Source organism: Heterodontus francisci, chromosome 38, assembly GCF_036365525.1.
Source record: "Heterodontus francisci isolate sHetFra1 chromosome 38, sHetFra1.hap1, whole genome shotgun sequence".
Classification (NCBI taxonomy): domain Eukaryota; kingdom Metazoa; phylum Chordata; class Chondrichthyes; order Heterodontiformes; family Heterodontidae; genus Heterodontus; species Heterodontus francisci.
This window is the reverse complement of record NC_090408.1, coordinates 33320891-33381099: the sequence shown is the minus strand read 5'-3', so window position 1 is coordinate 33381099 and position 60209 is coordinate 33320891. Positions and strand designations below refer to the sequence as shown.

Sequence of the window (60209 nt, the reverse complement as noted above, 5' to 3'; positions counted from 1 at the left end):
CCGGGGACCTGTAAAATGCGGGACGGATCCCTGGGCTGGGCAGAAGTGGGTTCGCCACCAACTTTTACGTCGGTGGCCAGCTCCCGTCCGCCCGATGTAAAATCCAGCTTGACATCTCACTGAAAGATGGTGTTCTGCTATCTGGATCCAGAATAACCATACCCAAAACAATGCAAGAAGAACTTCTCCAGAAGATACACGAAGGCCACATGGGAATGGAGAAGTGTAAGCTCAGTGCCAAATAGTTGTGTAACAGATAGGCATATACAAAGACATCGAAAATATGGTGTCTACATGCAATGTATGCCAGAAGTACAGAAACGCACAACAGAAAGAGGAGATGATAGCTACTGAAGTACCACCCAGTCCATGGCATACTGTAACAGCCAATTTATTCGCACACAATCGCAGACTACTACTCAAAGTTCCCTTTTATCCGGAAGGTGAAAGACTTGAGAGCCACAACAATCCTCTCAGCAGTAAAAGTTCTGTTCACTCAGCAAGGAATTCCTGAAAGATTAATATGTGACAATGGCACCCAATTCACCTCCAAAGAATTTAAGGAATCTGTGATTGACATGATGGGAGTCAAGAGGCCACGTGAGATAACAAGGTTGAGAGGGTGTCCATGCATTTGGGTAGGGGAGTTTATATGGAGGGAGAGATTGAGGGAGGATAGGAGGGCAGTGAACTCATAAGAGGGCATGATAAGTAGCAATGGATGTTGAAAACACTGACAAACTCACTCCACGCAGAGGCTGAGGGAGGAAAGCAGTGAAGCTATCTTGGTGAACAATTTGGCGTGGTAGTTCTGTGGTTAGTAGAGAACAAGTATTTTAAATGTGAGGCAAGAGAGATGGAACAAGGTGAGATGGTCAAAGAAGCAGAGGTGCCATAGGAGTAGCGGGACAGTTCAAGGCGTGATTTGGTGATCAGGGCAACACTGTCACCACAGCGTTCTGGAAGGGGCAGATGTTAGAAGGCATAGGCAGGCAGAGAGGCTTGATTAAGAAGGATGGTGATATCATGAACCAGCCATATTTCCATTAAGGACATGAAGTTCATGCTATCATCCACAAGAAGCTTATGGATGGCAAGGGCTTTGTTCACAAATGAATGGATATTCTGGAGGGAGCTGTGGAGAGGGGCATTCATAGCTGGGATCCACTGGCAGAGTCCACATGGTAGCTCTGTGAGGGATGAAAGAGATGGAAAGGAGTTTGGCAAAATTAGCTTTCAGCAGGTGCGCTGGGTTGGACGGTTGGAGAGAGAGTAGGCTGGAGCAATTGTGGTTGCTACATGGGAAGAGGCAACAACACGTGTCTTGTTGGGCCCTTTGGAGGATGTCGAGAGAGGCACAGGGAAGCTGTAGGCTTATCTGAGAGTAAGTTACGACTGGGACAATGGCAATAGAGTGGATAGCTCGAGGTGTGTTGAAGGCTTGGGCTTGGAATTTGATGCAGGGGTCATGACATTCATGAGTGGAGAAATGAAAGGAGGCATAACTACAGGAGCGAAAATGAGGAATTGAGGGGAAACAATAGAAGGGAAACCAAAATTAAAGTCAAAGTTACTATGGTGGCAATAGTTTGACATGGATATGGTGGAGTCAGCTTGGAGCTTTGCCAAACTGATGGCCAGGTTCGGAGAGATGTGTGGAGGGTGAGTGAGTCCAGAAAGTATTTGAAGGGCAGAGTGCCAGAGGACACATTGCTGGAAGTATCCCTTTGGGAATGAAGAGCCAGGAGATGTTGCCGAATCAATCATGGGGCAGAAAAATAGCAACAAAATTTAGAGGTCACCGTAACATCCAGAAGTGTTGAAGAAATGGGCTTTAGCTCAGGAGAGTGAAATTCTGGCCAAGAACCAAACTGTTACAAAATAAAGTTGAAAACCCAGTCAGACTGTCATAATCTCCGCAGGTAACAGCAGCGGCGGGGGATGGGCTGTAAATTAGACAAAGTTATGTTAAACCTCAGCAACTGAATAGAAAATCAGTCACAGCAACTGAGTATGACAGTGCAGTCTAGTGGAGTAGTGTAGGCTTGACAGCAGAGAAGTCCATGGAATTTGGAAGTTAGACATGAGCAAAGATCCAGTGCTCACTGATGAAAGCAAACAGCAAGCATGATCGGGATGGGCAGTGGCCCCAAGAAACTTAAACAGTGAACGAGAGAAATTGGGGGAGAAAGGGAAAAGGATGGCAACAGATTGTAAAGGAAAGAGTTGCACAGCAAAGGAGCTTCCTCGGGAGCTGCAAACCAATGAGAAAAGTTGAAATAAAAATAGGAAATGCTGGAAATACTCAGCAGGTCTGGCAGTATTTGTGCACAGCAAAACAGAGTTAATGTTTCGAGTTGGATTATGACTTCTTTAACCGAAGGAAGATAGAAATGTAATGGTTTTTATGCTGTTGAAAGGGAAGACAGGGAGGAAGAACAAAACAGTAAGTCTGTGATAGGGTAGCTTTGTCTTTTACTACAACTATTACCATCCCTATGCCTTTTATTCCATTACCTCTTTGTTATTTATTCTCTGCTGCCCTCTACCCTGACTTTATACATGAATAGTAGATCACACACAAAGGTTAATATTACACAATCAGAAATTCACTGAGACTGCAGACCAACCAGTCTGCTGTTACTTCAGTTGAAATCTCAGCTACCAGGAAAACACGACTTACTACAGCTCTCCAGTTATTCTTCATCAGTAAGTGAAAGATTATAATTTCTTGACAAAAAAGTTTCATAAGCTACCAGCTAAAATTACCGGTTAGGCTGAGGTCAGATTTGCAGCAGTGCGTTTAATTTCTGAACAACAATATTCCAATGCCCTAACTATAATCTTCTAAAGTTCTCTTGATTCAGGAACTATTCCGATGGATTGAAAAATTGCATATGTCACTCCATATTTAAGAAGAGTTTGAGAGGAAAAGCGAGGAGACCTGCTAACCTTACATCTGTTGTTGGGAAATTAGTCTTCTTTGTTTTTCATCTTCTTCTTTGGCCTCCTTGTCTCAACAGACAATGGGTAAGCACCTGGAGGTGGTCAGTGGTTTGTGAAACAGTGCCTGGAGTGGCTATAAAGGCCAATTCTAGAGTGGCAGACTCCTCCACAGGTACTGCAGATAAAATTGGTTGTCGGGGCTGTTACACAATTGGCTCTCCCCTTGCGCTTCTGTCTTTTTTCCTGCCAACTGCCAAGTCTCTTTATAATTAAGTCTGTTTATAAGTCTCTTTGTAAAGTCTCTTTATAAGTTTATAATTAAGGATAAAGTGACTCAAAAGCTTGAAAATTTTCATCAGATCAGACAGAGCCAGCGTGGATTTCTGATTGAATTTTTTGAAGAGCTGACTAAAGTAGTGGACAGGGGAATGCCAATATATGTTATTTATATGGACTACCAGAGGGTCCTCAAAAGAGCTGAAGTTGGAACTCATGGAATTGAAGGCAAATTATTGACTTGGTTCGGAAACTGGCTGAGGAGCAGGAGAGAGGGAGTAGTGATAATGCTGACATAATCAGCAGGCGCTCTAATTGGCAGGATGTGTCGAGTGCCAATCCACAGGGATCTTTGCTCAGGACTCAACTGTTCACTGTATTTCTTAATAATTTAGATACAGGGCTGCATTTTCCGCTGATGGTGGCGTGGGGGTGGCGTAAAATTCAGCGGGAGTCTCCGGGAGGCCTACCCGCCGCGCTCCCGCATCCTGTCAACTTTACAATGGTTAGGCGGGGTGGTGGGAGGGGGATCAACCACCACCTCCCCACCCACCACCCCCCCCTCCCGAGGCCAATCAAAGCTCTTAAGTGGCCACTTAACGGTCACTTAAGGGCCCTCGCTCGCCTCCACAGGTATATTACCTGTGGCAAGTGGGCGTGCTGGGGACGTGCAAGGCCGCCCAGCGATAGCTGCCTACCTTTCCGCACCCCATGGGGGGCCATGGCAGTCAGGCACAGGGTGCCCAATTGAGGGCCGCCCCTGCCTCCCAACCCACCCCCGGGACCCAAGACACCCCACCCCCCACCCCCAAACGACCACTCCAGCCTCACCAGGGAAGGACCGATCTCCTATCTTCCTGACAGCTTTACCTGACAGGGTAAGCACAGCAGCTTCTCCGCTAAAGAGTGGCCGCAAATTCCATCAGGGTTCCATGCATCTTCCATACTCCCTAGGGCCGCCGCCGCTTCACTGCCCTCTCTGTTCTTAAGAGCAGCTGTCTTATGATCCCCTTAAAACTTGTAACCTGAGAGTCGATTTGTTGAATATCAAGGGAGTTCACCAGAGAGGTCCCTGTGTTCACCCCTGTCAGTACATTGTTAACTAATCCTCTCTTCTGGCAATGGAAAGCAGCATGTCTCCTAAATCTAGTGGCGCCCGTGGCATCGGCCGCCTGATTAATCACAGCCTTACATAATCATTTGTATAATCTTCGTAGGGACGCTTGATTACTGCAATACTCGGGCATTTGTATCCCTGTCAAGTTCACAATTACTGGTACAATTTCATGTTTAGCATTATCAGATAACACTTCACTGCTCTTACACAGTACCAGTCCATTTCGTGGGCCAGGGGTCATGTCCAGGCAAGATAGTCTCTGGGATGTTGTTGTGTCCTGTGATAGCGTGGTGGCGTCGGTCCGGGGCTCCGCCGTTGTAGTCAACTCTGCGTGTTTAGGCCTTACGGTCCAATGCCGTGTATCTGTCAGTCCCACGTCCTCTTTACCGGGACAGTGACCCCAGTTGTTGTGGTCCCGAGGTATAAAGGTAAATTGTGAAAACTCCCTCACACATTGTACCTGGATCTGTGCTCCTCGTCGGAACCATCGCTGATCTGGAATCAAATTGGGCCCTCATTTTTCCATCGGAGTTCCATTCCCACATCCAAGCTCTGCCTTAGGCCCTCTCCATCGATCATTCCAACGGATAATTGCATAAGCCCGGTGCCGCACTTGAAGAGCATTAACCTTTCTGTAGTAATGTTCAAAGCTCCTTTCACACAATACCCATCGCTGACATTCTTGTAACACAAGCCTATACCTGCCGCTGCTTCACTGTTTACGTTCTGTATGCAGGTGGCTGCCATAGCAGGACAATGGTTATTGACAACAAGCCTCTTCCCATCTTGGCATGGAGGTTATCCGGTTATTGTTATTTCCCCCTGTGTTACAGTGGGCCTGGCTCCTCCTATACACCCATAAGTGAAAGAAATCTTGATGCACCCTCGATCCGTCTGAGCTGCTCCAATCAGGATTATCATCACACTTAATCACAGCGTACGTCCTGTCTTGTGTTCCTGGCTCGACTTTGTTTCTGCAGAAATGGAAAATAAAATAAAATAGCACTGCTCTATGAGGGGTCTTCCCTCCACAGGTCAGACGTAGGTTATGTACAAGTTTACACTTCCTGAGAGATCTTCTCTCCAGAGGTCAGACTTCCTTTCATGTTACTTTAAACTGTGTGCCACAATCACTGCGTCCCCTTTTTGTTTTTCCAAGGTTGGGGCCTTTTTGCGGTTCGGGGTCGGTGTGCGAGGAGGTGTTCAGGGCACTCTAGATCGGAGTGTCCGGCTACTTCTTCTTACCGCCCTGCTCACTAGGTCTTGCCTCTAAACAAACGAAACTCCCTGTCCCAAAATTAAAACCCTTTTATTAAAAAAAACATTTTGCCAAATTGTCTTATTTCACCATTTAAATTCCTTTTGACAAATGATCCTTTGTTCTTCCCACAGTCTGAGCTTAAAACACACAGTTTGAGTGTATTTTTTTCCCACTCTCTAACTCGCATGTGTGAATTTCTGTCCGGAATAAAATCCCCACATGTTTAACGAAACAAAATTCCATACAAATCAAAATTTTGATCAGAAATTCCAGCTCGAATTTATAACTTTGAACATATGCTTATTTCCATTACTGTCCCCCTTCAACAAGGTCACAATTCCCATTGTGAAAGCCCCTTTAACCCAAAAGTAGTAAAACTTAAGACTACAAAATCACAATTTCAAAAAACAAACTTAAAACATACATCTTCCACACAAAACCTTTATTACACACACACATTCTCTCACTGGAAGCTTCCCACTTGCATTCTCCCTGCACACACCTTAAACTTTATCAACTTAAATCAATTAATATAGCATATGTTTTACAAAGGAACAAAAGAAAATAACTTAAGTTCTGGGTTCTAAGGTCTTCTTTCTTCAAGGTCCCCTTTGAAACAACTGTAAGTAGGAACTCAAGACAAAGGTGAATTTTCACAACTTCAGTAAAACTTCAGACAAAATTTAAACCTGGGAGAGGATGGGAGAGAAAGCCCCCTATAGCTCTCTATCTCAGAATAATAAAACAATTGTTTCTTTTGACAGTTCAATATCCATGTTATCATAACTTCTTTTCTCACTTACATCCATTAAAAAAACTCTTGAAACATATTAAACAACCAATGGTTTTAAATCACAAAAAAAAACAGACCACAAGGGGTGAAACAACCTTTAAGTGGCTTACAAACGCAGAGAAATCAGAGACATGAATCTCTGTCTCTCAGCACAAGAGCATGGCACGATAGATTTTAAGACTTCCAACATCCACTCAATGATAGACACTGAATACTGGAGCACAGACACACAAAATCAAGCAGGACACTCTAATAAAACATACAAACAGAAAACTGAACCAACTTACATACACACAAGGTTTTCTTTTACTGTTCACACAGTGTTTTAGAACCTACCATGTGAATCTTCCGATTAACTTCCTTCAACCATTATCTTTCGATCCAAGCACCATTCCGTGTATTGCGGTGTTAGTGCTGGCGACACCGAAATGACATTTTCCGCCCGTTCTAACTCTTCATTTTGGGGTTTGTCGGCCAACATTTTATTTACCCTCTTACTCAACTCGAAGTGTTGTCTTAACATTAGGATCCATGCTTTATCATCTTTGTCTTTTTCCTGATTATCCCACCAGTTTCTCTGATTGGCGGGTGAGTCAAATGATTTCCAATTGTTCTTTACCATTTTGTTTATCAATTCCTTATTTTGCCGGCCAAATGCCGTGTCAGGGATCCCTCTGGTCCCCACTCGAGTTCCTCACTACTGGCCATCTCTGGGTAAGACGGTTGGGGTATAGTTGTTGTCAGCAGTATGGTTTTACCTAGGTCCCCTTGGACCAAACTCGTTACTTGCGACGAATACCGAATGTAGTTACAACAATCTATAATACAAGCATTTCTACCCCACCCTTACCACCCCTTGAACTATTGCCTGGAGTCTAGGTTTCGAATATGCGGGGCACCTGACACTTCCTGGGCCAGGACAGAGTCGGATTTAGTATGAATAGAAACAAGAAATGCTGGAACCACTCAGCAGGTCTGGCAGCAACTGTGGAAAGAGAAGCAGAGTTAACATTTCGGGTCAGTGACCCTTCATCGGAACTGACAAATATTAGAAAAGTCACAGGTTATAAGCAAGTGAGGTGGGGGTGGGGCAAGAGATAACAAAGGAGGTCTAGATTGGACCAGGCCACATAGCTGACCAAAAGGTCAGGAGCAAAGGCAAACAATATGTTAATGATGTGTTGAAAGACAAAGCATTAGTACAGATTAGCTGTTAATACACTGAATATTGAACAGCAGCAAGTGCAAACCTGAAAAAAACAGTGGGTAAGCAAACTGAACAAACTAAGATGAAATGAAAAAAATGCAAAAAAAAAGATTGTAAAAAATGTATAAAAGAATGTTAAAAAAAAAGAAAAAATAACTAAAAATGAAAGTAAAATGGGGGGCTGTCATGCTCTGAAATTATTGAACTCAATGTTCAGTCCGGCAAGCTGTAGTGTGCCTAATCGGTAGATGAGATGCTGTTCCTCGAGCTTGCGTTGATGTTCACTGGAACACTGCAGCAATCCCAGGACAGAGATGTGAGCATGAGAGCAGGGGGGAGTGTTGAAATGGCAAGCAACCGGAAGCTCAGGGTCCTGCTGGCGGACTGAGCGGAGAATGGTCTGCTATGTGGCCTGGTCCAATCTAGACCTCCTTTGTTATCTCTTGCCCCACCCCCACCTCATTTGCTTATAACCTGTGACTTTTCTAATATTTGTCAGTTCCGATGAAGGGTCACTGACCCGAAACGTTAACGCTGCTTCTCTTTCCACAGATGCTGCCAGACCTGCTGAGTGGTTCCAGCATTTCTTGTTTTTATTTCAGATTTCCAGCATCCGCAGTATTTTGTTTTTATTTTAGTATGAATAGAAATGTACTCACACAGTGTCTCGTCCCGGTTCCCCGTCAGTGTCCTGCGTCCTTTGTATCCTGCCGACTATGCCAATTGAAAGGTATGAGAAATATTCTGTTACAAAATGTCAACACTTGGAGTCCAATTGCAATAGTCAAGTGGTGCATTTATTATGCATGCGGGGAGCCAACGCTGGACAGCCAAGGCGCTTCTCCACCGAGGTCCAAATCAGCACAGTTTATCTATGTTTGCATTATCAGTTACAACTTAATGGTATTAAGTTGGCAATGGCCACAGCACAATGGCCTCCGGTGAGCTGATAATTATGTTCCTGTACAGTAAGAGACTTGGCATTGTCCCTCCGGACACAGTAAAAAATGTGTATTCTGCATAAAAGGTTTACAGGGGTGAATTGATGTGGTCTGGGACCATCAGACGATGTGACAATGTCCTTCCCCATTTCTTAATTAGGTTATCCGGGCATTGTGTGTCGCCCATTTCCTAATTGCAAATGTTTTGCTGAGCCCTTTGTACAATTTTTTCAGCTCTCATGTAAGGCTGTGATTGTCTGCATATGCTTTGGCACCCTAGCTGCTGGTGCTGACTGGCACTCCAAAATAAATCCAAATTTTGCACCTTCAACTTTTATTCCTATCTAGTGACGACAAATCTTATATTCATGACAAGCGAGCTCAAACCAGCAAATCACCAAGGTGGAAATCCCAAGGTCACTGTACTGGAACTTAAAGTTCCTTTTTTTAATTCATTTATGGGCATTTTGTTGCCCATCCCTAATTGTCCTTCAGAAGGTGGTGGTGAGCCTCCTTCTTGAACCGCTGCAGTCCATGTTCGGCAGGTATACCCACAGTGCTGTTAGGAAGGGAGATCCAGGTTTTTGACACAGTGTCGATGAAGGAACAGCAATATAGCCCCAAATCAGGATGGTGTGTGTCTTGGAGGGGAACTTGCAGGTGGTGGTGTTCCCATGTATCTGCCACCCTAGTCCATCCAGGTGGTAAAAGTAGCGGGTTTGGAAGGTGCTGTCAAAGGAAGCTTGGTGAGTTGCTGCAATGCACTTGTCTATGGTACACAACTGTGCCCCAGAAGTGAAGGATGTGAATGTTAAGGTGATGAATGGGGTGCTGATCAAGTGGGTTGCTTTATCCTGGATACTGACAAGCTTCTTGAGCGTTGTTGGAACTGCAGTCATTCGGGCAAGTGGGGAGCATTCCATCACAATCCTGAATTGTATCTTGTAGATGGTAGTCAGGCTTTTGGGAGTTAGGAGGTGAGTTACTCAGGCTTTGGTGAGTTACTCACCACAGAATTTCCAGCCTCTAACTTGCTTTTGCAGCCACAGTATTTACTTGGCTGATCCAGTTAAGTTTCTGGTCAATGGTAACCCCCAGAATGTTGATGGTGGACGATTCAGCAACAATAACAAATTATATCTATATCGTGCTTTTAATGCAATAGAATGTTCCAAGGCACTTCACAGTGGCATTATAAAACAAAATATGATACCAAGCCACATAAGGAGACACTAAGTCAGATGACTAAAATCTTGGTCAAAGAGGTAGGTTTTACAGAGTGTCTTAAAGGAGAAAAGCGAGGTGGAGAGGCAGAGAGTTGTAGGGATGGCACTTAGGGCCTCGGCAACTGAAGGAGCAGTCACCAATGGTGGAGTGATTAAAATCGGGGATGCACAAGTGGCCAGAATTAGAGCACAGATATCTCAGAGGCTTGTGGGACTGGACAGAGATAAGGAGAGGCGAGGCCATGGAGGGATTTGAAAACAAAGATGAGAATTTTAAAATCAGTTGTCACTTGACTGGGAGCCAATGTGGGTCAGCAAGTACAGGGGTGACAGGGGAACAGGACTGTGTGAGTCATGACACAGGCAGCAGAGTTTTGGATGACCTCAAGTTTACAGAGGGTAGAATGTGGTAGAATGGCAATACGGCTGAATGTCTAGCAGAGATGATTAGATTCTCTCTTGTTGGAGTTGGTCAATGCCTGGCACTTGTGTGTGAATGTTACTTGCCACTTGTCAGCCCAAGCCTGAATGTTGTCCAGGTCTTGCTGCATGCAGGCAGACTGTTTCAGTATGAGGAGTTGCATCTGGTACTCAACACTGTGCAATTATCATTCCTCATCAATCACTGTTTACATTGTTCTGGAATTTGTTGCTCTCGAGTACACTTGGTCAGAACTTACTAGTGGAATTTTCTGCTCCCTGATATACTATGCTGGAAATGGTGGTTCTTGATGCATTATTGTAGAACTTGCTGTTCCCTGGTCATGTGTTAGAACTTGCTTTTCCCTGGCCACGAGTTGGTGTTTCCTAATCCTGGATCCTGTGTTGGAACTTTTTGCTCCCTGTTTATCTGCTGCAAGTCCAACACAATCTGCTGCTATGGCATCCAAAATTATATTTCATATAAGTCACTCAGCCCACAGGTCTAATTTGATTAAAGCAGTGCTCTGCAAAGGTATATTTGTATCAGAAATACTCATGGGGATGTGTGAAATTATCCACTTTGGTAGGAAGCATGGAAAAGCAGATTTTGTTTTAAAGGTAAGACTAGGAAATGTTCCACTTCAGAGGGACTTGTGTGTCTTTGTACACAAATCACATAAAAGTTAACATGCAGGTACACCAAGATATACTGCAAGGGGTTACAGTACAAGAGTAAGGAAATCTTGCTGAATTATATAGGTCTTTGGAGAGACCACATCTTAAGTACTGTATACAGTTTTGGTCTCCTAACATAAGGAAAGGATACATTTATCTCTGTGTTTGCAACAAAGGTTCATTAGTTTGATTCCTGGGATGAGGGCTACCTTATGAGAAACAATTGATCAGAATAGGCCCATATGCCTCTGGAGGTTAGAGGATTGAAAAGTGATCGCATTGAAAAGCATAGACTTCTTAGAGGGCTTGACAGCCCTGGCTAGAGACTCTAGAACCCGGGGTCATAGTATGAGAATGAGGTCAACCATTTATTACTGAAGTGAAATTTCATCACAGAGGGTTATGAACATTTGAAATTCTCTATCCCAGAGGGCTGTGGATGCTCAGTCATTGAGTATATTCAAGGCTGAGATCAATGGATTTGTGAGCATGAAGGGAATTAAGGGATATAGAGGGAAAATAGATTTGAGGTAGCTCAGCCTCATCTTATTGAAAGATGAAGCACGTTCACAGGGCCTTATAGCCTTTGCCTTCTCCTACTTTTTAGGTTATGTTTTCAAGTTTATGTTAAAATACCAACATTTCTCTTCAATTCTCCAACAGGATCTGGGTGTCATTCACTGACAATATGGAGTGTCTTGTATGGAAAAGCAAGTTTCAGGTTGTATACGCTCTTAGTATTATCATCACCCTATCTTGTCCGATTACCCAGGGGGCTAACATATTGGTTGTACCTGTCGAGGGAAGTCACTGGATCAATATGAGAATTCTATTGGAAGAACTGAGACGTCACGGGCACAACATGACCGTGCTTATTCCGTCACCACCTTGGTACATCAAAGAGGGGCCTGATCTGTATGAATCCATTGTGGTTAAAATAAAAAGAAACCTTTCGGAATACACAAACGAAGACATTATGCACCGCTTGATACAAAAGACACTAGAAGCCAAACAGAACGGTTGGACACTTTGGGGCTCTGTTAAATTCCATTCTGAACTCATTTCTTTTCTACACATGTGTCACATTTGGTCTCGAGAGATAAGTATCGCAATTTTTGAAAACAAAAATTTGTTAAAGAAGCTTGAAAATGCAAACTTTGACTTAGTACTTACCGATCCTGTTTTTGCTACAGGTTCAATACTTGCTTATTATTTAAAACTCCCTTTGGTGTATAATGTTCGTTGGATCACCAGTGGAGAAGCTCATTTTCTCTCTGCCCCATCACCAATGTCTTATGTCCCAATCCCTGGTTCACAATTGCCAGACAAAATGAATTTTCTCCAAAGAACTCAAAATGTCCTCCTAATTCTTTCTCAACTATTTGTTACGGAATTTCTAACTCATCCCATGTACAATGAACTGTGCCATAGATATCTGGGCCCAGACACAGACATCAAGACTGTTCTCCTCAGGGCAGATGTGTGGCTGATGCGAGTAGATTTTATATTTGAATTCCCGAGGCCCACCATGCCAAATATTGTGTATATTGGAGGCTTCCAGTGTAAACCATCCAAACCTCTAACAGCAGAGTTTGAAGAGTTTATCCAAACGTCAGGGAAACATGGGATTATTGTGATGTCATTGGGGACCGCTGTCAGCTCTCTGCCAATGCATATTACAATGAAAATAGCAGAGGTCTTTGCTCAAGTACCTCAGAAAGTTATTTGGAGGTATTATGGAAAGATCCCTCCCAACATAGGAAACAATACACTACTGGCAAAATGGATCCCTCAGAATGACCTACTGGGGCACCCCAAAACACGAGCCTTCATTGCCCATGGTGGCACCAATGGAGTTTATGAAGCCATCTATCATGGGGTGCCAGTAGTTGGCATGCCTCTGCTTTTTGACCAGTTTGACAATTTATTTAGACTTGAAATCCGAGGTGCAGCAAAAGTGGTAGATATTGCAACCATGCAGTCAACAGATCTATTGCAGGCACTTAACGAGGTCATAAACAACACATCATATCGAGATAACATGCAGAAACTCTCTGCTCTCCACAGGGACCAACCAGAGTCTCCAATGGAGAGAGCCATTTTCTGGATTGAGTATGTTGCACGACACAAAGGTGCAGCACATTTACGCTCAGAATTTTACCAACTCCCCTGGTACGCTTACTATTGTGTAGATGTGATGATCTTCCTTCTGTCTCTGTTCCTAATGGTTACAGTGCTGACAGTTCTACTGATGAAGAAACTTTGTAACATTGCTTGGAAAAAAAAACAAAAAACTCAGTAAGATTTATCATTTCGAATTGGGAGAGGGGCTTTGAATTCTTTCCATAAACAGTAGAAACTTTTAATTCATTATCTAATGCTTGCAGCTCCCTTTGCAGATATCATGAATTTTAACAAAGGATCTTAGTAAAGCATCACAGCTTGTCTGACAACAGTAGTTCTTGCGTGCAGATACGGAGAGGGAAATGCTGTACCCACATTAAATTTGATCAGAAAGAATCTGATTTTCAAGTATTATACAGAACTAATCACATTAGTTTATGCATGGTAGAGACTCTTGTAGAAAGGGGACAAATCCAGCTTTGGAAATTACAGAGGCACCTTCCAGCTCTCTGTTGCAGGAAAGATCATTACAAGAATGCTTCTGAACCGGCTCATTACACTTGCTGACGAGCTACTCCCCAAATCTGAATGTGGGATTAGGCCATCAAGAGGCACTGCTGACATGATTTTCATGGCTCGCCAACTGCAAGAAAAATGTCACCAATAACATCAACCTCCCACCAGCAGGACAGACCCAGTGCAGGTGACAGCACAGTGGTACAGAGTTGGAAGGGAATTGCCCTGGGAGTCCTCAACATTGACTCCAGAACCCATGAAGTCTCATGACATCAGGTCAAACATGGGCAAGGAAACCTCCTGATGATTATCACCTACCGCACCCCCTCAGCTGATGAGTCAGTACTCCATGTTGAACACCACTTGGAGGAAGCACTGAGGGTGGCTGGGGGACTTCAATGTCCATCATCCAAAAGTGGCTCAGTAGCACCACTACTGACTGAGCTGGCAGGGTCCTAAAGGACATAGCTGCTAGACTGGGTCTGCGGCAGGTGGTGAGGGAACCAACAAGAGGGAAAAATATACTTCACCTCGTCCTCACCAATCTGCCTGCCGCAGATGCATCTGTCCATGGCAGTATTGGTAGCAGTAACCACAGCACAGTCCTTGTGGAGACGAAGTTGTTGAATTGTACTCCCAGGGTAGAGGCGCCTGCAATAAATATTATACGAATAACCAATAACATATAATTCTAGCTAGCAATGAAATGTTTGCAAGGCACCATGGGACTTAGCTAACTAACTTGACTACATTCCTTATAAGGGCCAATTCACAGATTCATACAGAAAAAGGCTCATTAAGTGGAATATCTCTAATTAAGCAGCCTCTAGCAGATGCCCTTATGGAATGCTGACAAAGATACCAGCCTGTAAAAAGGTTAAGATAAGATGTTATGTATACATAAGACCCAAGGATGGTGGATAAGGGGGTTTGGAAGACATCATGAGTTCATGAGCAACCCCTAGTTGTCCGTGAGCTAGTCACGCAGTCCCTCAATGCCTAGTAACCAATTTCATTGGTTCCAGTAATCAATGTATGTAATCTATAATCACTATGATTGGACCGTGTCCAGCCAGGATGGGCTGAGTGACTTTTTGAAACTATATAAATATTGATGATTTTCCTTTGTCCGGTGGAGAGGAATCTGGATTGCCCAGTGACCTGCTCCCGCCGGCGTAATCCAATAAACTGTTTGATGTTTGGAGCAGACCTGAGTGTCGAGTGATTCTTTCAGATTCATTCCCACTAACAAAGTCCTGTCTTCACATTGAGAATACCCTCCCATCATGTTGTGTGGCACCACCACTGTGCTAAATGGGATAGGTTTCGATCAGATCTAGCAATGCAAAACTGGGCATCCATGAGGCGCTGTGGGCCATCAGCAGCAACAGAATTGTACTCAACCACAATCTGTAATTTCATGGCCTGGCATATCCCCTCACTCTACCATTACCATCAAGCTGGGGGACCAACCCTGGTTCAATGAAGAGGCTAGGAGGGCATGCCAGAAGCAGCACCAGGCATACCTCAAAATGAGCTGTTAGCCTGGTGAAGCTACAACCCAGGACTACTTGTGTGCTAAACAGCATAAGCAGCATGCAATAGTCAGAGCTAAGCGATCCGATAACCAACAGATCAGATTTAAGCTCTGCAGTTCTGTCACATCCAGTTGTGAATGGTGGTGGACAATTAAACAACTAACTGGAGGAGTTCCCAGCATCACAGATGCCAATGCGATTCACTTCGCGTGATATCAAAAAACGACTGAAGGCACTGAATACTGCAAAGGCTATTGGCCCTGACAACATTCTGGCTATAGTACTGAAGACCTGTGCTCCAGAACTTGCCACATCCCTAGCCAAGCTGTTCCAGTACATCTACAACACTGGTATCTACCTGGCAATGTGGAAAATTGCCCAGGTATGTCCTGTACACAAAAAGCAGGACAAATCCAACCCGGGCAATTACCGCACCATTAGTCTACTCTCAATCATAAGTAAAGTGATAGAGGTGTCATTGACAGTGTTATCAAGCGGCACTTGCTTAGCAATAACCTGCTCAGTGACGCTCAGTTTGGGTTCCACCAGGGCTACTCAGCTCCAGACCTCATTACAGCCTTGGTTCAAACATGGACAAAAGAGCTGAACTCCAGAGGTGAGGTGAATGTGACTGCCCTCGACATCAAGGCAGCATTTGACCGAATATGGCATCAAGGAGCCCTAGCAAAACTGGACTCAATGGGTATCAGGGAGAAAACTCTCCGCTCGTTGGAGTCATACCTAGCACAAAGGAAGATTGTTGTGGTTGTTGGAGGTCAAATCATTTCAGCTCCAGGACATCACTGCAGGAGTTCCTCAGGGTAGTGTCCTAGGCCCATCCATCTTCAGCTACTTCATCAATGACCTTCCTTCCATCATAAGGTCAGAAGTGGAGATGATCGCTGATGTTTGCACAATGTTGAGCACCAATTGCAACTCCTCAGATACTGAAGCAGTCCATGTAGAAATGCAGCAAGACCTGGACAATACCCAGGCTTGGGCTGATAAGTGCCAGGCAATGACCATCTCCAACAAGAGAGAATCTAACCATCTCCCCTTGACATGCAACAGCAATATGACCGCTGAATTCCCCACTGTCAACATCCTGGGCAGGGGGGGGGGGGGGCGGGGGTTACCATTGACCAGAAACTGAACTGGAGTAGCCATATAAATACCGTAGCTACAAGAACAGGTCAGAGGAGAGGAATACTGCGGCGAGTAACTCACCTCCTGACTCCCCAAAGCCTGTCCACCATCTACAAGGCACAAGTCAGGACTGTGATGGAATACTCTCCACTTGCCTGGATGGTTGCAGCTCCAACAACACCGAAGAAGCTCGACACCATCCAGGACAAAGCAGCCCGCTTGATTGGCACCTCATCCACAAACATTCACACCTTCCACCTCCAACGCACAATGGCAGCTGTGTGTACCATCTACAAGATGCACTGCAGCAATGCACCAAGGCTCCTTAGACAGCACCTTCCAAACCCGCAACCTCTACCACCTAGAACGACAAGGGCAGCCGATGCATGGGAACACCACCATCTACAAGTTCCCCTCCAAGCCACACACCATGCTGACTTGGAACTATATCACTTCACTGTCGCTGGGTCAAAATCCTGGAACTCCCTTCCTAACAGCACTGTGGGTGTACCTACCCCACGTGGACTGCAGCAGTTCAAGGCAGCAGCTCACCACCACCTTCTCAAGGGGAATAAGGGATGGGCAATAAATGCTGGCCCACATCCCAGCAACGAATAAAAAAAAAATTAGCATTTTTTTGAATTGTCAATGACCTACGACTCTGTAAATCATGAGGCACTCTGGAAAATTCTGTTGTAGTAGGGATGTCCTGCAAAAATTATCACCATCCTCTGCCTGCTTCATGATGATGTGCGAGAGGTGATCCTTCGCAACAGATCCATTACAGATCCCATTGAGATTGACAGGAGTCAAGATTGTGTCATCGGCCCAACTCACTTTTCGACCTGTGCAATAATGTGCAAAAATCAGCTATCAACAGAAGTAAGACAGAATTATACAGTGAACAAAAGCAGTCATGTTCCCATAGGAATCAAGAATAGGCAAGTAAACGTATCAGTTTTGGACGCGATCCAATACATTTCTTTGTATTAAATAGCTGTACCGACCTAAATATAGCTGTACCGACCTAAATAAATCAGAACAATCTAAAACTCTCCAGCACGGAAACATGTTTCTTTGTCTACAATATCTCCATTGATAACAGTCCCAAGAGTCAAACCAAGTGATTTAAACTTAAGCAAGCAGGGACACACTGTATGTTTGCATTTATTTAAGTGGACAATGAGATGATGGGTGTAAGACAATGATTGATCCAGTAGTTCTGAATTTGAGGAAAAGGTATAAGGATGGGGTCCGAATGACCAGTAAATGTAGAAACTCAAATTTTTGTTTACTCAGCTTTGCTGTACCCTGGAATTGTTTTTTTTACTGGTTTCAGGATGTTCATTCAATGTTCAACTGGCTTATTTCCTCCCAAACATTCTGTCTAGTGAATAACCGCATGCATGCACACCAACACACAGCTTCTAAGACCTGGAATCCAGAATGGCCATGACCAGCAGCACTGATGCCCCTGCTAGGCCGGTCTCCAGAGCTGCAAGATCTAGCTGAGATACACAGACTAGCACAACTCAATGCTAGCTGCAAGAAGAATCATCCCACCCCCCTAACTGTAAAAAACACTAATCTTTCCACCACAAATATGTGGATTAGACACCACGGGGCATATGCCAGTTACAGCATGTAATGCATGGACTCCACCCAAAACTGGGAAAGTGTCAGGCAGACTGAGATCCTCTTTTTGGAGGCATATGCAACAAGTCCCCTCTCACTAACCCCCACAACACACCCCTACAGATGAAGGGATGGTCTGAACACACTACATCATTGCATGCAAAGCCCTCCAATTTGTTCAGAAAGTTACTCAACAGGAGGGTAAGGGACACCCTTAAGCAAAGATACACCAGTACACATCCCATCAATCTGGGCTGGATTTAAATCCATGTCCTAAAGGCAAAAGGTCAATGTCTAAATCTGCGACCAGCCCTATACATAACTGAATTTTTTGACAACCTATAAGACATTAGAAAATCGACTTATAAACTGTTCCTTTGGAGAATATTCATCCAGTGAATTAGCATGCTTGATTCTCAGCCTATAGCCAAGTGAAAGCGCTTGTCCATTTTACAACAAATACAAAATCATTGCTTTACATAATCGTGATTTATTCCTTGTTGGAATGTGTCACCTAAACATGTAAACAAAAACATTTAGTTTTACCAGCATTTTGCTTGTTATTATAAACAGCTTTTGGCAAATAACTAACAAAAAATGTTCCAAAATTGGGATTAGGCACTTTCTTCAAGTAATGAAAACAGCAAAGTGGAAAAACTTTATAAATTCCCACTATTTCTCAACTTAATGCAGATAAAAAAAGGCCACCCAAACACTCAGAAATACAGGACATGCATAATAGGAAGACGAACACAAAGCACTAGACCATACACATATGCAAAGCAATTAAGTACACTTTTTTTTTAAAGGGGTTCCACATGATATTGATTCTTCCTTGTGAGAACAGCTATCAAACCTAAACTCTGGAACTCCCAAAGGCCTCCACAGCTCACTCACTGTGTGTGGTCAGTTTGTCTCTAGCCAGTGCATTTAGTCACCCAATGCTAGTATTTCTGATCCCTCGTTTTGCTGTGATTCTGCCCTTGAGTTTCACCCTTGCTGTTATAATCACTAATTTCATTGTTATTCTTGAGTTTCTGTATTTCGAAAAATGCATTGAAATAAGTTTATTTTTTCTATATCTGTTCCACTCACTGGAGCTTCATCAGACTCCTGCTTTGAACTGCTTTGTTAAATTCTAGTTGCTTTGTAGAAAATTTTGGAATAAAAACTCATTTCTTCAAAGCCTGTTCTCTTCACTGTGCAATGAGCATCTGTACAAATACATTCTTTAACATCGCATATGGTATATAACTGTTCAGCTATCCCACTGGATTTTTTCGGACATCAATGATCCCAGGATTGAAATAAGAAATGTTTGTATTGTGACTTGCTTGTCTGAATGTTTTCTGGGATTTCTGCACAGGTGTAATACTCCAGTGCATGGCACCCTCTGCAGGCTGCACCACCCTATTACATGGATGCTCCGGTGAGTCCCGTAGTCTGAGTTCTTCCAGTCCAGGCTGATCCTCTGTCGGCAGGGATGACCTTCGCCAAGTGGATGGCAAAGGTGCATGAACCAGATCTCGGAATTCCTCTTTGTATTTGGGAATCCGTTCCAGAGCAGCTGATAGCACAGGTGCTTGCTCTGGTGGAATATTATTCCCCCTTTCTTCTCTTCCAGATGGTGGGAGCACTCCGTCGACAGTTACTGAAGCTCTGCCAACAACTCCAAGACCTGAAACAGAACAGAACCAGCATTACTTCACAGTTTTCTTCCCAGATCAGCATACAAGCAATATGATTTCATTTAGCAGGCACAACCTCTTTTTCTACTGAGCCCTACATATCTGAGGCCTGCATCGAGGCAATCATTGGATGGTCAGATTTACAGAAATGCACAAGGGGGACCTGGTGAACATCCCTCACTTTGTTTGATTTCTCTCCCTTCCTGGGTACCATCTGACCTCCATTTGGTGCCTCCTTGTGGCACTGTGACTACTGCTAACAATATACGAAAGATTGCAAGTATCAACCTGACCCCAGGGCCTTTCTGAAATTCAAAGTATCAGTTCTCACGTCGGATCAAGCTTCACTGCAGAATTTGAACACATAAGGTAGGCTGACACTTATTGCAGAAATGCGACTGATGCAACCTTTCAGATGAGATGCTAAATTGAGACCATGTCTGCCTATTCAGGTGGATGCAAAAGATCCCATGGAACTTTTCAAAGAACAGGGAGGTGGAGGAGAGGTTCTCCCAATATCCTGCCCAACAGTTATCCCTCAACCAACATCACCAACATTGAGTAATTGGTAATTTATCTCTTTGTGGATGTGTATAAATTAGCTAATATAAAAACAAAAAATGCTGGAAATACTCAAGAGGTCTGGCAGCATCGGTGAAGAGAGAAGCAGAGTTAACGTTTCAGGTCAGTGACCTTTCATCAGAAATTAGTTGCTGTGTTTGCCTACTTAACAAGTGACAACATTTCAAAAGTACTTAATTGGCAGTAAAACCAACAGGACTTACTGAAGGTATGAAAAGGTGCTATATCAATGCAAGTTCTTCTTCATATTTAATAAGTGCAACAAACAGAAGCTTTAGATATAATTTATCAGTGGTCTGATTTATGACTGATTGAGGGGCAGTACACAGGAGCATAATCCACCTCACTCACGAGAGATTTGGGATTTATAGTAAAGATGATAGAAATAAAAAGTGCCTCAGGCTAGACCGCATCACTCTACATCCCATTAATATTCACTCATAGACAGGTTTATTTTAAGAAGAGCAGCAACAGATGAAAATGAGAACTGAGAAAATAAGAAGGAATTTAAAAAAAAATTAAAACAGAGGAAGACAGACCTTCTCTCACATTCTTTAGCAAACATAACATCGGTTTTGCTGAAAGGCTTACACACACTGGTTTCTCTCTGGATAAAGTAAAATGATTCAAGTGATTGAGAACTGGGTGTGAGGAAGCTGCAATTTAATTGGAGTTTCAGTGACTGTTGCCATGCTCCGTTCCTTACGTTTGCTCTTCTCTGCTGTTTGAATCAAGAAATAATTGGACAGCGCTCTCAGTTTCAGGTTCAGCTCATGGTTGGCTCGTTTGTACCAGACAAGCTCCTTCTCCAGCATCTGGATCCAGCCCTCATACTGCCTCTGACTCCCAGCAATTCCTTCATCCATTTGCCCTGTGAAAGACAACAATGAAAGATGATTCCGCAAAGGCCTTGGGACGGTTTCGCCAGGTGCAGCGGTTTTAATCAAAAACTTCCTTGTTGCCAGTTCTTTCTCTCCTTTCCAAAAGTTCTGGCATGCAGTGACAGTACAGTTCTATAGATACTAAGCAACTTGTGGTACCTCCTGGATGTTCTTCATGTGTGAGTCAAGATAGTGAGTGTCAACATGATAGCTGGGGAAATTCACAAATAATGCCGATTCTGTTCTCATCTGACATCCCCACAAATGCACATTCTGTATAGAGATCAGGAATGATCGAGAAGGAACCCAGGCTGATTTTTCCCTTCTTTAACCCGTGACACTGAAGCTGATTGAAGCACTCCTACTACCATTGCCTGGCAGAAATCACTTAACTCAGCACAGTAGCTGAACCTGGGGCTTCTGCTTTGTGTGCCTTAGAGAGGCACTTAATGGTGCTTCTGTCAAATAGGAAGCAGCCAAGGCGAAATGAGTTGCACAAATTCAGTACAACTCCTAATGGATCTAAGCATACAACATAATGCTGTGATCATAAAGGATAATTATTAAAATTAAAAAAGAAAATACATAAAATATAAAACAATGCACATCAAGGATAGTGGCCATATAGCATTAGAACATCTGGGCATAATACGAAAGAGTGTACAATACGATGTATGCTCCATGGATGCAGTCAGTCACTACCTCTGCAGTGCTGCAGCAGGAGCTGTAGGTTCCGCTCGTGCTCCTTCTGTTGGAGAGTGAGGCGACGATCCGTCTCGAGTCGCTGGCGTTCCACTGCTGCCTCCAGCCAGTAAACCAGCTTCTGCTGCTCCTCAGTGCGCATCTCCAACTCCATGAATTCCAGCTGCATCTTGCGTTCCTCTTCTCGGAGCGTCACCACCTGCAGGAACATAGTGACACTGTTTCAGAACATGCCGCAAAGAGCGCAGTCCAACAGCTGCTTGCTGTACCTGACCAATGTGACATAAGAAATGCTATGCATCTGGAGGGTGCAAGCAATGCTGCTAACAATCTGAGCCTGTGATCAAATGTCCAAGCCCAAAGCTGAGTTCGACAATGTCAGAAGTGATATAATCAGTGCTGAGTTTATTGTCTCCTCCCCCATATTTCCTCCTTACTCCTCTGCTGAAAACGTCTGTGTCCGGAGAAGGGTCTCCTAGGGAATAAGCAAGGGAGTGAACAGTTCTGCACATTAAAAGGTGATAAGCCCCTTCCTTACCTTGTCGAAGTACTTGCAGAGCAGTGCTCTGGTTTCGGATGCTGAGAGGTAGCTCAGCTTTGCCATCAGGTTCATTTCGCACTGGGACAGCATGCTGGCGGATGCACGCAGCACCCTCTGCCGACGTGTGATCGTCTCGTTCTTGTACTCAATAGCAGCATCCAGTGCTTCAATAGCTTCATCCAGCTGGAAAAGGATCCTTTCTTCCTGGAGAGCAACAACAGACGAACACTAAAACAAAAGCACAATAATGTGGCTGCTAGAAATCTGAAGTAATAACAGAAAGTGCAGGGAAACATTCAGCAGGTCGGGCAGCAGCTGTGGAGTGAGAGAAACAGAATTAAAGTTTCAGGTCAATGATGTTAATTCTGCTTCTCTCTCTAGAGATGCTGCCTGACCTGACTGTTATCCAGTTACACTATAAAGCACTGATAGGCCTCAGCTGGACCAGTGTGTTCAATTCTGGGCACCACTCTTCAGGAAGGACGTCAAGGCCTTAGACAGAGTATAGAAGAGATTGTCTAGAATGGTACCAGGAATGAGGGGGCCACAGTTATGGGAAGAGACTGTAGAGGCTGAAGTTGTTCTCTTTAGACTAGAGAAGATTAAGGAGAGATTTGGCGGAAAATTCAAAATCATGAACGGTTTTGATAGAGTAAATAAGGACCAACTATTTCTAATGACAGAAGGGCTGGTAACTAGAGGACAAGGTTTAAACAGATTGTTAAAAGATCCAGAGGCGAAATGAGGAAGCTTCTTTTTTACACAGGGAACTGGCTAAATATTTATAGAGAAGTTTATGGGGAAAGAGCGGGGGACTGCATCTAATTGGATAGCTCTACCAAGGAACTGGCATATGTACGATGGGTCGAATGGCTTCTTTCTGCGCTGTATCATTCTATGATTCTCTGTTTTTATTTATTATTAATAGAGGAGCACTGACTCACTGGGAGGGCTATCCAGCACCAGCTACCTCAATAACAACCAGAATAACTTACTTACCACCCACCCCCAATTTTCTTCCCTTTGAAGGTGCTGAGTATTCCCAAGCTATATTTCAATGAACACCAGCTCCCATCCAGTACCTCTTTATGTGTGAGTCCAGGGGTTTGGCTATCTGACTATGGGGGCCATTATGATAAGAGTCTGATCCTGCCTTCACTCAATGTCCATGAGCATGCACTTCCTAGCAGCAGATACTAAAGAATGTTCAGAAAGCTTTTTTCTTTTCCCTAGTCCAAAGCCCAACTGCTATCAGCTGACTTAGCACTGATCAGGGATGGAAATGTGACCTGCTGGTTTCTTTAGCTCCGTACCACAATGGGCAGTGCAGTTATCCTCTGAGCAATGGGGCACACATATGTTTTAATGCTATAACATAAATCTGAATTTTTACATAGCAAGCTGTTGTGATGTGCAATGCACTGCCTAAAAGGGTGGTGGAAGCAGATTCAATAGCAACTTTCAAAAGGGAATTGGATAAATACTTGAATATTTATAATTTTAACAATAAATATCAGCATTACACTGACGTTTGTAACTATAGTTTTATGCCCTGGCTGAAATGTTCATGAGATCTCAATTTTACAGAACTAATCCATACACACAGAACAGGGAAAGTGTTTAAATTCTGACAATCTTTCTCTTGAATGCCACTGAAAAGCAGACACCTGTGCCCCCGAATGGCTCAAATGGTGAGGGCATCACTTGACAAGGTACTGAGCTGTCACACATTAACAGGGGCCACTTAGGTGAAGCACCAGAGGGCAGCAGTCACCTGTGGAACCCAACACAAATCAATACCTTCAGGAAAGGGGGAGATAAACAGAAACAAATACCTGCCATCAGTGAGGAGGAGGCGTAAAGATGCCAGTTGAACGGTCCCTGAAACCACAGGCAACATAATAATCAGAAAGCCAATCAGACCTCCGAGGAGACATCACCTTTTTCCGTGATCTCAGTGCAGGTGACATTACCTTATTCTGCCATCAGTCAATCTGACCTATTGCAATTTTTGGACTTATTGTAAAATGTAAAATAATAGTTTCTATTCGCTTATTAACAGATATCCCATAGTGTTGCTCATGGTTGACAGAGAATATGCTGCTTTATAACAAAAGGAATGTCATGTGTCACCTTTGGCATGTTTCCGGCAGTTCCTGCAGCCATACTGGTGCCAAACGTCGTGTCCTGCACTCCTTTGGACCCCACCAGAAAGGCCGAGAGGGGGGTTTTGACGACTGGGCAACTCTCAACCTCCATAAATTTGCCCAGGCATGCGCCATGGAGAGGTCACTCCATAGTTGCCTCACAGCGACTGAAACAACACGGAAGGCAGCAGTTACGGGTTATAAGTCCAGATAAATTGGCGTAGAAACTGGGCGCCACGGGTTGCCTTTGTCGGTGGGAGAGGACATTGCACCTCACTGGACAGCTACCGCCCGCCTCAAACCGGGCAGCCCCCGGTCAATAAGGTTCTGTCCCGCCACAGTCTGCCTGCTTCAATGGGTGCTTGGAGCTCAGGGTCATTGCCCGAAAGGTGGACTGATACACCGCACCAAACAACATGGAAAAAGGAAAGAAGGTACCAGCCCTTCGCTTTGCAAGCTGGAACGTCAGAACTATGTGTCCTGGCCTGTCGGAAGACCTTACACAAATCAACGATTCTCGGAAGACCGCCATCATTAACAACGAGCTCAGTAGACTCAATGTGGACATTGCAGCACTTCAGGAGACTCGCCTCCCCGCGAGTGGCTCTCTAGCAGAGCAAGACTACACCTTCTTCTGGCAGGGCAGGGATCCTGAAGAACCAAGACAGCATGGAGTGGGCTTCGCCATCAGAAACTCCTTGCTCAGCATGATAGAGCCTCCCTCAAATGGCTCGGAACGCATACTGTCCATCCGACTGCTCACCACCTCTGGTCCAGTACACCTACTCAGCATCTATGCTCCAACACTCTGTTCCGCACCTGAAGCTAAAGACCAGTTCTATGAACAACTCCATAACATCATTAGCAGCATCCCCAACACCGAACACCTATTCCTGCTGGGGGACTTTAATGCCAGGGTTGGGGCCGACCATGACTCATGGCCCTCCTGCCTTGGGCGCTATGGCGTTGGAAGGATGAATGAGAACGGGCAGAGACTGCTTGAGTTGTGTACCTATCATAACCTCTGCATCACCAACTCGTTCTTTCACACTAAACCCTGTCACCAGGTTTCATGGAGGCACCCAAGATCACGTCGTTGGCACCAGCTAGACCTCATTGTCACAAGGCGAGCCGCCTTAAACAGTGTTCAAATCACACGCAGCTTCCACAGTGCGGACTGCGACACCGACCACTCCCTGGTGTGCAGCAAGGTTAGACTCAGACCAAAGAAGTTGCATCATTCCAAGCAGAAGGGCCACCCGCGCATCAACACGAGCAGAATTTCTCACCCACAGCTGTTACAAAAATTTCTAAATTCACTTGTAACAGCCCTTCAAAACACTCCCACAGGGGATGCTGAGACCAAGTGGGCCCACATCAGAGACGCCATCTATGAGTCAGCTTTGACCACCTACGGCAAAAGTGCGAAGAGAAATGCAGACTGGTTTCAATCTCATAATGAAGAGCTGGAACCTGTCATAGCCGCTAAGCGCATTGCACTTTTGAACTACAAGAAAGCCCCCAGCGATTTAACATCCGCAGCACTTAAAGCAGCCAGAAGTACTGCACAAAGAACAGCTAGGCGTTGCGCAAACGACTACTGGCAACACCTATGCAGCCATATTCAGCTGGCCTCAGACACCGGAAACATCAGAGGAATGTATGATGGCATGAAGAGAGCTCTTGGGCCAACCATCAAGAAGATCACCCCCCTCAAATCTAAATCGGGGGACATAATCACTGACCAACGCAAACAGATGGACCGCTGGGTTGAGCACTACCTAGAACTGTACTCCAGGGAGAATGCTGTCACTGAGACTGCCCTCAATGCAGCCCAGCCTCTACCAGTCATGGATGAGCTGGACATACAGCCAACCAAATCGGAACTCAGTGATGCCATTGATTCCCTAGCCAGCGGAAAAGCCCCTGGGAAGGACAGCATTACCCCTGAAATAATCAAGAGTGCCAAGCCTGCTATACTCTCAGCACTACATGAACTGCTATGCCTGTGCTGGGACGAGGGAGCAGTACCCCAGGACATGCGCGATGCCAACATCATCACCCTCTATAAAAACAAAGGTGACCGCGGTGACTGCAACAACTACCGTGGAATCTCCCTGCTCAGCATAGTGGGGAAAGTCTTTGCTCGAGTCGCTCTGAACAGGCTCCAGAAGCTGGCCGAGCGCGTCTACCCTGAGGCACAGTGTGGCTTTCGTGCAGAGAGATCGACTATTGACATGCTGTTCTCCCTTCGTCAGATACAGGAGAAATGCCGTGAACAACAGATGCCCCTCTACATTGCTTTCATTGATCTCACCAAAGCCTTTGACCTCGTCAGCAGACGTGGTCTCTTCAGACTACTAGAAAAGATCGGATGTCCACCAAAGCTACTAAGTATCATCACCTCATTCCATGACAATATGAAAGGCACAATTCAACATGGTGGCTCCTCATCAGAGCCCTTTCCTATCCTGAGTGGTGTGAAACAGGGCTGTGTTCTCGCACCCACACTTTTTGGGATTTTCTTCTCCCTGCTGCTTTCACATGCGTTCAAATCCTCTGAAGAAGGAATTTTCCTCCACACAAGATCAGGGGGCAGGTTGTTCAACCTTGCCCGTCTAAGAGCGAAGTCCAAAGTACGGAAAGTCCTCATCAGAGAACTCCTCTTTGCTGACGATGCTGCTTTAACATCTCACACTGAAGAATGCCTGCAGAGTCTCATCGACAGGTTTGCGTCTGCCTGCAATGAATTTGGCCTAACCATCAGCCTCAAGAAAACGAACATCATGGGGCAGGATGTCAGAAATGCTCCATCCATCAATATTGGCGACCACGCTCTGGAAGTGGTTCAAGAGTTCACCTACCTAGGCTCAACTATCACCAGTAACCTGTCTCTAGATGCAGAAATCAACAAGCGCATGGGTAAGGCTTCCACTGCTATGTTCAGACTGGCCAAGAGAGTGTGGGAAAATGGCGCATTGACACGGAACACAAAAGTCCGAGTGTATCAGGCCTGTGTCCTCAGTACCTTGCTCTACGGCAGCGAGGCCTGGACAACGTATGCCAGCCAAGAGCGACGTCTCAATTCATTCCATCTTCGCTGCCTTCGGAGAATACTTGGCATCAGGTGGCAGGACTATATCTCCAACACAGAAGTCCTTGAAGCGGCCAACATCCCCAGCTTATACACACTACTGAGTCAGCGGCGCTTGAGATGGCTTGGCCATGTGAGCCGCATGGAAGATGGCAGGATCCCCAAAGACACATTGTACAGCGAGCTCGCCACTGGTATCAGACCCACCGGCCGTCCATGTCTCCGTTATAAAGACGTCTGCAAACGCGACATGAAATCGTGTGACATTGATCACAAGTCGTGGGAGTCAGTTGCCAGCATTCGCCAGAGCTGGCGGGCAGCCATAAAGACAGGGCTAAATTGTGGCGAGTCGAAGAGACTTAGTAGTTGGCAGGAAAAAAGACAGAGGCGCAAGGGGAGAGCCAACTGTGCAACAGCCCCAACAAACAAATTTCTCTGCAGCACCTGTGGAAGAGCCTGTCACTCCAGAATTGGCCTTTATAGCCACTCCAGGCGCTGCTTCACTAACCACTGACCACCTCCAGGCGCGTATCCATTGTCTCTCGAGATAAGGAGGCCCAAAAGAAAGAAAGAAAGAAATGTTATGAACAAAGCGTGATTGGGAGTGTACGTCAGATACTGTGCATCAATATACAATCCACTGTGCTGTTACTCACCAACACTGCAATATCAATTCCACTGTACAGTGAATAGGCTGAAAATGGTTCTGCGCCAGCCATCTCATGAACACCAAGGACTTTGTGCATTTAACTCAACTCAGGGACACACTATTTAGTTAACCTGGTGGAACAATTATTCTAACATATCAGTAACTCTGCATGACGTTACAATATGCCACTGAACAGATTGATTTCTCTCACGATGAGCCACACCTCTGCTGACAGCAGGTTTCCCATCCGTAGTTTCTCATCCAGCTCAGTGCGCTGTTTCATCATCTGATCCTTCTCATGCCGCAGGTTGGAAATCTCCTCGCGGATTTCCTGTTGGTCACTGGCACTGCCATTACGCAACTGCCCATTCTTCTCGGATAGCTCCTTCTCCAGAGATTCAATGCGGCTTGACACTCTCACAATGTCATTGCTCAGAGCCTAAAGAAAGGATAAAAAGAAATGGACAAGTTGAGGCCTTAAAATGAATTGAAACTAAGACAGAAAATTTGTCTTTATAATCTCCTGATGTTTGTAGCAAAATTTGTCACAGTGTAGCACAGATCCATACAGACCACGAGGTCCCAGATTCAATCTCTGTCCATATTGAACAAGCTAATCTCAGCTGGGCGTTACAATTGGCCTTGGCTGGGAATGGAAAAACAGCCAGCATTCCCACAACTGATCAGTATCCAGCAACCCCTGCTGGTAAGTGCATGTGTGGGCATCAGGCTTGGCAGGATCATAGTTTAATACTCTGACAACATTCATTCTTTAGGCTTACATATATAGCACTGTATATACGAGGTAAGGAACAGCTGCTGACAATAGTAGAACCACATCAACAAGAGTCAGTTTCTTCAGGAGAGGATGGGATAAAATTGGAGAAAGAAAACTTTGATAGTCTTGGATGTACTTGAATCATGGCTGCTTACTCTCTGAACTGATAGGGTCTCCGTTTTAACTCCTAACCCAATAGGATCTCAACCTTATTCGTTCATCCATTAGGGTTTTGGCCTCATCCTCTTTTACCTAACTGAATAGTGCCCTCTTGGGCTCTAATCTGATAGAATCTTTGCCTCATGCTCTTCCACCTGACTGAGTTGCAACTTCTTGATCACTCAACTGATAGAAGCAGTTTCTCACCTGACTGGAAAGCAGCCGCTTGCTCTCCAGTCCACTCTTCTCCTGCAGCAAGGCTTCTTTCTTTTCTACAATAGTCTCTCGTTTGTTCAGCTCCTCTTCCAGGTCATCCAGCGCCTTCCGTTGTTCTAGAACCTTCTCAATTTCAGTATCCAACCACCTTTTCTGTTCTTCAATTTTCTACAAGTAAAATAGATCGTCAATAAACATTTCAGAGCAAAGGGCTCAGAAAGCAGCTTTTCTCTCATAAGAAATCATGGGTCATGAAAATCTATTGGCCTTTTGGCACACTCCCACAATTCTGTCAGCACCCAGACACATCAGGTCCCAGCCTCTGATGTGAGCAGTCGCATGGTGGAGCAGAAACTCTGTCACAAACATGGATCCCTCCCGCGGCCTACCACATCAATGTAGCTGTGGTAGGAGGAAATAATGCCCTAGGCTTTAAATTTTAAAAACCTCCTTTGAGGTGCTCCTTAAAATCCACCACGTTGACCAATCTTTTGGTGATCTGTCTTGATATCTCTTTCTGTGGCTCAGTGTCAAACTTTTTTTTTTATTGATAAAGCTCTTGCTTAGGGCCTTGGGACGTTTTGCTACACTAAAGGCTCTATATAAACGTTTTGTTGCAGGTGGGGAGCTTCCTCTGCCCTGGTTTCTGCTGGGTGGGTGGTACATTAGGGGAAACTCGCCTGTGATGGCTGTGGGGCCCACCTGGTGTCCAGACCCTGATCCCCATCTCTGTGGGTGGAACACTGCCATCTTTGTGGGTGACTTGCACAGGGGCAAAAATATTTCTCATGCTAGCGGCACCAGCATGCGCACATGGAAAAAAAATGACTGCCCAGCACTGCAATACTTGCTCCCCACACAACATCCCCATCTCACCTCAGCTTCAGCAGCTACCAAACACTGAAATACCTTTGCCCTTTCCAATGCATGTCCTCCCACCAACTTTTGGCAGGTGCTCGAGATATGCCCACAGTGGCATGGGTGTCCACCAGATTTATGCAGAAGTGGGAATGTCCCTCAATCGTGGGTACTCTTAGGGTCAATGGTGAAGGTGCCTGACAGTCTGATCCTGACACATGATTTTCAGGGCTGTGATGTGCTTAGAGGTCCATAAGTTAAGTCTTACCCAGACTGTGTCAATATCTTTTTGTTTTACCCCTCTGTCTTGAAGATGCCTCTGAGTACTCTGGACTCCAGCAGCCCTTTATTAGCTTGACCAACTGCTCATTTGCAATGTGTGATCCTAGACTGCAAGGATCAGCAGACAATTTAGGTGGGAGGGGCGGTACAGCTGTGACAGAGAATGCACCACAGACAGGAGAGAGAACCTGGAACTATCCTGGTCCTTGTGACTTAGTTCAACACTGGGCAGTGCATTGTCCTGGGTTTTGTTAAGTTTTACCTAATTTTAACAAACAGGAAACCTCTTGATCAGCCACTGAATTTCTTTCTCTATTAGCTCACTTGTAACTTGCCGAGTTGCTTGTGTGAAATTAATAACTACACATCAGTAAAATTGTTGAGAAGGTGGCAACTGTTAAATACTAAAACAGACACATCTATTACAGTTAAAATATAAATTCAATGGAAGTTCATTCATTGACACTGGAGCTATTCGGCCAGTAGTGAATCACCACCTTCAGGACAGAACTAAGGCAAGAAAAATCAGAGGGAAACAAACAAGCAACCCAGTTAAAAATAAAACTTCATTTGTAAAGTTGAGCTACTCCAGTCAAAACTCCCAATGCACTGTGTTCAGGTACAAACTACTGAGCTATTCCTGGCCCAGGATTACTTTACCTGCTGCTCTTCGAGGCTGATTACCGACCCGTTGCTGCCACTTCTCCTCTTCCTTTGGAAGGCTGCAATCTCTTCGGTTTTAATCTTAAGAATCTGTTGCTGCTGCTTATGTTTTATTTCAAGTTCCTGCACATAGATGGAGGAAAGATAAGCACTTCATTATCCTTTGAGGGCATTCACAATCCACTGGGCATATCCTGTTCCACACAACGTCCTGATCACCCATCATCTTGATATCACTAGCTCTGCTCACTTGACACATTAAGTTTAAAATCCTCGTCTTCATCTTCATTCTCCCCTACAGCCAACACTATCTCTGCAACCTCCTCGTCTGCACTCTTGGTTTTCTGACCCTGGCCTTTTGCGTCTTCCTTCCCACTTCACCCCAGCCTTCGGCAGCTTTGGTTAAGTTCTTTGGAACTTCCTCCTGAAATTCCTCTGCCTTTCTACTTCTCTGTCCACATGTAAACACCTTCTCAAAATCCATCCTTTGAACCAATATTTTGGTTCTGCTTCCTAATCTCTCCCATTCATTCCTTTTATCTATTTATTTGCATACCCTTCAATTTGTTTATTGAAATTCCAAATGGTGTGACTACCTTCAAGACTTTCATCAAAAGCATTTCTAGCTGTCAGTGGATCCCTCGAGGGAGTGGAACCCAAACATTTGGGAAACGATTTGAGAAAGTTTCACCAACATATTTCACCTTGGGTGGACAGTGAAGCTGAGCTGCATCGCAGGCCATTTTTCCTGCACTAAATCCCCTTCCTATACCTGAGCAAAAGATCACAAAGCATCAGCAATCACCATCACAGCAACAAGTAAAAATGTATCCTGTATGGAAATTAATCCCTCTCCAAAGGAACTCATGATCACTGTTCAGAACATAGTATGTTGCTTGCCACTCACACCTGCTGAGAACAGAGTAAAATCTGCAAATTTAAAGGAGCAAAGGAAATCAAGAATGTGCTTAATTTCTTTTCCCCTCACTATCAAACATGCTAACCATCAGAGTTTCATGCTGACACTTTTTTTTTGTTATACATTTTATTGAAAAGTCATTCAAAGTAGACAGTCAGAACAAACAATCCAAATTTAAATCCACTCCAAAAATAAAGTTATACAAGCAATGAGCTCTTCCTGCATTTAAAACATTGCAACAGGGGCTCTATTAAAAAGGCAGTAACTAGAGAATGCCTCCAGGTCACTCCATTACAGTTCCACCATAAAGATATGGTCCCAGATTTAGCTTTCCTAGACCAGTGCACAGGGAAGTTTGATTGAGCTTACTTTAAAAAGATCCCCCTGAATACTATTGAGATAAAAATGTTTTTTCTATGTGATCACATTTTCAGAAGTCCAGTGTCTTTCCAGCCAGATCCTTCATAAATTCTACAGCTGATTAATTGGAGATGGAGTCCTGAGGTAATGAACCTAAAAAAAAAGGAAGCTTCCATCCTCAAACAGTCTTCTGTTGCCCTTTTTTGCCAATTAGAGATTTGTGGATGTGAGGAATGACACCACCACTAGCAATTGTAGCCTTGATTAAGGAATCCAACTCTTCATCGCCTCGAATAGCAAGTTGCAAATGGCGAGGGGTAATACGCTTCACCTTCAAGTCTTTGGAAGCATTTCCTGCAAGCTCCAGTACCTGCAGCCCGGCTCACTGCGAGCGGGAAACCGCTTTTGTCTTCGCCTTGCCGGAGTCTTTACCCGCTTTACCGCCAGCCATTGCCACCGCGTGTCCTCTCAACTATTTTTTCAAACCGCTCTGCGCGGAACTTTGTGCTTCTTTTGTTTGTGTATGTTTTTGCTTGTCAGCATTTGTTAACTAAAATTACTCTGGGATTTAAACTTCCTGCACTACCTCACCATCATCCTGAGTTTGGCCCAGAATGCAGGGAAGCTTCCGCAAATGCCCAGAATTTGTTTGCATGCATAGCTATGCAATCAGGTCATTGCTGTACTAACTTGTGATGATATGGCATTTGGTGATGCGTAAATGCGTCAAGGATTCAAGGGAGAAATGCTGCAGTGATCGGTCATGTAAACTACTGGAGAAACAAACTAATAACATGTAAAGTGTGTCAGGGAGATATACAGTAGGGACTCATAAAAATATATTGGAAAGACTGATGTAAAGTGTGCAAATCAGGGATGTGATACAGACATGCCAATCATCAATGCTTGACTGCTACTCTAGTACAGATGAAGAATAACGATCATCTTTGAAAACATTGTCAGGAACTACAACCACAGGATGCTGAAAATGGTCCATAAGATTCTGTTTTGAAGCATATACGCCTTCATTACTCCAGAGTACTTTGATCATAAGACTCCACAAAGTACTGGAAAATGCACCAGTCAAAAATCTAAATCATCAATGCAGGGCATGTCTCTGGATTTTCCTGTCAAATTAATGTTGCTTCCTGAGCGCTCACATCTTCTTTCAGAAATTTCTAAATCTGCAAGTGCAAAAACAATTTTGTGCACTTTGCTTTTACGTTGCAAGTGATGGATAGACTGGATGTAATTGCATCTCATTACAACAGGCTTGTTACTAGTGCAATCTCAGTCCAACTACAGTGAAACCTGTAAATGAGGGACACTTTAAGGGACTTGCATCACCTGTCCTTTATTTGCAGCTGTCATTATTTTCAAAATGGTCACTGTAAGTGACCACAGTAAACTGGATGAGCCAAATATCCCAGAAAATTGCACATATCTCCTCACCTGGAATGGAGCCTAACTCTGGAACTTTACCAGTGCGATGTGTTTTCAGTTCATTTTTTGTTTGTTTCGTAATTCATCGCCATCCGTTTCCATTGAGGGTGTTATGATCCTGGGATCCGCTATGTTAGTAACGTGCACAGGGCAAGATAGCTGCCTGAGACATCCCAGCCAAATTGAGATTAATGTCCTGTAGACCCCCATCCAGGACCCCCTCTCTCCATGTGCTGCAACTGCTAATGTTTGCGAAGCTAGGGGGCTATTACAGTTCATCTGTACCTGACATACTGGTGGAGTGAAATGTGTTACCTTGTGCAGTTCCTAGTTTTGTTGAATGGGGAATTCTTTACCCAGCATCCATAGTAGCAGATAAACCGTTCTATCCCTGAGATAGAACCATGCAAGCATTCAGTCCCAGTGATAGATCGGTTTCTCCTCCACTATGGATGCTGGGTAAAGAGCTTCGCATTCCGTGAAAGCCGTTTCTTTCACCAGCTGCCATCTTGCGCTGACCTACAAGTCTTTACTTACAATAATGGCAGTTCATTTCTAGAAGGATAGATCTGAAATGCAGAGAACTCAAAATAAAAGTGTACAATGTTTAGTAGGTCCAAGTATTTATTTCAGAATTGCGATCTGGTATATATTTAAGTTGCAAACAGACTTGGTGTACTGGAGGCTGTCTGTGGTTGGCAATTTGCAAGTGCCTGTGATTTCAAGGTGCAGCTTGTATTTGTTACAATCTAAGTTATTTGGGATTGTCAATAATTGTCCATTTTTTTTTTTTACAGGTGTCCATTTGAACAGGTTTCACTGCACTTACATTCAAATACAGAGGAAAGCACATTGGGTTTCACTTTTCACAGAAAAACAGACTGAATTCTGAAATGTAAGATAGGACAATATATCTAACCTCCTTAGAACCCCAACATGAACTGTGCTGTACCTTCACTCGATGTTTTCCTTTCTGCATCTCTGTCTCAAGTCGCCTTTTCTGATCCATTTCCTCTTTCAGTTTTTTCTGTAGCAATGCCTGTTGCTGCTTCATTAGCTGCACATTTCTCTCCATCTCTTGGATACGCCGCTCACTCTGCGATGACAGTGATACGAGTCGTTCTGTATCCCGCTTCTTCTGTCTTAGCACCTGGAGACAGGATTAATGTCAAGATTAACAGCATCTGATAGTCAGCTTTACGATTAAAAAAATGATCTCACCCTTCTCCATTGCAGCAGGAAACAGAACTGGACAAATCTATTACAAAGCATTGTTACAACCGAGGCGGGGGAGTGCACTGTTTTTCCTAGTTCCACTTCTCCACAGGTCACAAAATATATTTAAATGTGCACCCAGCTACCGATACGGTCAATCATGGACTCTATTTTTATCCCAGAATAAAATACACCAACCAGGCTTCTCTAATAACAAAATTATCAGATTATAAAACAAGACTTAACCAGTAGTGAAGCAAAGTATTAACACACAGATTGAAATATGAGAGTTCCCTTTTTACCTTAGCCTCACACAAACACACACCCTGGTTAGTCGAAAAATAGAAATTTTCTCTTCAGAGCTCTGTTACAAAAAAAAGACAAAAAGAGTACTTTGGCCAAATATTTGCTAATTCTTGAAGAAAAAAGAGATTTGGAAAGACGTCAGTTGTCCCTTTTTGGTTTGACATCCCAAATATGCGTCGACGGGGATCTTTCTAGAACAGTTCTTTCTCAGGCAACATTGAAGATCAGCTTGGCAGGCTTTCCAGGAGAAATGCGACAACAGTGGATTCTGGCAGGCCTTTCAGGAGGAATGCAGCATCAATTTCTCTGTTTCTTACACTTGATTCTCAAAGAGATGGAAGAGAGTGCTGATGGTGACTGCTCTCTTCGCTGGTTTTCTTCAACTCCCTTCAAAGCAGTTCACACCCCAACACTCTGTCCAAAGCAGACCCAAAAACAATATCTCAAGAGTCAAGCCTTCTGACCCTCATAAATTTTGACATGTCATTTCTCTGTAAACATTTTCTTCAAGTCAAAAGGCCCCTGCTGGGTATTTATCTGAAGACAGGTGACCTCCAGTCAGGGTTGTTGACAAACCAAGTTCAAAAGACCTTCCGATGACCTCTTTTAATGACCCCAGTGAACACAAAAATCCACTAAATCTTTTTCAGTTTTCCCAAATAAAAGAATGTCCGTGATTCTAAAATACGAGTCCTCAAAAAAATACTTTTAAAAAATACAGAAGCACCGTCATAACAGTATTTACAGGACAGAAACAGGCTATGTGGCCCAACAGGTCCATGGCGGTGTTTATGCTCCATAAGCTTCCTCCCTCTTCTAAATCTAACCCATCAACAACATCCTTCTATTCCTTTGTCCATCATGCATTTATCTAGATTCCCCTTAAATGCATCTATCCTTATTTACCCAACTACTCCTTGTGGTAACAAGTTCCACATTCTAGCTATTCTCTGGGTAAAGACGTTTCTCCAAAATTCCCTATTGGACTTACTAATGACTATCTTATATTTATGACCCTTAGTTTTGATCTCAACCACAAGTTGAAACATCTTCTTTACATTTACGCTATCAAATCTTTTCATACTTTTAATGACCTTTATCACCCTTCAGTCTTCTCTTTTCCAAAGAAAAAAGTCTTAACCTGTTCAATCCTTCCTGATAGTTATAACCCCTCAGTTCTCATATCATTCTAGTAAATCTATTTTGCATCTTCTCCAGTGCTTCCATATCCTTTCTATAATATGGAGAACAGAACTGTTCACAGTGCTCTAAAAATGAGAATTTTCCATCTAAGATTGTGTGATAGCACTCAATATATCTGCTCCTCTGGGATACACAAGTAGATTGGGCACAAAAAAAAACTGTAACTGCCGTTTGAAAATAAATACTGAATTCACAATTCTAAACACCAGATCGCCATTCAAAGATCTATTTTAAAATAAGTACTTAGACCTGACACATATTATACTATTACTTTTGAAATACTGGCCCAATGACACTACAATATTTTTCTCCTAGGTCCAGCAGAAATTGCACTTGCTGTTGTTCACTGCACCTTCATTGTGTAATTCAACCGTCTCATCTGGAGGCAGTAATGCTGCCAGCCACATCACCTCACGCACCTGCACTTTACTCTGTGCTGCAACAATTTTTTTGTGGTACTCCTGGAGCTTGGCCCTTTCCATAGGATCCCTGGGTTCTTTCTCCTCAAGGTCCTGGAGCTGTTTCTGAGCCTCTGTCAGCTCTGCCCTCGCCTGTTCCGCTTCCTGCTCCACCTCTCGAATCTTACGACAGTATTGCTTGTTCATCACTTGGGCATCTCTCCCTAGCCATCCAAACACAAGCCATGTTTAGCTGAAAATATATGGGATTACTAACAGTACGTAACAGTTCACTACTTGTATATCCTGCCACAATCTTAATATCTCATTCATTTTGTTCAGGGAACCTGCTGCAATTAATTATAAAAGATGTTTTGAGGTTTCAAACATTTTTAAAATGTTCTGTATTTAATGAAGGCATTAAGGTACAAAAACAATTCAATTGACAAATGTCATCAGGTTATTGCGAAATGTGTAAACCTTTAGAAACTTCAGTTACTGCATTAAAAATGGCAACATAAAAAATTCAAAATGCATTTTGAGACAACTGTATTAATCCATTGGCCAGGTTGTGCAATCACAGTGATGAGTTTATATTAGCATTTTCCATTAGAATGTAGACATAGGAACTTATAATAGAAAATGTTGACACAAAATATGTGATTGAAAAGTGACAATAGTAAGTTCATGGTGCAGACAGAAGGTTGGTAGAGACCCAATCCTTTAAATAAATTAGATATAGATATAAATTTAATTATTACAGAGTCAGATGTGTTACTGCACTCTCCTAGAATGTTACTGTCCTTTTGCATATAATGGTACTTACATTTCAAAAAGATCAATTGAATTTTGAAAGTGACGAATTACCTCATCCGTATTTTATTGACTGTTAGAAAAGATCAATGCACCAGCATTTAAATAAATCTAATTTAAAATTGACCCCTTGTACCTGTTTTGATGAGTTCTTTGATCAATTCTTCCTTCATACGGATGTTGATGGCCAGTTCCCGCATCTTGTGCTGTGCTTGCACGAGTCTCCACTCAGAGTTCTTCAGCGTGGGAAGGTATACAGGTGAACCTTCCCTGAATTCATCAGAAAACAGCGGAGAATGGGCCCTATTCTGGTCTCCCCTTCTGTGTGGAGCTGCAGAAGATGAAATTAACATGGTTCAGCCTTCAAACTGGAGCAATGAAAAATGTTGAGCAGAACAGACTAACAACAACAAATTTTTAAGGGCTGCCATGCAAAAGGTCTTTTATAAATTTTATAATTTTTAAGTGGTATCCACCTACTCTTGCTGGTATAAAGTGCGTCTAAACAAAGATCCTGGAGTTATATTTCATTTTTGGGGGGTATGCCCCACACTGGGATGGGTCTACCGTTATAGTTACCTTTGTGAAGCATGCAATCAGGATAGTGGGACCCAATAGTTGTACTATGATGGCATTGTCAGAGAAGCCCAAGTGTTCTGGATCTCCTGTCATTCAAACATAGAGAGGCAGTGTAATGAGCTGCAGTAGTCAAATATGGCTTTATGAACCACTGGGATATGGGTGCAACCCTGTGAACTACCACCTCCTATCACTGTGGAGTGCTTCTCCGTAGAGAGGGCAAGATTAAAGTGATTGTCGATACAGGCTGCACTCAACACTCCTCCCAGCAACTAGTTTCAAGTCAGGATCAGTGAAGGTCTGAGAGGACGCCAAATGCTTGATCGAGCACTTAGATGTGGATGACACAAATAGACCTAGTGGGTAAATGGAAGAAAATAAATTAAAGAAGGAGTATTACCTTCCAAAATAGTGTGTTGACATCATGGCCTACATATCTGCATGTGACAATTTTTTCAGTGAATTTTTGGCAGGTGGATCCAGAAAAATGGACAGGAAGATGCGCGACCACTTCCTATGCCGTTTTCCAGGCGTCAATTCTGCCGCAGCATAACAGTCACAATGTGGGAAGGCATACGATAAACGCAAATTAGGGAAACACTACCCGTATGGTCACTGGGGCCGTCTGTTTTCCCCAGGCATCCAGAATTTAATGATAGGCGGGGGAGAGGGTGGCATAATGGTAATGTCACTGAACTAGTAATCAAGAGGCCCAGTCTAATGCCCCTGGGGACACAGGTTCAAATCCCACCATGGCAGCTGGTGGAATTTAAATTCAATCTATTAAAAAAAATCAGGAATTAAAAGTTAGTCTCAGGAATGGTGCCATGAAACTATCAATTGTCGTAAAAGCCCATCTGGTTCACTTACGTCCTTTAGAAAAGAAAATCTGCCATCCTTACATGGTCTGGCCTACCTATGACTGCAGACCCACAGCAATATGGTTGACTCTTAACTGTCTCTGAGGTCTGTACAAATGCTCAGGCAGCAGCCAGATAGCAGTTGGACAAGTGTGGAGCAAATACTTTACTTTTTAAAAAACCCGACTTTGAAAGCAACACAGAACCTACCTGCATCCAGACACTGCGACAGGCCTAAGCCAATAGCAGGAGAAGGGTCCTGAGATATGTGGCCCAGTTAAGGGTCTGAGGGTGGAAACCTATGCCTAAGTGTCAATCTGACTTAGCTTTGATACTCTCCACAATCCTGCTTACTTATGATCTATGCTTTTACCTGAAGTGCGACCACTTGGGTGATATACCAGAGGACAATTAGCAACTATGAAACCTGCACCATGGTGGCAGACATTACCTTCTGGAAAGGAGGCAAGGTATTTAGAAATAACAGAGGAAGTACAAAAAGAGTGGATTCTCCCTGAATTAAACAGACTGATTGCTGTTCTGGCTGTACGTTCGTAACTGGACCACAAGAAACTGCATACATTTCATTCCTTCACTTTGCGGACTGCTCGAATCACTGTCTCGGAGCTGGGTGAGGTTGCTTCTGCTTTTCACTGTGCTGATCATTCCAGGAACATCTCTTTTTGTCCAGGTCCGATTGATCTGGTGTCTATCAAGGGACAAAGAATTAATCTCAGGACATCACAAAAATACAAAATCTTTAAAAATGTTTTAATTTCTCAGCAGAATATTACACAGGACGTTCAGCCTTTGCTTCTCCACTTGGGTTAATCAAACTGGTACTAAGGTACAGCTATTTATTTCCCTGTATATTAATTTATTTATGTTAACTTTTAGCTTTTGCCTGTTATGTGAGTTTCTGTTGGAAGAATAAAAGTGTAATCAGAAGACAGGCATGCTTTACTTTGGTTAATGCCATTTAATATAGAATCCAGTGAAGGACAATGTCAGTTTAGACAGCAAACCTAATTAAAAGAAATTCCAGGCAGAGACAATCATAGGGCTTTAGTTGATAAGAAATTCTGCAGCGGACAGACAAGCTTTCTTTTTTTGTTCATGCCTTGGAAGATAAAGAAAACATAGCAGACCCTACCCCATACATCTCTTCAGCTTCACAGGGAAGCAGGAGGTGTACGATATCTTTATGATGGTTAAGTGTCATGCCAGGCTAATGAAGACATGATGGGGAGGTACCTGCTACATAGTTGATGGGCAAAACTATGTTTTCACCATCCATTCAAAAAGTTATAGTTCCAATTGATTCGGGGAGCATAACTTTAACCCTGGGATGGAAATATATTCTAGGGACTGTTAAGTCCGATAAGGCAACATCTGCAGAAGGATTGTTCATTAATTTCTCTGTAACTATCTTCAACGTAATGTGAATTGTCATGTAGTAGGGTTGGACAAAAGATATAAAGTGTGGGTGTTAGATATTTTTGAATTCAAAGGTCTGGCCAGCAAAGTACACCATAATGTGTACTGAATTTCCCAGCCAAATCTTGCAAGGTTTTTCCATAAGTGTATTGTTTATTATTACATGCTTAATAAATCTGTGTGCATTTGATGTGTAACTTACAAGTAAGAAACTTTACTTTAGTCACTTTAGTTATTCTTACCTGCTTTTTCCTTTACTTCTGCAGGACTCATCCTCCTCTGGTTCCTCATCAGATTGAAACACCGTTGATTCACAGACCTTGTTGAAGTCTCCATGAAGCATAAAATCCCCGTTCCCCAGGCTCCTCTGCAGGCAGTGATTGCTGCTGCGAAACCCAGTACCTGTATGCTCCATGGAAGAGGCATTTCCACAAATCTATTGATAAAAGAAAATAGAGGGCTACACAATTTGTGGCCAAACGAGAATACAAATAGACAAAAATAAGGTTTTGCAGTGGTTCAAGACACAGACCTTAGATTATTGGTACTAGTGTCTGAATCAAAGTCAGAAGTAAAGTATGGAAGTCTCCCCTCGCTTGGTGCTGAACTTTCAATAGCAAGTTTTTTAAAATGTTTTTTTATTTGTTTCATGGGTTTACAGCATCACTAGCAATGCCAGCATTTGTTGCCCATCCCGAATTGCCCTTGAGAAGGTGGTGATCAGCTGCCTTCTTGAATTGCTGCAGACCTTGGGTTGTAGGTACACCCACAGTGCTGTTAGGAAGGGAGTTCCAGGATTTTGACCCAGCAACAGTGAAGGGACAGCGATATAGTTCCAAGTCAGGATGGTGTGTTTCTTTGGAGGGGAACTTGCAGGTGGTGGTGTTCCCATGCATCTGCTGCCCTTTTCGCGGGTTTGGAAGTTGCTGCCGAAGGAGGCGTGATGAGTTGCTGCAGTGCATCTTGTATATGATACACACTGCTGCCACTGTGCATCGTTGGTGGTGGGAGTGAATGTTGAAGGTGGTAGATGGGGTGCCAATAAAGTGGGCTGCTTTGTCCTGGATGGTATTGAGCTTCTTCAGTGTTGTTGGAGCTGCACCCATTCAGGCAAGTGGACAGTATTCCATCACACTCCTGACTTGTACCTTGTAAATGGTGGACAGGCTTTTGGGAGACAGGAGGTGAGTTAGTCATCACAGAATTCCCAGTTTCTGACCTGCTCTTGTAGCCATTGCAATTAAATGGCTGGTCCAGTTCAGTTTCTGGTTAATGGCGACCCCCAGGATGTTGATAGTGTAGGATTCAGTGATGGTAATGCTACTGAATATCAAGGGGAGATGGTTAGGTTCTCTCTTGCTGGAGATGGTCATTGCGTGGCACATGTGTGGCACGAATGTTACTTGCCACTTATCAGCCCAAGCCTGGATGTTGTCCGGGTCTTGCTGCATATGGACATGGGCTGCTTCAATATCTGAGGAGTTGCAACTTTGTACAATCATCAGCAAACATCCCCACTTCTGACCTTATGATGGAGGGAAGGTCATTGATGAAGCAGCTGAAGATGGTTGGGCCCAGGACACTACCCTGAGTAACTCTGCAGTGATGTCCTGGGACTGAGATGATTGACCTCCAACAATCACAACCATCTTCCTTTGTGCTAGGTATGACTCCAACCAGTGGAGAATTTTCTCCCTGATTTCCATTGACTTCAATTTGGCTAGGGCACCTTGATGTACTCGCTCAAATGCTGCATTGATCTCAAGGGAAGTCACTCTCACCTCACCTCTGGAGTTCAGCTCTTTTGTCCATGTTTGAACCAAGCCTGTAATGAGGTCAGGAGCCAAGTGACCTTGGCAGAACCCAAACTGAGCATCAGTGAGAAGGTTGTTGCTATTTAAGTGCTGCTTGATAGCACTGTCGACACCTTCACTTTGCTGATGAACGACAGTAGACTGATGGGGCGGTAATTGGCCGGATTGGATTTGTCCTGCTTTTTGTCGAGAGGACGTACCTGGGCAATTTTCCACATCATCGGGCAAATGCCAGTGTTGCAGCTGTACTGGAACAGCGTGGCTAGGAACATAGGAACACAGGAGCAGGCCATTCAGCCTGCCCTGCCATTCAACACAACCCTGGCTGATCATCCACCTTTTTCCCATACTATCCTCATATCCTTTTATATCATTTGTATTTAGAAATCTGTCAATCTCTACTTTAAACATAATCAATGACTGAGCTTCCACAGCCCTCTGGGATAGAGAATTCCAAAGATTCGCAACCCTCTGAGTAAAGACATTTCTCCTCATCTCTGTCCTAAGTGGCTTCCTCCTTATTTTTAAATTGTGTCCCCTGGTTCTAGACTCCCCAACCAGGGGAAACATCTTATCTGCATCTACCTTATCTATTCATTTAAGTATTTTGTAGGTTTCAATGAGATCACCTCTCATTCTTCGATACTCTAGAGAATACAAGTCCAGTTTCCCCAATCGCTCTTCATAGGACAGTCCTGCCATCCCAGGAACAAGTCTGGTGAACCTTTGTTGCACTCCCTCTATGGCAATAATATCCTTCCTAAGGTAAAGGGACCAAAACTGCACACAGTACTTCAGGTGCAGTCTAACCAAGGTTTTATATAATTGAAGCAAGACCTCGCAACTCATGTACTCAACTCCTCTTGCGATAAAGGCTAACATACCATGAACCTTTTTATTTGCTTGTTGCACCTGCATGTTAGCTTTCAGTGACTTATTGACAAGGACACCCAGGTCCCTTTGTACATCTACACTTTCTAATCTCTTACCATTTAAGAAATACTCTGCACATCTGTTCCTCACATTTTTCCACATTATATTCCATCTACCATGTTCTTGCCCTAAGTCTGTCCAAATCCCCTTGAAGCCACAGTGGTTAGCACCGCAGCCTCACAGCTCCAGCGACCCGGGTTCAATTCTGGGTACTGCCTGTGTGGAGTTTGCAAGTTCTCCCTGTGTCTGCGTGGGTTTCCTCCGGGTGCTCCAGCTTCCTCCCACAGCCAAAAGACTTGCAGGTTGATAGGTAAATTGACCATTATAAATTGCCCCTAGTATAGGTAGGTGGTAGGGAAAATGTAGGGGACAGGTGGGGATGTGGTAGGAATATGGGATTAGTGTAGGATTAGTATAAATGGGTGGTTAATGGTCGGCACTGTTTCAGTGCTGTATCTCTAAATCTAAACACACATTCCCACCTAGTTTTGTGTCATCCGCGAACTTGGACATATTACATTTGATCCTTACATCCAAATCGTTGATATATATTGTGGACAGCTGGGGCCCAAGCACTAATCCTTGCGGTACCCCACTAGTCACAGCCTGCCACCGCGAAAATGGCCCGTTTATTCCCACTCTCTACTTTCTGCCTGTTAGCCAATCCTTAACCTATGCCAGTATATTCCCTCCTATCCCATGTGCTTTAATTTTGCTAACCAACCTCCTGTGGAGGACTTCATCAAGTATACCACGTCCACTGACTCCCCTTTATCAATTCTGTTAGTAACATCCTCAAAAAACTCCAACAGGTTCATCAAACATGATTTCCCATTCATGCTGACTATGCCCAATCAGATCATTATTATCCAAGTGTCCATTTATCACATCCTTTAGAATAGATTCTAGCATTTTCCCAATGACTGATGTAAGACTAACAGGTCTGTAATTCCCTGTTTTCTCTCTCCCTCCCTTCTTAAATAGTGGGGTGACATTTGCGACCTTCCAATCTGCAGGAGCCGTTCCAGAATCTATAGAATTTTAGATCACCAATGCATCCACTATCTCCATAGCTACCTCTTTCAACACTCTGGGATGTAGGATATCAGGTGCTGGGGCCTTATCAACCTTCAGCCCCATTAATTTCTCCAATACAACCTTCTTACTAATACTAATTTCCTTCAATTCCTCATTCTCCCTAATCCCTTGGATCTCTAATTCTGGGAGATTTCTTGTATCTTCCTCAGTGAAGACAGATACAAAGTAATCATTTAGCTTCTCTGCCATTTCTCTATTCCCCATTATAAATTCTCCTGACTCTGCCTGTAATGGACCCACATTTGTCTTAGCCAAACGTTTCCTTTTTACATACCTATAGAAGCTTCTACAGTCCGTTTTTATATTTTTTGCCAGCTGATATTCATTTTCTATTCTCCCTTTCTTTATCAGTTTCTTAGTCCTCTTTTGCTGTATTCTAAAATCCTCCCAATCCTCAGGTATACTATTATTTCTGGCAACTTTATAGGTCTTTTCTTTTAATCTTATACCATCCTTAACTTCCTTTGTATCCACGGTTGACTGTCTTTACTTTTGAGGTTTTTGTGCCTTGAAGGAATGTATTGTTGCTGTAAACTATGTAATATTTCTTTAAAGACTATCCATTGCCTATGTATTGTCACACCTTTCAATGTATTTTCCCAATCCACCTCAGCCAATTTGCCCCTTATACCTTCATAATTTCCTTTGTTTAAATTTAACGCCCTGGCTTCAAGTTGAACTACCTCAGTTTCAAACATAATGTAAAATTCTATCATATTATGGTCACTCGTCCCTAAAGATTCTCTTACAAGAAGATTATTAATTAGCCCTTTCTCATTACATAACACTAGATCTAAAATAGCCTGTTCTCTAGCCAGTTCCTCAACATACTGCACTAGAAAACCATCCCTAACACACTCCAGAAACTTGTCCTCCACAGCATTAGTGCTATTAGGTTTACCCAGTCTAGGGGCGGGGCTAGTTCTGCAGCACAAGTATTCAGTACTATAGCTGTGATGTTGTCAGAAACCATAGCCTTTGCAGTATCCAGTGCCTTCAGCACGTGATATCACGTGGAGTTTTTCAAGTTAACTGGACAAGTTCTGTTGTAAATAATTGGTAATGGCAGTGCCCTGATGGCTCACTGGGTAAAAACACTGCCTAGTATACTACAGATCAGGACCATTCCCTCGTCTATGTTGAATTAGCTGATCTCTGCCAGGGTGGCAGGGAGATGGAAATCAGACAGGCTCTAATTCCTGACCTCTATCTAGTGACCACTTACTAGACAGTGCCTGTCTATGGCAATCAGATAAGGACAGGCTGGGCTCAGCTGTGAAACCCTCCACTGGTAAAATAATCTGCCAGCCCTTAGCATCTCAGTTTACACATGCAGAATAGCAAATTGGGTGAGGCATTGGAAAGTAAGTGGCACCAGTAGAACTGTGTCCAGCAAGGAGTCAGCACCTTCAGAAAATGAGGAAGAAAACTGGTGGAAAAAAGCCTCATTCGGTGTTTATTTGTAACGTTGGTTAGTTAATTTGTTGGTTGCCTCCGGACTCGACTCGACTCTGACCCTGCCTCAGCTCGTCTGCTGTTGGAAACCTTATCCATGCCTTTGTTACTTCTGGACTTGACTCTTCCAATGATCTCCTGGCCGGCCTCCCATCTTCCATCATACATGAAATTGTGCTCATCCAAAGCTCTGCTGCACATATCTTAACTCTCGCCAAATTTCATTCACCCATCACCCCCTGTGCTTACTTACCTTCACTGGCTCCACATTTGACAATAATTTGTTTTTAAAATCATCATCCTTATTTTCAAATCACTCCATTGCCTCATCCCTCTCTATCTGTGTAGCTTTCTCCAGCCCTACAAGCCTTCAAGATGTTGTCGTTAACCATGAATCGAAGAACCTCCCTTAGCCTCCCATTTTGTCAGTCCCCAAACATCAGCTGACTGAAGAGGATATTTATATTCAAATGACAGAAAGGATCTGAATCATTGAGGTAACATAATGAAATTGGGAACAAGTTATAAATAACTTGGGTTCACTGTGTTGCTTTCCCCACGGTCTTTAGCCATCTGGGTCCTAAACTCCGAAACTCTCTCCCTAAACCACTCTGCCTCTCCAACTTTCTCTCCTTCAGAACCCACCTCTTTCACCATGCTTTTAGTCACCCCTCCTAATATCTCCTTCTTTGTCCCTGTGCCAACTTATGCCTAATTACATTCCTGTGAAGTGCCTGGGGCCATTTTACTATGTTAAATGCAAATTATTGTTGTAAATGAAATCAACATCACAGGCCACTGACAGTCAACCAATCCTGTTCTTGTAATGGGAGTAATTGATGATATCATCCAGGGTAATTCAGCTTTGCATCATTAAAGGAAGATTACAGTGTCTTATCACATCTCTCTGAAAAGTGCATCACAAACAATTACTTTTGAAGAGCAGTGAGTGTTATGCAGACAAACATGGCAGCTATTTTACACACATCATCCCAGAAGTCTCAGTAACATCAATGAGCCATTTCTTGACATTGATTGAGGGACTTGTGTCGACAAGAACACCAAAAAAAAATTTCCTTTCTCTGACTAGTGTTGTAGGATCTTTTACATCCATTTGAAGCACCAGAAATAGCAGGGAGGGCTGTTGGCTTAATGCCTCATCCAAAGGACGCCACTTCCAACAATGCAGTACACCCCTAAATTGTCAGCTCACATTATACATTCAAATCCTCAAAGGGCTTGAAGTCACAACCTTCTGACCTCGGGACCAAATGAGCCAAGCCAACATCACTGATGTTACATCTGGGTAGTATATTTGCAAGGCATCTCATAGGTGAATTGAAACACACCTTTTTGGAGTGTATTCTTCCAGTCTCATCATTGAGAATGTGGTTGGAATGTAGCACATCTAATCTGCAAGGGTGAGCAGTGTCCAGAGGGGCAGTGTGAGGCCTGCAGCTGAGGTCGGCAAGGCGAAGACTTTCCAGCAGATCATCCACTGACACTGCAGACTGATTCCCTCCTATCAGCTTCAGTCTGCTCTGCAATTCAACAATCTGATCCTCCTGGTCCAATAATGTTTCAGTCTGAAAAAACAATTCAAAATAAAATATTTCTTCCTCTCCCTCCCTCCTTCCCAATTTCCCTGCTGCATGTGACTGGCGACTCGTACTGAGGTACAGGATTCAATAAGGAATTTAGGAGAAACTTCTTTACCCAAAGGATGATTAGAATGTAGAACCTGCTATCACATGGAATATATGAGGTGAGAAGCAAAGATACATTTAAAGGGAAGCTAGATAAATACATGAGCGAAAGGAATAGAAGGATATGCTGACGGGGTTAGCTGAAGGACGGTGGGAGTAGTTTCATGTGGAGCATAAGCACTGGCATAGGCCAGTTGACTCGAATGGCTTGGTTCTGTGCTGTATATTCTATGCAATATAATTCCACATTCATTGGTTGCCCTCAGTACCTTTCTCAAGTGGCCATTCTTTATGTGCAAATCTGGCAGCCAAGACAGCTAAGACTGATCCTGTCCTCACTTGGCCTCCGCACACATGGAGTCATGGAAAATATGCAACATAAATTCACTTGGATGATCCCTTGAATTAGAAGATATAGTTATGATGAAGGAATTGAAAAACTAGGACTCTATTCACTGGAGCAAAAAAAGTTAAGGTGGGTTGGGGTTTCAATCTAATGGATCTAATTTCAAAATTCTGGAACTGCTTGACAGGATATATAAAGCAAAAGTGCATAAACACAGGGTTAGTACTAGAAGCACAATCAGGAAGGCCGGAAGAAACTTTGAGGCAATCAGAATATGGAGTACACTACCACAATTTATTATTAAATGCTGTATTTGATGCAGCTTCAAGAGGGAATTAAATAAACATTTGAAGAAAAATATTAAAAGGGAAGGAGCATGGAAATGTGATAAGAATAGACAAGTGTGGAACTAACCATGCTAAATGGTGATTCACTGATAAGTATTTAAGGCCTACAACAGCATCAATATGTCATTGCTAACAACACACAAACATTACAACTGTCCATAATGAAAACAAAAACATGATGGAACTGCACAGCAGGACCGTCAGCGCCTGGAGCAGAAAAGACAAAATCCAAACTGGGTCGCACTTGAGAGAAGGAAAAATTATGAAGAAATGTTTAAGTGACTGAACCTATTGCAGGAGAAAGACTAAAGGGAAATGTGATCTTCTCTGAGCAGTCTCATAGGATTACTTTTGGTGTCAACTAATACCTTCAAAAAGGAGCTGGATCAGTATTTGTTGAGAAAGGAGATTGAAGGTTACAGAGATATAAACAATGTTCCTTGCTACTTTTCAGTGATGGTCAGAGATGAAAATTATGGGATAGAAATTCGTCTTGAATGGTGGCATAAACATGCGATATCGGTTCGGCTGCCCGTTATACCCAGTGCCTGACCGCTAACTGTGATGGAACTGAATATCAAGCACTGCGTATAACGGTCAATATCAGATTGGCCGTCTATTTTGCACCACCGCCCAAGAAAAATTTCTACCCCAAGGTGTTTTTAACTAAAATGGATGGTGTGGAAGGGAAGCCCAATAGAATAATCAGGCATAAATCCCAAATCTACCGGATATGCTCGATGGATGCTGATTTCTCAGGCTGAATTTTCTAAACTCTTATGCAAACCTGTCTTTTTTTTGACAGAGCGGTGTCCTTTTTTAATTTATGTTCTGTTAGGTACTGGAAACAGTCCAGCTCCTTGTGTCTGCTGTTCCTGATCATGCTCAAGCTAGTAAGATCTGTGACTGAGCCCAGACATGTGGCTGCTACCTGCTGTTTAAACCGCTCCATGGCATCCTCCAGGGCTGCCAGGAAATCTCTATTTTCTTCCTCCAGCTGCTGAACCTTTGCCTGCAGTTTTGGAAAAAGCTGCTCCTGTTCTTGCATGGAATCTGTGTCAACTTCAGTGGGACCCTGTACAGAAAGGAGGAGGATAATGTCAATATCACAATGTACAGCCATCACAGATAAAGTGACAATAACCATTCATGATACAGTCTCTGGACTATTTGCCATGCTGGTTCCAAACACCATAGGAAACTTTTTTTACATACGACAATAAACTTTGATTTATGGTGTACTTAATTCAACCCATAAATTGCTTCCACCACTACCACCACCAGTGACAGATCTGTAACTATTAATACTTCACCCTAGTGTTGCACATCTCGAAATGCTCCCTCCAAACTTAACAGAGTTCCGATGATCAGAATCTAGAATTATACCACTGGGTGTTTTTCATATTTCTAGCGGATGCTATATGAAAATATTACAGGCCCTTTCAAAATCTGTGCAGAAAACACTGCATATGGTGTGACTGCATGGAAAGTTCACACACTCACTGAAATCTTGGTGACAACACTGCATCAGAAAAACCTTCAGTTACTGACCAGCATGGAGCTGTTAAAGGAGGAATGTAGGGAAGCTCAGTATCAGTAAAAACTCCACTTCACCCATTGGTCCTAAACATATCTATCCAATTGGAGAAAGAATTGGATAGCTATTTCTATAAATACGTAAAGTGCCTGGGAAGTTAGGTGGCAGGTACAGTTCAACACAAATAAGTAATGAATTTTGGAACTAAGAATACAGAAAGCTTGAAATCGCCTCAATGCTATATTGCGATTTATCATCAAGGACCTTGATTTTTTTCATCTAGGTTCCTCAGCAATAAAAAGAGACATTTGTCTTAACTCTGCCTGGTACTTTTGCACCCTTTTATAGAAATCAATAGAATCCCATCCTTCAAGGGTGTACCTGTGAAATGGATACATTCCGGGTCTTGGGTTCCTTGGGTATAACCCGGGTCTTGGGTTCATCAGCTGAATTGCACTCAATACCACTGTCCAGGGCGGAGGCAGTGGAAAGCTCACTCCGCGTCTCTTCCACAATTGTTATCCACTCTTTCACTTTTAGCACCTGATCTACTGTGAGGTTTCTGTCTCCCTGCAGCTCCATAAAGATTCGGTACGCATTATCCGTGCAGGTCCGGTAATGGGAGCTCTCAGCATGTAGTCGGGCCATGTATTCTTCGGTCGACCGCCTGAAGCACTTGCCTAATGCCGCATGCTGGTTGTGCTCCAAAGCCTCATGAAGAGTCTTGATTTGCACTTCCAGTTCATTGGTACGATCCACCTCCTTCTTACAGTTTATCACTGCCTGGTTTTTAATGTTCTGGGCCCTTTTGGCATAATTTAAAGAGTTCAAATTCTCATCAAAGTTCAAGGAAGAGGGGCTTATGCAGGCAATCATCAGCGTTTTTGCATTCCCGCCAAGTGAGTCTTTCAGGATCCTGGTAATCTTGGAATCCCGATAAGGAATATGGGAACTCTTTCTCCTTGGATCACCCAGGGCACTGATGACGTTGCCCAATGCCAACAATCCACTGTTGATCTGAATGGATTCCTTCAAGCGTTCGCCAGTGTTGCCTGTTTTTACAATTCGTTCTGAACCTGCCAAGTCCACAAAGTGGAACTTAGAGGTTATCACCTGCGTGGAGCTTAATGGATCTCCAGCAGTGGCTGTGAGTCGTGTGGTACGACCAAGTCCTCGCCTCTGCTCCATAGTAATGGTAAAGATGGTGTGAGAGCGGCTGGAGTGTGTGTTCACCTGAGTGGTGCCAGTGTGCTTGGCAGTGTTACCAATCTCTAGTAGGCTCAAAGCTTCATCCAAACCTTCCACTTCACATTCTTTGACACCGCAGAGCACTGGAGACGAAACAGATATTCACAAGTCAATGAACAGGCAAAACAATGCCCATTCGACAGGAGCTGCAAACGGTTTAGCAAATGAACATAACAATACCATGTTAAGTTCTCTTTATAGAAGTTACTGCCTCTTGAATCCACAGTTCCCTTAGCTTAGTGCTGCAGGAACAGGAGGTCAATTTCGGATGAAGACACATCCGATCTCAGCCTTCCTGAATACCAACTCACTGACCTGTATTTCCTTTGTCATCCTCTCGGATGCGGATGTCTTTGCCTGCTGTTTCCACCTCCAGCAGGTCTCTGAATTCTTCCTTGTAAACCTCAAGATATGACACCTTAACAGCGTGATCCACTGCATCATTCTCATCAATTAACTTAAATATCTCGGCCAAAGCACGGGGAATTATACCCTGGTCATCATCAGTCACAGAAGCTGAGGAGGAAAAAACTTAGGTAAATATTTGAACATGTAATGGATCCAACAGAACACAGACACTATCTAACACAGCGTAGATCAAAAATAATCTAGGAAAAGACCATTAGTCCCAAAATGCCTGTACCTTTTTTAATGGATCAACTCTGACTACCCACTTTATCACATTCCTCAAATCCTTCCTTCTTCAAAAACATATCTATTACTTTTTTCTTAACTCCATTTATAATAACTATTTTAATGTTTTTTCCTGGTAACTTATTCCACAATTAAAATATTATTACATGACATATCCGCAATCATTTTCAGGTAGTTATCTGGTTTTGGCTCCAATTTACAACACTACTAATTAACAAAATGTATTTAATGCCTCACAAGAGCCTTGTATATGTATAGTATTCCACCAAGCCCCCTCCTTTCTAACTGAGATTATTTATTTTTATTTATTTATTTAGAGATACAGCACTGAAACAGGCCCTTCGGCCCACCGAGTTTGTGCCGACCAAGAACCACCCATTTATACTAACCCTACAGTAATCCCATATTCCCTACCACACTGGGGGCAATTTACAATGGCCAATTTACCTATCACCTACAAGTGTTTGGCGGTGGGAGGAAACCGGAGCACCCGGCGAAAACCCACGCGTCACAGGGAGAACTTTCACTTGTCCCTGTGCAATGGCCAAGATAACTGGAGAATAATAACTGGAGAATAAGCACGAGAGGCCAGAAGCTTTTGTACTTCATAGTCCCTAGAATCACACACTGGTGCAAACACAGTAACTTCACATAAGCCACAGCACACAATGAGACAGAACAGTGCTGTCAAGCTGAAAATCAACACAATCGAGGCTTACGACAGATAAGAGTACTTACCGATAGTTACTCGACTAGTGCAAAAAACATCTCAACTAGACAGCTCTGATATTCTGTAATTATACATTTCTTCTGCCGTAGTTAGCTTCATCCCATGCCCATTGTCAATATTTCTCTGAGAAGTGGTGCTGCGGACTCCAGAAACCTCACCCTGCCTCCACCCTCCTCTTCTCCCTCCCACCCCCCCCCCCCCCCACCCCACCGCAAACCCACCTCAGCACCATTAACCACTCCCCTAATGAAGAATCTAGCTGGATCATATGGACAATTCAAACCAAGGCATCCTGACTTGTTATATCTAGCGACATAACTGTGGACAGCAAAAATTCCTTTTTCAAAGAACAAAGAACACTTGCATTTCACAACATCAGGACTTACCAATAAAGTACTTCTGATGTGTTGTCACTGTTGTAATTTAGCAAATATGGCAGACAACTTACCAACAGCAAAGTCCCAGTAATACAAAAATGACCAGACCATCTTTTTTAAGTGATGTTCACTGAGGGATAAATATTGGCCATTGCTGTGGATGAAAATCTTGTCATTGGATCATGATTAGGCTGATTTTTCCTTCTCCCTAGGACAGAGGCACTGAAGCAAATCTTAACACCCCATTTGAGATTGGGTAATAGCAGCAAGTGAGGATAGAACCTAGCACCTTTCCGATCTGTACAACTCAGTACCATACCATGCATTGCATTTACCAACTGAGCCACAATGGGAGCTCAAATGTTACATTTATTTTGACACAGAGGTACCTGTGAATTTTGAAGTGTTAACTCTCCTTTGTGCATAACTTACATATGTAAGCTTCCCCAATGGTATACGTTTTGCCTGATCCAGTCTGTCCGTAGGCAAACACAGTGGCATTAAAACCTTCAAAGAAAGCCTCAACGAGTGGTTCCACACAGCTGCTGTACACCTCATCCTGGCTGGAAGTCTGGTCAAAGATCACATCAAACTGAAAATGACGATTATTTCCCAGTGTAAGCTGCTGTGAGTCGAGGTCAATGTGGACACAAGACTGATGTCTGTGTAGAATTTCCTTGGGCAACAGTGGTCTGATCCGCACAGCCACCCTGACAGGTGTCTCCTCCACCTTTGTGGAGCCACTTGGCTTCGGCACCATGTCTGCAGCCCCAAGTAGCCACTGTTGGTAGCACAACTGGCAAGTTATCCAAGAATCCAAGTGCTTGGTAGTATTGGGCTAGTGCACAGTGGAAGGAAAATAAAGAAAATTAACTTCTATTATTCTTTCACTCAATGGGACCAATTACAAACTGCCAGATGATATATAGGATTATCTCTTAAATGTAGGTATTTTCCCCCCCTCCTATCCTGAAAGTGTTACTTGTGTGGGGGAGGGGAGGGGGATGGGGGGGGGGTGCTATTTCAGGAGGAGGAACAGATGAGCAGGCAGCAGCCTAGAGTTTTTTCTATGAGCTCAGGGAAAGCACTCCTGCTTCTTCTGGCCCAACCAAAGAAATAAACATTTTCTGGGCCATTTTCAAAGTGGCTTTCAGTAGTCCCTGCATTTTACAGTGAGCTTCCCATCTAAAACAGGCTGGTGCCTGGGCCACCTGTCTCAAGACCTTTACCAAGATGGCAGATATTGGAGCAACGGTACAAAGTGGCAGTAAGTGAGCCAATGCTCTTTTCAAGCCAGCGTTGCCCTGTTTATGCCAGGTGGACAGTTAAAATCACTCCTTTATATGCTTCTCTTCAATGAGATCAGAATTTAAACCCTTGTTGAAAAAAAAAATGACAGTTTTATAGTCAAAAGCAGGATATCAGGGAGCAACTTCAGACATCACTGAAATGACTGTGGCATATAAACATAGTGTGAAACAGCAGCAAAAAAAGATGGCCGGAATTTTACGCCGCCCCAGCGGGTCGGATGGTGGCGTGGGGGCGGTGTAAAATTGAGCGGTAGGCTCCGGGAGGCCTAACCGCCCCGATTCCACAACCGACCAAGTTTAAGGAGGTCCGGCAAGGGGTGAGAAGCGGCCCACCCGCCCAAGGCCAATCAAGACTATTAAGTGGCCACTTAACTGCCCTCACCCACCTCCGCGGATATTTTACCTGTGGCAAGCGGATGTGCTGTGGACGTGAAAGGCCGCCCAGCTATAGCTGCCGGCCTTTCCGCACCCCGGGGGGGTGGCGTCTGGCAATCGGGCACAGGGTGCCCGATTGAGGGCCGCCCCCACCTCCCAACCCAACCCCGGGATCCAAGACGCCCCCACCTCCCCCCAAACGACCACCCTAGCCTCACCAGGGCACTACCGATTTCCCTGGTGAGGCAACCCAAACTTACATTCAGTACCAGTTCCTTGGTATCCTCCTCGGCTAGCTGGGCTGCAGTCCCAGCCGTGGCCACCGCTTCCGGTGACGCTGCTGAGACTAAGAGCTGCCAGACCGCTGATTGGCAGGCAGCTCACTGTCGGGAGCTTTTCCTTCAAGTGGGTGTAAGTCCCGCCTCGGGCCAATTAAAGCCTGGGGATCCGTAAAATATGGGACAGATCCCCAGGCTGGGCGGAAGCGGGTTCGGCACCGACATTTACGTCGGAGTCCGCCTCCCATCCGCCCACTGTAAAATTCTGGCCGATATTTCAAACTGAAATAATTACAATTTATTGATCTCAAGGTCTCTGATAAATGATCATCTCTCGTTAGGGCAGGAACAAAAAAAAAGATCAACACAACATAACTCACGTCACCCTTCCACTGAGTGTTCTGCAATACAGCAGAACTTTGCTGTTAACTCTCATGGTTTGCAATCAGCTCTCCTGCATTGGAATCATCCAATTGCAAGTCGGCTATACAAGTAAAATCTCAAAGCAACAACAGGAGACACTGACCGTGAGTGTGGCTTGTGCAACAATTTCATTTCAAGCTATGTCTCCATGAGAATTCTTTCTTAAATGTATGTTTTGTTCCCCCCATTTCCCAGCCACGCCTCCTTATCACTCTCATGAAAGTGCTAGATCTTTTTGAGAGACAGTTCCATGGGTACAGCAACTGTGGCAGTGAAGATGTCTTAGAAACCACCACATTGCACCTTGTGATTCAGACCATCAATCTAAATCAAGGATTTCTGAAAATCAAAAAGATGTTGGGTTTTCTAAAGCTTGGAGGATTGGGATAGGGTTGAAGCTGAAAGAGGAAACTTAGGAATGGGGAAAGAGGAGGAAGAAGGTGGGGAGGAGATAGTGAAGAGATGATGATGGTGGTGGGGAGATGGGAGAGGAGGGGGGGAGATGGGAGAGGAGGGGGGGAGACGGGAGAGGAGGGGGGGAGACGGGAGAGGAGGGGGGGAGACGAGAGGGAGGGGGGGAGACGAGAGGGGGGGGGGGAGACGAGAGGGGGGGGGAGACGAGAGGGGGGGGGGAGACGAGAGGGGGGGGGGGAGACGAGAGGGGGGGGGGGGAGACGAGAGGGGGGGGGGGAGACGAGAGGGGGGGGGGGAGACGAGAGGGGGGGGGAGACGAGAGGGGGGGGGGGAGACGAGAGGGGGGGGGGGAGACGAGAGGGGGGGGGGAAGACGAGAGGGGGGGGGGGAGACGAGAGGGGGGGGGGGAGACGAGAGGGGGGGGGGGAGACGAGGGGGGGGGGAGACGAGAGGGGGGGGGGAGACGAGAGGGGGGGGGAGACGAGAGGGGGGGGGAGACGAGAGGGGGGGGGAGACGAGAGGGGGGGGGAGACGAGAGGGGGGGGGAGACGAGAGGGGGGGGGAGACGAGAGGGGGGGGGAGACGAGAGGGGGGGGGGGACACGAGAGGGGGGGGGAGACGAGAGGGGGGGGGAGACGAGAGGGGGGGGGAGACGAGAGGGGGGGGGAGACGAGAGGGGGGGGGGGAGACGAGAGGGGGGGGGGGGAGACGAGAGGGGGGGGGGGGAGACGAGAGGGGGGGGGGGAGACGAGAGGGGGGGGGGGGAGACGAGAGGGGGGGGGGGAGACGAGAGGGGGGGGGGGGAGACGAGAGGGGGGGGGGGAGACGAGAGGGGGGGGGGAGACGAGAGGGAGGGGGGGGACGAGAGGGGGGGGGGGGACGAGAGGGGGGGGGGAGACGAGAGGGGGGGGGGAGACGAGAGGGGGGGGGGGGGAGACGAGAGGGGGGGGGGGAGACGAGAGGGGGGGGGGAGACGAGAGGGGGGGGGGGGGAGACGAGAGGGGGGGGGGAGATGAGAGGGGGGGGGGAGGGTGGAAGAAGCACGAGGAGACAAAGAGCGCGGCGCTGCAAATCCAGCATGATGTGCATCACCGGCCGCTTGGTCCGGCACCAGTTCTCAGTAAAACCCGGGCCGAGCCACCCTGCACCGCTCCGTCACAGGCCGGAGAGGGAACTCCCGCGGTTGCCCACGGGGAAAGACCGAAGAAACACTCGGACTAAAGCAGCCACTGACCGGGGGGAAAGGCGGAGAATCGAACAGTCCGGGGCTGAGATACAGCGATCGGAACAGGCTCGGCTCACAGGAAACACGTCACCAGCAGTGCGACGATAAAACAGAAGCCGGAGTTAGAGAGGGTCATGACTATGGGGTCAAAGAGAGAAAGGAGCAGAGTCATGACCATGGGGTCAAAGAGAGAAAGGAGCAGAGTCATGACCATGGGGTCAAAGAGAGAAAGGAGCAGAGTCATGACCATGGGGTCAAAGAGAGAAAGGAGCAGAGTCATGACCATGGGGTCAAAGAGAGAAAGGAGCAGAGTCATGACCATGGGGTCAAAGAGAGAAAGGAGCAGAGTCATGACCATGGGGTCAAAGGGAGAAAGGAGCAGAGTCATGACCATGGGGTCAAAGAGAGAAAGGAGCAGAGTCATGACTATGGGGTCAAAGGGAGAAAGGAGCAGAGTCATGGCCATGGAGCCAAAGAGAGAAAGGAGCAGAGTCATGACCATGGGGTCAAAGAGAGAAAGGAGCAGAGTCATGACTATGGGGTCAAAGGGAGAAAGGAGCAGAGTCATGACCATGGGGTCAAAGAGAGAAAGGAGCAGAGTCATGACCATGGGGTCAAAGGGAGAAAGGAGCAGAGTCATGACCATGGGGTCAAAGAGAGAAAGGAGCAGAGTCATGACCATGGGGTCAAAGAGAGAAAGGAGCAGAGTCATGGCCATGGAGCCAAAGAGAGAAAGGAGCAGGGTCATGACTATGGGGTCAAAGAGAGAAAGGAGCAGAGTCATGGCCATGGAGCCAAAGAGAGAAAGGAGCAGAGTCATGACCATGGGGTCAAAGAGAGAAAGGAGCAGAGTCATGACCATGGGGTCAAAGAGAGAAAGGAGCAGGGTCATGACCATGGGGTCAAAGAGAGAAAGGAGCAGGGTCATGACCATGGGGTCAAAGAGAGAAAGGAGCAGGGTCTTGGCCATGGGGTCAAAGGAGGAAAAGAGCAGGGTCATGACCATGGGGCCAAAGGAGGATATGGGCAGGGACTGAATTATAGGACCAATGAGGGAGAGCGACAAAAGAGCAACAGCAGTCAACCCTGGGAGCGACTGCTCCAGACAGAAAGGGGGAGGCTCAGTGAAGGGGCTGAGGGAAATATGGGGTTAGACACATTGAGAGAAAGCAGCACTTAACCTTAAAATCTACCAGTTTGACCACACTTTTGGTCACCTTTCTCAATATCGCCTTATGTGGCTCAGTGTCAAATTTTGTCTGATAATGCTCCTGTGAAGTGCCTTGGGACATTTTACTACATTAAAGGCGCAATATAAATGGCAAGTTGTTGTTTGTATCCTGGGAGACGCAGAACAAGAGAGATTTGGCCAGATGAACAGAAAGGGAGAAAGAGGGGAACATAGTTCTAGGAAGATAGTGGAGCTGAATCTGAGTAAGTGACAAAAAGAGCCCATCATACACTGAGGATAGGGAAACTGAGAATGAGGGACAAGGGAGAGCCAGTAGGGTAAAGGGACTGAGCACAGCATTGAAATGGTGAGTGTGATGTGTACAGGGCATCACAAGCAGACACTGAAAAACAGGGAGACTGAGGCAGAAAAAGAGGAGATGCATGGGGAAGATAGATTAGGATAGTTTGAAGTTTCACGAAGGCAAAAGAGTGCAAAATGCCCATTTAGATGGACTGAAGCACTCCACTGATGGGCAGCCAGGATAATAAGGCTGCTTCCGGCTTTAATGGTAGGATTTATGTTGCTAGGTTGCAGTATTTTGCTCCAAAGTACCTACCAAAATCAACTCTTTAGGTTTGGACCCTGGAAAACAGTGGATACCTCTTTGCTTACTCTGCTGTCACTAAAGTTAGGTCTACCATCACTGGCGATGCATTAAATACAGCACAGCAGTACACACCACTGGTTAAATGGGAGATCTATAAAGCTTGAAAGGTCTTTGTGGTGACTCATTTTGTGACTTCATAGTCTGTGTGGCACTGAGCTGCATAACGCAGAGAGGCCTGTGCTCAATTAGCCGAACACTTCTGGGGCAGCTGATGGGTGCTATAATTGGTCTCAGAGTCCTAAACGGGAGAAATAAAATTAGTCAGGCTTCCTCCTTCTGACCATGACCCATTAACTCCTGCTGGGAAGTCTGCATATATGAATATTAGATGTGAACAGGATTGGGCTTGAAAAGGAAAGCATTTTTTAAAAAATACACCAATGGTACAGTCAGCTCAGGAATAATGCCACAGATATGAAGAGCAGCAGGAGGACACTAGAGGGAGGCAAGAGTAAAGCTCACTGAAGGTAGCCCACAAGTAACAGTGCAAGTAATTAACAGACACAAAAAAGAAATGAGATTGCTTAATAACTGGAGATTTGAAAGTATGAATCAGTGGATAGAGTCTGACACTAGATAGTCTTCAACTTATTGAAAATAAGAAGCTTTACAGAATGTTGTCTCTCAGTCTCGAATGGGAGTGTGAAGTTACATTTGACAACCTGTTTCATGGGTCAGCAGAGAAATTATGTCACGTACAGTATTTCATTAAAATCTGTTCATCCCATCAAATCCGTGGTATTTATTAGGAAGCACAACTGGTCAATTTTTATTAGGTTTAAGAAGAAAAACTTGTGCACAAACAAGAATCAATTTAAACAAATGCAGCCCTCTGCTCACTTCGATTATCTTAAAATCTGATGCTCTTTGTTATTCAATAACACTAGCTCACACATAGCAGTATATCACACTTTACCATATCTCAATCATTTCAAAGTCCTTCACCTGGAATTACTTTGAAGTGTGTAACTTTTCAGCTGGTAAATATGGTGATCTCATTGAAATGTATAAGATTCTTGGAGGGATTGGCAGGGTAAATGCTGAGAGGCTATTTCCCCTGGCTGGAGAATCTAGAAGTAGGGGTCAGTCTCAGGATAAGGGGTCAGCCATTTAGAGATCTGTGGATGCTCAATCAATGAGTATATTCAAAAGGGAAATTGATAGTTTTTGGGCCGTAAGGGAATCAAGGGATGATTGGTTCGGGTAAGAGAGTGGAGATATTATAGAGATCAGACATGATGTTACTGAATGGTGGGGCAGGCTCAAGGGGTCGTATGGCCTACGCTTGCTTCTATTGCTTATGTTCTTAAATGTAACAGCTATTTTGCACACAGCAGGGTCCCACAAAAAACACTGACCAGTTAATCTGCTCTTAGTGCTGTTGGTTGGGAACTCCCTGCTGTTCGTTAAATAGTGCCATGGGATCCTTAACATCTACCTGAACTATTGGAACAGGCTTTCAATTAATGCCTCATCCCATGTACAGCATCTCTGCGACAGG

The 60209-nt window shown here is 44.5% G+C and overlaps 1 protein-coding gene and 2 pseudogenes across 2 annotated transcripts; 1 reads left to right on the top strand and 2 right to left on the bottom strand.

Moving 5' to 3' along the window:
• The first annotated feature begins 2613 nt into the window (after nt 1-2613).
• On the top strand, nt 2614-19009 carry LOC137352509 (UDP-glucuronosyltransferase 2A1 pseudogene; annotated as a pseudogene).
• Nucleotides 18311-56948, bottom strand: kif7 (kinesin family member 7). Of its 2 annotated transcripts, none has more exons than XM_068018056.1 (18): nt 56877-56948; nt 53275-53680; nt 51397-51597; nt 50215-51164; nt 49228-49371; nt 47247-47483; nt 40840-41033; nt 39742-39869; nt 37858-38052; nt 36930-37132; nt 34739-34936; nt 31062-31187; nt 29253-29429; nt 28332-28547; nt 22216-22422; nt 21678-21876; nt 20801-20965; nt 18311-19502 (listed from the first exon to the last, which is right to left on the bottom strand). In XM_068018056.1, the coding sequence occupies exons 2-18, from the start codon at nt 53600-53602 to the stop codon at nt 19087-19089; spliced, it is 4284 nt and encodes a 1427-aa protein (XP_067874157.1). In that variant the 5' UTR covers nt 53603-53680; nt 56877-56948; the 3' UTR covers nt 18311-19086. The 2 variants fall into 2 exon arrangements, with proteins under 2 accessions (XP_067874157.1, XP_067874158.1); XM_068018057.1 differs by lacking the exon at nt 56877-56948 and adding an exon at nt 54788-55688.
• On the bottom strand, nt 32091-32833 carry LOC137352510 (histone H2A.Z pseudogene; annotated as a pseudogene).
• Nucleotides 56949-60209: the final 3261 nt, after the last annotated feature.

What these genes read in the sequence shown, in the direction of transcription:
- kif7 (XM_068018056.1), bottom strand. Translation starts at nt 53,602, where the DNA reads ATGGTGCCGAAGCCAAGTGGCTCCACAAAGGTGGAGGAGACACCTGTC. An exon ending in CAGCACAGAGTAAAGTGCAG is followed by an intron (nt 34,937 to 36,929) that starts GTGCGTGAGGTG and finishes TCCTGTCTCCAG; the next exon opens with GTGCTAAGACAGAAGAAGCG. An exon ending in AACAGCAGAGAAGAGCAAAC is followed by an intron (nt 19,503 to 20,800) that starts GTAAGGAACGGA and finishes GTTCTGTTTCAG; the next exon opens with GTCTTGGAGTTGTTGGCAGA.